Genomic DNA, 72,089 nt, shown 5'->3' on the forward strand with positions numbered 1-72,089 from the left:
TCCTCATGTAGAGTCACATAATCATGATTCCATTTCTGATTCTCCTCACATCCTTCCTTATATTCACAATGATTCTCCTCCTCTCAATCAAAACCCTCCTATACCTAATATACATGATCCCATAGATGATGTTGAGCTTGTCATTAGAAGATCAGAAAGAGTTAAAACCATTCCTGCTAAACTTCAAGATTATGTTTGTATCTCCTTCACAGATCAACCAACCTCATCTTCTTCAGGTAATCTATATCCTTTGTCTAATTTTACTTCTTCTCATTTTCTTTCTTCTTCACAATCACACTTCACTTTATCTGTCACTTCACACACTGAACCCAAATCTTATGAAGAGGCTATGCAATCTGAACACTAGGTTGAGGCTATGAATGCTGAAATATTGGCTTTAGTAAAGAATGGTACATGGACATTAGTTGATTTTCCTCCCAAAGTTAAACCTATAGGGAGCAAAAGGTTGTTCAAAATCAAATATCATTTTGATGGTACCATTGAAAGGTAGAAAGCCAGATTGGTTGCTAAAGGGTATAGTCAGATTGAAGGACTTGACTATTTTGAAACTTTTTCACCTGTAGCAAAGATCACCACTGTTAGAATGCTTCTTGCTTTGGCCTCAATCAATGACTGGTTTTTGCATCAGCTTGATGTGAATAATGCTTTTCTGCATGGTGATTTACATGAAGATGTGTACATGCAAATCCCACAAGGTGTTCATTCTTCTAAACCCCATCAAGTTTGGAAGTTAAATAAATCCCTTTATGGTTTAAAGCAGGCCAGCAGATCATGGTATGAGAAATTAACCCTCTTTCTTACCCAGCAAGGTTATACTCAAGCTTCTGCAGACCACACTCTCTTTGTGAATGCTTCAAATGATACATTCACTGCTTTATTAGTGAATGTTGATGACATTATCTTAACTGGAAATTCTTTGCCAGAAATCACAAGAGTCAAGCATTTGCTTGATGCATCCTTCAAGATCAAGGATTTGGGTAAACTAAAATACTTTCTTGGCCTTGAAGTTGCTTATTCCAGCAATGGCATATCTGTTTCTCAAAGGATATATTGCTTGGATTTGCTCAATGATTCTGGTTTATTAGGCTCTAAACCTGTTTCCACACCTATGGATCCTTCTATCAAGCTGCACCATGATGGGGGGCTACCCTATGAAGACATTTACTCATATAGAAGGCTTGTAGGCAGATTGATATATCTGACAAACACAAGACCAGATATTTGCTTTGCTGTTCAACAACTGAGTCAATTCTTATCTGCACCAACCAAAACTCACTACAATGCAGCATGTAGGGTGATTAGATACTTGAAGAATTCACCAGGCAAAGGCTTATTTTTCCCTAAGTCTTCACATATACAACTTTTAGGGTTCACTGATGCAGACTGGGCAGGCTGTGTTGACATAAGGAGATACATAACAGGCTCATGCTTCTTTCTTAGCCTCCTCTCTAATATCACGGCGCACCAAAAAACAAAGCACAGTGTCTTGATCTTCCAGTGAAGTAGAATATAGAGCACTTTTAGCTGCAGCTTGTGAAATGCAGTGGCTGATCTATCTTATCAAAGATTTAAACATTCACAATGCTAAGCGTCCTGTTTTGTATTGTGACAACAGAAGTGCTTTACATATTGCAGCAAAGAACCAAAAAATTAGAAATAGATTGTCACTTTGTGAGGGATAAGGTACAAGATGGAACTATGAAGCTTCTTCCGGTTTCAAGTGCAGAACAAGCAGCTGACTTCTTCACTAAACCACTACATCCTAAGCCTTTTCTTACTCTATTGTCCAAGCTCCAGCTTGTAGGAGGCTGTTACAAAATAAAGGGAAAGAAGAGATTACTTGCGATGCAAGTAATGTTGCAAATAAGAAGGAAGAAGTTACTTAGGATGCAAGTAACTTGAACATGCCAGCTGCACTTTCTGTTATGGTAGTTATATAAGTAGTGCCAGTATATAGTTAATGTATGATAGCTATAATAAACTCTCATGAACCTATAAATAGATGCTTGTACATTGTAACAATTAATTCATTCAATAATGAAATTTACTCTCTCATTTCACTCTCTTCATTTCTGAAGTTTCTTGTTACTCATCAATAATACAAAGTACAAACATGGACTAAGCATGCGTTTGGAACCTCACTGGCCATGTGATCCTCGCGTTCCGATGCGTTCTTTCACTGTAAAAACCTAAAGCTTAAATACATAGGTTTTTCCTCAATGCGAGTCTGTACTGTGATTTTGCTAGCCACACCACAATACCAAACAAAGGCTAAAACTTATTTGATCTCTGAAATGAAAAGTTTGTTATAAATATTAGGTTTTATATTAAGCCTAACTCAATTATTGATGTAAGAAATCTAATTGTGCTGGATAGATAAAATGAGGTTTATAGGGAAATATCCAAGTTCAGCCTTGAAAAGAGACAAGACTTAAAAAAGTTAATAAAAAATGATGCATGTGTGTGTGTGTTAGGGAAGAAGAAATTTCTACATTTGATGCTATATGTTTCTGTTTTCGTTGTGTTAATAAAAAATGACAGTTTGTGAAGCATCGCTTTCTCCAGTTTATGAAAATCCATGATAAATATGACTAGTTTTGGCCTTATGTTTTTCATGATGTGTACTATTTGTCTTGTTAGGCTATGTGAGAGCTGAGCCAGTGATCTACAAGAAGCTGGAGGCTTCACCTAATGAAATTTCACTTTTGAAAGCTTATGTTGGAGATAGACCAACATGGAGGAACCCATGGAGGGTGGATCCGAAGTTCAGGCTCACTGGTGTGCCAACGTTGATCCGTTGGGAAAATGATGCGGTCAAAGGTCGCCTCGAGGATCATGAAGCTCATATTGAAAACAAAATTGAAGCCCTTGTTGCTGACAAATGATTGTCATTGTGTCTAAGATAGTTGTTATCAGCATGTACTTTAAACTTTGTGGTGAATACTGATGGTCACAAGCGAAGGCTTGAATAAAGAAGAAAGTGGTTTGTTCGTACTGTGTTTTGAATTTTATCATAAATGTGATTTTTAATCCTATATTATGTCGAGTTTGCGGTGTATTTAATCTCTGACAACCAAAATTTGAAATTACTCTAGTCAGTGGTAACTTAAACCGCAATACATGCCCATGTGATATGACATAAATTTGTAAATATCCTTTAGAATCTGATTACTCTAAAGAAGTTGTGTGATATAAAACTATCATAAACTCTCTTCTTCTGATTTTCTAGGATTCAGGTTATATGTCGTTTAAAATGAAAGACATATGGACTATGATCTTCATCTTTATAAATAATTCATACTCTTCAAGATTAACCATCTTGATCTTTTATTGGAGTGTTCTTCACATTCATTCACCCCTGCTTCAAAATCTCTCTGCATGTACTTTTTTACAAGTCTCACTTGAAATGATGTTCCGGTTCCCTTTGGGTTTGGGGTACCCTTTGGGTTTGGGGTAAATTGCTTGGAAAATACGCTTGAGGGGCCAGACTCACAGCTTGTACTGGAGTGCATAAGTAAATCAAGTACGAAACGAGCGAAGGAGAGCAACCTTGTCTTGCTTCTAGTGAAGTGTATATGAACCCACATCTCATATAGCTCGCAATAGTTAGCCTACTTATCGCTTTTTTTATCCACCGCTTCACATTTTCATAGGAGCACTGACGAAGCCGTATAAGTGCACACAACTCATACAAGTTGCAATATTGCTTTTATAGTTTACAACAGAGCCTTAACAAAGTCAAGAATAGCATCAATAAGAGTGGTTGCTATCGACTTCTCTAGTATGCAAAGGTTTGTTATATATATAGAGTAAAAGTTCAAATGGGTGCTCGAGAAGGAAAAAAAATTAGTGAATGTTTTGAATCATGATAAGTTTAACAAAAGAAACACAATTTGGTTGAAGGTCTTAAGTGTAGCTTTTGTCGAAATTAATGTGGCATGCTGTGATTTTGCCATACATACCATAAAATTCAAACATGGACTACGTCTTTCTCGCGATCCAATGTATTTTTGACCGTGAAAACCAAAACCTCCAATCTTCTCCCTCACCGGAAGTCTTCCCCGCGATTATGCGAGCTGCATCACATTACCAAACATAGGCTAAAAATTATTTGATCTATGAAATGTAAAGTACGTAATAAATATTAGGTTTTTATATTATGTGCAAGTCACCAACTTATCAAGGCACTAATTTCAATTGTGCTAGATTGACGCAGGGACGGATCCAAACTTTTGGTACATATGGGGCTAAATTTTCAAAGAAAAAATAATGCAAACTATATTAAAAATAAGAAATAACATTGTTTGATGCAATACATTACAATCAAAATCTCGTCTTCTATCCAATTGTTGAAAATGAGCTAAAATGACATCATTGCCAAAAGAACATCTCTTTATATATAAGTTACAAGACGGTCATTTAGTCATTTATCACCCATTTTGTTACATAGGTTACTCTTCACAACTTTTATTTCTGAAAAAACACGTTCAACACTTGCAGTTGCTACCAGCGAGAGCAAATTAACTTCAAAAGTTTATAAATCATGGCAAATGTGTTGCATTTATTTGTTTCCAAAAGTTTTGCACAAAGATCTGAAAGTAATTTCAACTTAGCAAATTTTCGTTCAGATCGAACATTTGTAATATAATTCTTAAGTTAATGGTATAACGCCACTTCCGACACATCTATAAAATCATTTGGATAAAACTTAGTCATCCTCAATAATTTATTCACATCAAAAACTACAAATGACTTTGCGAAACTCAAACATAAAACACATCCTAAAAGAGATAGTTTACTCATCTACTAACTTTTTTTTTTTTTGAAGGATACTCATCTACTAACTTGTTCTTTTGTGTTATATCCATTATTAAAAAAAAATATAGGGAAAAGGCATGTGGGTCTCATAGCCCATATGTACATCCGCCCCTGGATAGACATAATGAAGTGTATTGGGAAATATCTAAGTTCCATCTTGAAAACAGACATGACTTTTGAAAAAGTTAATATGAGTGGTGATAAAAATGGTGTCTGATTATAAAAAAATAAAATAATTATGTGTGTGTTAGTTCATCTTTGCATGTTATTCATCTTTTGATGTTTTATATAATCTTAACATACACTGTTAGCCTAATTGCACAACCCTAATCCTGTATTTTTAGGCGCCAATCAATCCAGACAGTTAGATCATTGTAATTAGAGGCGGTTAGCACATCAGCCGTTGATCAAATCCCACTCCTTCAAAATTGAAACACGTGCATCTTATTATCTCACCTCTCCATTATTTGTTCAATACCGATGCAAACTCTATTGAGCCCTATGCTTCCCTCTTCTTCTCCCTCTGTCACTTTGATTAAGGCAATTATTCATTATTTCACACATGGAGCAATTATTTTCTTCATGGTGGTGTCTTTCTCTTCCGTCCAAGGTACCACTCACTCTCTAAATTTATTTTTGTAATTTTTTTCCAGAATTATTCATTCATTTTTTTATGGTCGCTGGTTACGGAGGTGGTGCCGGTGCCGGAAGTGGAACTATGGCAGATGGTCGGTGGTTACGGTGGTGGTCGGTAGTTACGGTAGAGAATGATTGCATTCCTCTATTTTATCTGTAGTGAAATCAGATTGTGTACCTTTTATAGCTCTACTGCCACCATTACGCTTTGATTCTAAACCCTAAGTTGATATCTATGTAACCAATGATTCTAAACCCTAAGTTGAACCTAAGTTGAAATCTGAGTTTTATAATTTGTTTTGCTTCATATTTTATGACTCTTACTAACCTAATTTGAATTTTGTGGCAAAAATTCATTGATTTTATTACCCTTCAACAAAATTTTTGACTTTGCAACTCCATGTACACCTTTTTTTTTTTTTTTTATGTTTGTAAAACTCAATTTCCTTTGTGTAAATGATTAAAGCATATGTACTCTGAACAACATTCTTAGTATGCAAGAGCCATGTCAATTAATTCATTTCAAGTCATGTATTTTTTTTTTTCAAACATCCAATTTGCAGATATGGATTTTTTTTCCTTGATTATATATATATACTGTGAAGCTTCGTCTATGTGTATTCTTAGGACCGCCACCGTAATACACTGTCATCTTTCGTCTATGTGTATGCTACTGTGAAGCTTCGTCTTCTAGGTGTTCTGTCATATCACAGTTCAATGACATCTCTTTTATGTTCTTCAAACCTTTTATACTTGAGTGTTATTTGGATTCTCCCATTCTTCTTCTCCTACTTAATATATCAGTTTGTTTTTATAACTGAAATTTTGAAATCTACCCCAACTGATATGGTATTTTTGTTCTTTTTCTGATCGATTTTAGAAAAATAAAAGGCATGATTTTAATGTATGACGAAACTGAACAATTTGAATTTTTTTTAGTTATAATCAAATGAGATTGGAGGCCTATTAGGAGAAATTAAAGGTGAGTTATTATTTTAACAGTGTATACCAGTAACTCTATATTGAATGGTTTAAAGGTGAGTTAGGATCATTTAAATCTAATTGGGATAAGACAAACTGCATTCTATATTGAATGGTTTTATATTGTGTAGTCTGATTTATATAAACTGCATTTTGATTTTTCACACTATGATTTTTTCATCATACTATCACAGTGTTAAAAATGGATCATCTATAAACTATCAGCAAGGCAACTATATGGAGTGAAGCGAGAATATAGAAGACTATGATGTCCTTGATAATAACCATGGTATGTATTCTCATCCTTGCACTTTTTATTTCATCTGAACTGTATGTCTTTTTGGTAAATAGTTGGATTACATCTGAAAAAATACTCCTATTCTATAAGTTGTTTGCTAAAAAAATTCATGCTATATATATTTGCTTCACTTGAAGTTTTTATTCTGATTATGTTCTTTTTCCATGTGACCAGGACCATAATATTGGGAACATGCCGAAACCCCAGTGTAGCCATGAAAGACGTCAGCAAAAACAGTAGGTGAAGACGCACAAACCGGAAATAGAACCAGCCTCTGCAGAGCTGGAAAAAACAACATCTGAGACAGGTATGCAGCTACAATCAAAGATGTTGCTTCGAAAAACCATTGATGAAACAACCACAAAAATAAAAACCAACCATTTTGACTAACATTAATTTTGAGAAGTTTGATTAGTTATATATTTCTATTTTGTTATTTGAAGTGTTCATCTAATCATGTCTTATTTGAACATGGTGTTTTGCATTAAAAATTAAAATTCATGTATTCTTTGATGTTGTTGTTAAAGCATATTTCTCATGAATCATTGTTGAAGTAAAGGAATGTAGTGCATTACTAATGTGTTAGGATTCACCAAAAGTTCTTGCTCTGTTATTAAAGATATGCAACCCCTAAAAGTTTTGAAAGTGTGCATCTGTTTTATATCTATCCTGATTCAACAAAAAATTGAAAAAGTCATGCTCAAAATAAATATAGCCTGTTCCATTAGCATGCTCAGCGCAGGTTTCTAAAGCAAGTGAACTGTGACACATATTTCAGCTCTATATATAAAGTATATAAGTCAAATTTTTGGACACATAATTGTTACAAATATTCCTGTGCTACTCTTAATTGTTGCAGTTTCAATTGCATTTTTGTAGTCAGATTTTCTGTCTATGATTTACTGCACAATAACACTTTCTGGCTATGCAAATTTCTTCATATTTGATATTTCAATTCTGCATTGTTTATCTGCGTTTATACTTTAAGTCAATGTTGTTTTAACTGCACAGTTTTTCTTGACTTAGAAATCAATCAGTGTTTGATAATTTAACTGTTAGACCTCTCATTAAGGCCACACATCTACTACAATAACTGTCTAGCTAGCTACCTGAATTGATGACAATTAATAGTTGATAGTTTATTTTACTTACAAATAAAGAATGAATGAATCAATTTACATCTAATTAAGTGTTCTGTATGCACATTCTCCATTTCTTTTTCTCTTTCATAGAGTCTTATCAACCGATATTAAGGGAATATGGGATGTGAACATTTTTTTGTAAGATGAATGGCCTTAATATTTCCGACCAAAGGTTCAATATTTTTGTTTAATTTAAATTGGTTGCTACTGATAATGGATTGTTGTGTTTTCATTTTCAAATAATATCAATTTATTGTTATGGAGCTATTTACTTTCCTTCATTTACATTCACACTCTAAATGGTGTTAACTCTTTAACTTCTTTTTATGATATGCATCGTGTTGTGAATCTTTGATTCAATTATGTGTTTGGGTGCTTGAGCATGAGTTTATTTTAAGGTCTTTTCCTTATTTGATTTGTCTAGACAACACTGGCTACATCTTCAGCAATTGGTTAAATTGGCGTATAAAGACACAACCACATATAAGCTAACATCGTTGTGTAAAGTTGCTGGCACACCTGGTTTACAAACCTTTGAAGTCTACAAACCTTTGTTGGTATGTTTAAATGTGAAACCGGCTGACTTTTAATTGAAACATTACTTGCAAATTGATATATATACATGTTGTAAAGACGCTAATATATACATCCCAATTGTATTTGTTTTTAAATGTTGGCAGGTGATTTGTTCATGATGTTAGCCATAGTTGCGGTCAATACCCATGTTACAAGACACGTTTTGAAACTCAGATCACTTGGAAAAATGCTATTAGATTGAAAGTGGAGTAGTATATGTTGCACATTGATGGCTGTGCATGTAAAGTTATGGATAATGAAGTTCTTTTGTCAATTAAAACAAGAATTGTTAACATGCATCGGTTTGTCACATAATTTGTATTAATTTCGTTTGATATAGTAGAATGAATTTAATATTATCTTTTTGGTTATATATGACATGTGCGGCAGCACGGGTAGACGATCTAGTTGATAGGATGTTTGATAAGCATGCTAATTCTCAACTTATGGGAATTTATGATGTCTGATTGGAAGTTTAATAAAGAGTGGTGATAAAAAAGATGATTTATAAAAATAAAAAAAAAAGGGGCAACCCGGTACATTGAAGCTCCCGCATACGTAGTGTCCGGGAAGGGGTCCCACCATTTGGTGTATTGTACGCAGTCTTACCCTGTTTTTACACAAGAGGTTGTTTCCAAACACCACAAGAATTCCCCAATTTACTAACCAATTCAAAATTGCATTACTGGGGGATTTAGGCCCTCAGTAATTACTGGCGGAATAAACCTTCAGTAACATCCAAAAAAACCCTCAATAACGTTACTGAAGGATAAATCCGCCAGTAATATCAATAAAGAACCTACGATGTATTACTGGCGGAAATATTCCGCCAATAATGTAAATGCACATGTCTTTGCGTTACTGAGGGATATAAGTCCGACAATAATAGTATAACGGATCAAATATTCCGCCAGTAATGCAATAGATCCGCCAATAATGTTCCTTTGCGTTACTGAGGGATATAAATCCGACAGAAATACGACAGTAATAGTATAACAGATTAAATAATCCGCCAGTAATGCAACATATCCGCCAGTAATAATGTTGCATTCGAATCCGTCGGTAATACACAAATTCCGCCAGTAATTGAAGCAATAAATCCGTCAGTAGTCCGCTTATCCGTCAGTAATGGTCCATTGCCATTAATAAACGAATCTGTCAGTAATGAATCAAATCCGCCAGAAATGCCTTTGTGCAAATTGTTTTATACCTCCGTGAAAAAAAGCTCCCCTCCCTCTATACACCAGATCTCTCGTCACCAGATCTATTCCCCACCGTCCTCCGGAAATCTTCGCCGTCGTGACGAGAGAGAAGGCTGAAGGCTGAAGCGTGACCCCTTCTTCTCCTCCGGTGATTCAGTGTGGCCTCCATCCATCACCCATCCCCAGTCACACCGCGACCGTGTTCGTCGCCATCTCTACCTCTCCGTCGAAATTGAAGCCCGCAATCACGCCACGACCTTTCAGTTACCCACTTTCAGTGCGATCTCTGAAATGAATCTTCATATGTCTCCATCTCACAAACCCTAATTGAGTAAGTGTAAATTACTTTTCTTTTGTTTGGTAATCATTTTTGTTTGGAAGTTGCTTAATTCCTTAATCCTTTTTAACTTTAGTAATTCCTTTTTAACTTTCTTAATTCCAATCTGATTCATTCATCATTATGCTGAAATAATAATTTTCTTAATCACACACTTTCTTAATTCCAAACCGATTCCTTTTGCTTTGATTTTGGAATGTTTTGGGGTTGTGTACGTTTTGGTGAGTTTTGGTAATATTTATTTATAATACTTATGTTTTCATTAAAATAAATGTTGATGCAGGGTGTTTCTCAAATGAAACAGGTTGGGGATTGATTGGTAGAGACAATTGTGGGTTTGATTTTGATTTTGATTGACATTTAGAAACTTTTCTGTGTATGAACCCTTTTCAATTTGTTGCGTGGAGTTGTGAATTGGTGGATGCGAACAAGTCAAACTAGCTCATCTTTAGCTAGTAAGGTGTTGAACTTTTGGGTACTATCGCTTGATCAGGTAATTGTTATTTTACTGTCGATTGTCAGCTTTGCAAGTAAATTCCTTGAGGACAAGGAATGGTTTAAGTTTGGGGTTGTGATGACATCTTGTCATTACGTAATTTTATATGTACTTTTATCACAAAATGGAGCTCACAAGAAGACTTATGCAGCAAAAAGAGCAAAAAACTGAAGAAAATGCAAAGAAAGGAAACGTGTCACGGTTTGTCAAAAACGTGACACGATTTGGTGAAGATCAGAAGCATGGGTTCGACATTAAGGAAACGTGTCACGATTGGTAAAACATGACACTATTATGAGAAACCCTAATTCAGTTTCTTGCTCCATAAGGTAAAAACGTGTCACGATTCACTTAAAATGTGACACGATTTGGGCGATATTCTGTGCCTATTTAAGCTGAAGTCTATTCCAAAAACAAGGGGAACGAATCAAGGAGAGCAAAGTGCGATTTTGTGACTACAAGTAGGCCAAGGAGGACGATTTCTTTATCCTTCCACCACTTTGTGTATGTTTTAATCCCTCTAATGATTATGTTATTTGTAATCACTATTATGAGTAGCTAAATAAATTAGAGGTTAGGTCTGAGATGATTCTTTGTAACCCTAATTGATACATGATGTTGTGAAACTCTATTTATTGTGAATGATTATTTAGTCTTTATTCAATTCAATTGTTCTTAATGCTTTTTATATCCTGATCAAATATAAATATGATTTAGTGAGAATGAATGACTACTGACCATAGCTTTCTACTTAGACTTAATTGAATTGTTCTAATAAACATGGTTAGTCTAGGAATGGATAATCGTTTATTAGTGATATTAGGTTAACATGCTTTAAACCTTCAAAGATTATTAGACCACCTAAGGGATTAGGGGCTGTAGTTTGAGAAGAGGGTCATAACTCAAGGGATTGATTAGGACTATTTTGTTAACTATCGTGGGACTAGAAAATCATTCACACGAATAGGTGCAACATACCAATTAGGGAAACATTGATGATTCGAAAGACCTAAACTCATCTCTCTCTTATTCTTAAAAACCAATTTTATTTTCAGCAATTATTTTATTGAAACCAAATTAATCTATTGCCTAGTGGCAAATCAAAACAAATTTTACACATCCTAAAGTACAACGTAGTTGAATTATTGAGATTAAAAACAGTCCTCGTGGGATCAATATTTTACTACTTCGATAGTATTTGGTGCACTTGCCAAACGCCTATCAATAATATTGCACATAGCATTGTGTATATTGATAATGTTTCTGATGTTTGGAACGAGTTGAAGGAGCGGTTTAGCAAAGCTGATCGCATTCGTGTTTGGAAGCTCAAAACTGAGATCAATAATCTCAAGCAAGGTACTGGTTCTGTTAATGACTATTACACTGAATTGAGATCCCTTTGGGAAGAGTTTTATAGTCATAGACCTACACCTTCATGCGTTTGTCCTATGAGATGTGTGTGTGCTTCAATGCGAAATGTTAAAGAATTTAGGCATGAGGATCAAGTGATTCAGTTTTTGAGTGGTCTTAATGAATATTTCTCTATTGTTCGCACTCAAATCTTTCTTATGGATCCATTACCCCCTCTCAACAAAGTTTATTCATTAGTGGCTCAAGAAGAGAGTCATCAAGGTATTGATGTAGTTGATGATAGTAAAGTCTTCTTGAATGATGTTGAGTCCAAGAAATCATCTGGTAAAGGAAAGGGATCCACTTCTCAGGGAGGGAAAAGTGGTAGACAATGCAGTTTCTGTGGCAAATCAGGCCACACTATTGAGACCTGTTACAGGAAGCATGGTTTTCCTCCCAACTATGGTAATGGTAAATTCAATTCCAATGCAAATTCTGTGCAAACTGAAGATCCTGATGAAAGTTGCAAAGGATCTGCTGACATTTCTGCTAGTAGTTCATTGCCTGCATTTACTAAAGAACAGTATGAAAGCATTCTTGCCTTAATTCAATCTTCTAAGGTTTCATCTCCTGAGCCTATGGTAAACCAGGTCAGCAGCTCAGTTTCAACTAGTCATACATCAGTTGAAGCATCTACTTCAGGTAATGCTTATTGTTCTCTACCTTTTCACATTGGCTGGCCTGTGTCAAATCCAACTTCTGGATATTAGATTCAGGAGCAAGTGACCATATTTGTTCCTCTTTGAACTGGTTTACTACCTATTATAATATTGAAACTACCAATGTTAAACTTCCAAATAATAACATTGTTGTCACTAATATAGCAGGCACCATCAATCTCACACCTCATTTAGTTTTACACAGAGTTCTATATCTCAAAGATTTTTCTTTTAATTTGATTTCAGTGTCAAAACTGTGTTCCAGTTCAAATTGTACTTTGCATTTCTTTGATAAGTTTTGTGAATTGCAGGATATGACCTCTCACAAGAAGATTGGTTTGGCTGATCTATGTGAAGGATTGTACAAACTAAAGCTTGAAGATAGCATTCCCAGAGTCATGTCTATCTCTATTGTTGATCCAAATATCATCCCCTCTACAGCTCTTTGGCATTATAGGCTAGGGCATTTATCTCATTCTAGATTAGCTATAATGAATAAGCAATTTCCTATCTTACAAACTGATCCCAACTTAGTGTGTGAAACTTGTCATTTTGCTAAGCAAAAGAAACTTCCTTTTTGTATTAGTGCCAAAAGAGCTATCAATAAAATGGAATTTTTGCATTTTGATATTTGGGATCCTTTATCCATTAAATCTATTCATGGTCATAGTTATTTCTTGAGTGTTGTGGATGATTATAGCAGATTTGTATGGATCATTTTATTAAAATCAAAATCAGAAGTTCAATTACAAGTTCAAAATTTTATCCTTTTTGCAGAAAATCAATTTGACTGCAAGGCCAAAATTGTCAGAAGTGACAATGGTCCTGAATTTGATTTACAACATTTTTATGCTTCAAAAGGCATTTTACATCAAAAATCTTGTGTTAAAACTCCCCAACAAAATGGGAGAGTAGAAAGAAAACATCAACATATTTTGAATGTTGGGAGAGCCCTTCTTTTTCAATCAAAACTTACTAAACATTTTTGGTCATATGCTCTTATGCATGCCACCTACATCATAAATAGAGTTTCTTCTTCACTTTTAAAGGACAAATCTCCTCATCAACTTCTTTTTGATCAAAACCATGATTTTGATAGTTTTAAAGTCTTTGGTTCATTATGTTTTGCTTCCACTCTTTGTTCTCATAGAACTAAACTTGCTTCTAGAGCAAGAAAGAGTGTTTTTCTTGGCTATAAACTGGTGTCAAAGGATTTGTTCTTTTTGATTTGCATTCGAAGCAAATTTTCATTTCCAGGCATGTTGTTTTTTATGAACATGTTTTACCTTATAAAAATGATTTTGCAAATCCACTTTCTCATCCTTCTGACCCTAAATTTTCTTCGAATACATTGCTTGTATATGTTCCTCATGTAGAGTCACATAATCATGATTCCATTTCTGATTCTCCTCACATCCTTCCTTATATTCACAATGATTCTCCTCCTCTCAATCAAAACCCTCCTATACCTAATATACATGATCCCATAGATGATGTTGAGCTTGTCATTAGAAGATCAGAAAGAGTTAAAACCATTCCTGCTAAACTTCAAGATTATGTTTGTATCTCCTTCACAGATCAACCAACCTCATCTTCTTCAGGTAATCTATATCCTTTGTCTAATTTTACTTCTTCTCATTTTCTTTCTTCTTCACAATCACACTTCACTTTATCTGTCACTTCACACACTGAACCCAAATCTTATGAAGAGGCTATGCAATCTGAACACTAGGTTGAGGCTATGAATGCTGAAATATTGGCTTTAGTAAAGAATGGTACATGGACATTAGTTGATTTTCCTCCCAAAGTTAAACCTATAGGGAGCAAAAGGTTGTTCAAAATCAAATATCATTTTGATGGTACCATTGAAAGGTAGAAAGCCAGATTGGTTGCTAAAGGGTATAGTCAGATTGAAGGACTTGACTATTTTGAAACTTTTTCACCTGTAGCAAAGATCACCACTGTTAGAATGCTTCTTGCTTTGGCCTCAATCAATGACTGGTTTTTGCATCAGCTTGATGTGAATAATGCTTTTCTGCATGGTGATTTACATGAAGATGTGTACATGCAAATCCCACAAGGTGTTCATTCTTCTAAACCCCATCAAGTTTGGAAGTTAAATAAATCCCTTTATGGTTTAAAGCAGGCCAGCAGATCATGGTATGAGAAATTAACCCTCTTTCTTACCCAGCAAGGTTATACTCAAGCTTCTGCAGACCACACTCTCTTTGTGAATGCTTCAAATGATACATTCACTGCTTTATTAGTGAATGTTGATGACATTATCTTAACTGGAAATTCTTTGCCAGAAATCACAAGAGTCAAGCATTTGCTTGATGCATCCTTCAAGATCAAGGATTTGGGTAAACTAAAATACTTTCTTGGCCTTGAAGTTGCTTATTCCAGCAATGGCATATCTGTTTCTCAAAGGATATATTGCTTGGATTTGCTCAATGATTCTGGTTTATTAGGCTCTAAACCTGTTTCCACACCTATGGATCCTTCTATCAAGCTGCACCATGATGGGGGGCTACCCTATGAAGACATTTACTCATATAGAAGGCTTGTAGGCAGATTGATATATCTGACAAACACAAGACCAGATATTTGCTTTGCTGTTCAACAACTGAGTCAATTCTTATCTGCACCAACCAAAACTCACTACAATGCAGCATGTAGGGTGATTAGATACTTGAAGAATTCACCAGGCAAAGGCTTATTTTTCCCTAAGTCTTCACATATACAACTTTTAGGGTTCACTGATGCAGACTGGGCAGGCTGTGTTGACATAAGGAGATACATAACAGGCTCATGCTTCTTTCTTAGCCTCCTCTCTAATATCACGGCGCACCAAAAAACAAAGCACAGTGTCTTGATCTTCCAGTGAAGTAGAATATAGAGCACTTTTAGCTGCAGCTTGTGAAATGCAGTGGCTGATCTATCTTATCAAAGATTTAAACATTCACAATGCTAAGCGTCCTGTTTTGTATTGTGACAACAGAAGTGCTTTACATATTGCAGCAAAGAACCAAAAAATTAGAAATAGATTGTCACTTTGTGAGGGATAAGGTACAAGATGGAACTATGAAGCTTCTTCCGGTTTCAAGTGCAGAACAAGCAGCTGACTTCTTCACTAAACCACTACATCCTAAGCCTTTTCTTACTCTATTGTCCAAGCTCCAGCTTGTAGGAGGCTGTTACAAAATAAAGGGAAAGAAGAGATTACTTGCGATGCAAGTAATGTTGCAAATAAGAAGGAAGAAGTTACTTAGGATGCAAGTAACTTGAACATGCCAGCTGCACTTTCTGTTATGGTAGTTATATAAGTAGTGCCAGTATATAGTTAATGTATGATAGCTATAATAAACTCTCATGAACCTATAAATAGATGCTTGTACATTGTAACAATTAATTCATTCAATAATGAAATTTACTCTCTCATTTCACTCTCTTCATTTCTGAAGTTTCTTGTTACTCATCAATAATACAAAGTACAAACATGGACTAAGCATGCGTTTGGAACCTCACTGGCCATGTGATCCTCGCGTTCCGATGCGTTCTTTCACTGTAAAAACCTAAAGCTTAAATACATAGGTTTTTCCTCAATGCGAGTCTGTACTGTGATTTTGCTAGCCACACCACAATACCAAACAAAGGCTAAAACTTATTTGATCTCTGAAATGAAAAGTTTGTTATAAATATTAGGTTTTATATTAAGCCTAACTCAATTATTGATGTAAGAAATCTAATTGTGCTGGATAGATAAAATGAGGTTTATAGGGAAATATCCAAGTTCAGCCTTGAAAAGAGACAAGACTTAAAAAAGTTAATAAAAAATGATGCATGTGTGTGTGTGTTAGGGAAGAAGAAATTTCTACATTTGATGCTATATGTTTCTGTTTTCGTTGTGTTAATAAAAAATGACAGTTTGTGAAGCATCGCTTTCTCCAGTTTATGAAAATCCATGATAAATATGACTAGTTTTGGCCTTATGTTTTTCATGATGTGTACTATTTGTCTTGTTAGGCTATGTGAGAGCTGAGCCAGTGATCTACAAGAAGCTGGAGGCTTCACCTAATGAAATTTCACTTTTGAAAGCTTATGTTGGAGATAGACCAACATGGAGGAACCCATGGAGGGTGGATCCGAAGTTCAGGCTCACTGGTGTGCCAACGTTGATCCGTTGGGAAAATGATGCGGTCAAAGGTCGCCTCGAGGATCATGAAGCTCATATTGAAAACAAAATTGAAGCCCTTGTTGCTGACAAATGATTGTCATTGTGTCTAAGATAGTTGTTATCAGCATGTACTTTAAACTTTGTGGTGAATACTGATGGTCACAAGCGAAGGCTTGAATAAAGAAGAAAGTGGTTTGTTCTTACTGTGTTTTGAATTTTATCATAAATGTGATTTTTAATCCTATATTATGTCGAGTTTGCGGTGTATTTAATCTCTGACAACCAAAATTTGAAATTACTCTAGTCAGTGGTAACTTAAACCGCAATACATGCCCATGTGATATGACATAAATTTGTAAATATCCTTTAGAATCTGATTACTCTAAAGAAGTTGTGTGATATAAAACTATCATAAACTCTCTTCTTCTGATTTTCTAGGATTCAGGTTATATGTCGTTTAAAATGAAAGACATATGGACTATGATCTTCATCTTTATAAATAATTCATACTCTTCAAGATTAACCATCTTGATCTTTTATTGGAGTGTTCTTCACATTCATTCACCCCTGCTTCAAAATCTCTCTGCATGTACTTTTTTACAAGTCTCACTTGAAATGATGTTCCGGTTCCCTTTGGGTTTGGGGTACCCTTTGGGTTTGGGGTAAATTGCTTGGAAAATACGCTTGAGGGGCCAGACTCACAGCTTGTACTGGAGTGCATAAGTAAATCAAGTACGAAACGAGCGAAGGAGAGCAACCTTGTCTTGCTTCTAGTGAAGTGTATATGAACCCACATCTCATATAGCTCGCAATAGTTAGCCTACTTATCGCTTTTTTTATCCACCGCTTCACATTTTCATAGGAGCACTGACGAAGCCGTATAAGTGCACACAACTCATACAAGTTGCAATATTGCTTTTATAGTTTACAACAGAGCCTTAACAAAGTCAAGAATAGCATCAATAAGAGTGGTTGCTATCGACTTCTCTAGTATGCAAAGGTTTGTTATATATATAGAGTAAAAGTTCAAATGGGTGCTCGAGAAGGAAAAAAAATTAGTGAATGTTTTGAATCATGATAAGTTTAACAAAAGAAACACAATTTGGTTGAAGGTCTTAAGTGTAGCTTTTGTCGAAATTAATGTGGCATGCTGTGATTTTGCCATACATACCATAAAATTCAAACATGGACTACGTCTTTCTCGCGATCCAATGTATTTTTGACCGTGAAAACCAAAACCTCCAATCTTCTCCCTCACCGGAAGTCTTCCCCGCGATTATGCGAGCTGCATCACATTACCAAACATAGGCTAAAAATTATTTGATCTATGAAATGTAAAGTACGTAATAAATATTAGGTTTTTATATTATGTGCAAGTCACCAACTTATCAAGGCACTAATTTCAATTGTGCTAGATTGACGCAGGGACGGATCCAAACTTTTGGTACATATGGGGCTAAATTTTCAAAGAAAAAATAATGCAAACTATATTAAAAATAAGAAATAACATTGTTTGATGCAATACATTACAATCAAAATCTCGTCTTCTATCCAATTGTTGAAAATGAGCTAAAATGACATCATTGCCAAAAGAACATCTCTTTATATATAAGTTACAAGACGGTCATTTAGTCATTTATCACCCATTTTGTTACATAGGTTACTCTTCACAACTTTTATTTCTGAAAAAACACGTTCAACACTTGCAGTTGCTACCAGCGAGAGCAAATTAACTTCAAAAGTTTATAAATCATGGCAAATGTATTGCATTTATTTGTTTCCAAAAGTTTTGCACAAAGATCTGAAAGTAATTTCAACTTAGCAAATTTTCGTTCAGATCGAACATTTGTAATATAATTCTTAAGTTAATGGTATAACGCCACTTCCGACACATCTATAAAATCATTTGGATAAAACTTAGTCATCCTCAATAATTTATTCACATCAAAAACTACAAATGACTTTGCGAAACTCAAACATAAAACACATCCTAAAAGAGATAGTTTACTCATCTACTAACTTTTTTTTTTTTTTGAAGGATACTCATCTACTAACTTGTTCTTTTGTGTTATATCCATTATTAAAAAAAATATAGGGAAAAGGCATGTGGGTCTCATAGCCCATATGTACATCCGCCCCTGGATAGACATAATGAAGTGTATTGGGAAATATCTAAGTTCCATCTTGAAAACAGACATGACTTTTGAAAAAGTTAATATGAGTGGTGATAAAAATGGTGTCTGATTATAAAAAAATAAAATAATTATGTGTGTGTTAGTTCATCTTTGCATGTTATTCATCTTTTGATGTTTTATATAATCTTAACATACACTGTTAGCCTAATTGCACAACCCTAATCCTGTATTTTTAGGCGCCAATCAATCCAGACAGTTAGATCATTGTAATTAGAGGCGGTTAGCACATCAGCCGTTGATCAAATCCCACTCCTTCAAAATTGAAACACGTGCATCTTATTATCTCACCTCTCCATTATTTGTTCAATACCGATGCAAACTCTATTGAGCCCTATGCTTCCCTCTTCTTCTCCCTCTGTCACTTTGATTAAGGCAATTATTCATTATTTCACACATGGAGCAATTATTTTCTTCATGGTGGTGTCTTTCTCTTCCGTCCAAGGTACCACTCACTCTCTAAATTTATTTTTGTAATTTTTTTCCAGAATTATTCATTCATTTTTTTATGGTCGCTGGTTACGGAGGTGGTGCCGGTGCCGGAAGTGGAACTATGGCAGATGGTCGGTGGTTACGGTGGTGGTCGGTAGTTACGGTAGAGAATGATTGCATTCCTCTATTTTATCTGTAGTGAAATCAGATTGTGTACCTTTTATAGCTCTACTGCCACCATTACGCTTTGATTCTAAACCCTAAGTTGATATCTATGTAACCAATGATTCTAAACCCTAAGTTGAACCTAAGTTGAAATCTGAGTTTTATAATTTGTTTTGCTTCATATTTTATGACTCTTACTAACCTAATTTGAATTTTGTGGCAAAAATTCATTGATTTTATTACCCTTCAACAAAATTTTTGACTTTGCAACTCCATGTACACCTTTTTTTTTTTTTTTTTATGTTTGTAAAACTCAATTTCCTTTGTGTAAATGATTAAAGCATATGTACTCTGAACAACATTCTTAGTATGCAAGAGCCATGTCAATTAATTCATTTCAAGTCATGTATTTTTTTTTTTCAAACATCCAATTTGCAGATATGGATTTTTTTTCCTTGATTATATATATATACTGTGAAGCTTCGTCTATGTGTATTCTTAGGACCGCCACCGTAATACACTGTCATCTTTCGTCTATGTGTATGCTACTGTGAAGCTTCGTCTTCTAGGTGTTCTGTCATATCACAGTTCAATGACATCTCTTTTATGTTCTTCAAACCTTTTATACTTGAGTGTTATTTGGATTCTCCCATTCTTCTTCTCCTACTTAATATATCAGTTTGTTTTTATAACTGAAATTTTGAAATCTACCCCAACTGATATGGTATTTTTGTTCTTTTTCTGATCGATTTTAGAAAAATAAAAGGCATGATTTTAATGTATGACGAAACTGAACAATTTGAATTTTTTTTAGTTATAATCAAATGAGATTGGAGGCCTATTAGGAGAAATTAAAGGTGAGTTATTATTTTAACAGTGTATACCAGTAACTCTATATTGAATGGTTTAAAGGTGAGTTAGGATCATTTAAATCTAATTGGGATAAGACAAACTGCATTCTATATTGAATGGTTTTATATTGTGTAGTCTGATTTATATAAACTGCATTTTGATTTTTCACACTATGATTTTTTCATCATACTATCACAGTGTTAAAAATGGATCATCTATAAACTATCAGCAAGGCAACTATATGGAGTGAAGCGAGAATATAGAAGACTATGATGTCCTTGATAATAACCATGGTATGTATTCTCATCCTTGCACTTTTTATTTCATCTGAACTGTATGTCTTTTTGGTAAATAGTTGGATTACATCTGAAAAAATACTCCTATTCTATAAGTTGTTTGCTAAAAAAATTCATGCTATATATATTTGCTTCACTTGAAGTTTTTATTCTGATTATGTTCTTTTTCCATGTGACCAGGACCATAATATTGGGAACATGCCGAAACCCCAGTGTAGCCATGAAAGACGTCAGCAAAAACAGTAGGTGAAGACGCACAAACCGGAAATAGAACCAGCCTCTGCAGAGCTGGAAAAAACAACATCTGAGACAGGTATGCAGCTACAATCAAAGATGTTGCTTCGAAAAACCATTGATGAAACAACCACAAAAATAAAAACCAACCATTTTGACTAACATTAATTTTGAGAAGTTTGATTAGTTATATATTTCTATTTTGTTATTTGAAGTGTTCATCTAATCATGTCTTATTTGAACATGGTGTTTTGCATTAAAAATTAAAATTCATGTATTCTTTGATGTTGTTGTTAAAGCATATTTCTCATGAATCATTGTTGAAGTAAAGGAATGTAGTGCATTACTAATGTGTTAGGATTCACCAAAAGTTCTTGCTCTGTTATTAAAGATATGCAACCCCTAAAAGTTTTGAAAGTGTGCATCTGTTTTATATCTATCCTGATTCAACAAAAAATTGAAAAAGTCATGCTCAAAATAAATATAGCCTGTTCCATTAGCATGCTCAGCGCAGGTTTCTAAAGCAAGTGAACTGTGACACATATTTCAGCTCTATATATAAAGTATATAAGTCAAATTTTTGGACACATAATTGTTACAAATATTCCTGTGCTACTCTTAATTGTTGCAGTTTCAATTGCATTTTTGTAGTCAGATTTTCTGTCTATGATTTACTGCACAATAACACTTTCTGGCTATGCAAATTTCTTCATATTTGATATTTCAATTCTGCATTGTTTATCTGCGTTTATACTTTAAGTCAATGTTGTTTTAACTGCACAGTTTTTCTTGACTTAGAAATCAATCAGTGTTTGATAATTTAACTGTTAGACCTCTCATTAAGGCCACACATCTACTACAATAACTGTCTAGCTAGCTACCTGAATTGATGACAATTAATAGTTGATAGTTTATTTTACTTACAAATAAAGAATGAATGAATCAATTTACATCTAATTAAGTGTTCTGTATGCACATTCTCCATTTCTTTTTCTCTTTCATAGAGTCTTATCAACCGATATTAAGGGAATATGGGATGTGAACATTTTTTTGTAAGATGAATGGCCTTAATATTTCCGACCAAAGGTTCAATATTTTTGTTTAATTTAAATTGGTTGCTACTGATAATGGATTGTTGTGTTTTCATTTTCAAATAATATCAATTTATTGTTATGGAGCTATTTACTTTCCTTCATTTACATTCACACTCTAAATGGTGTTAACTCTTTAACTTCTTTTTATGATATGCATCGTGTTGTGAATCTTTGATTCAATTATGTGTTTGGGTGCTTGAGCATGAGTTTATTTTAAGGTCTTTTCCTTATTTGATTTGTCTAGACAACACTGGCTACATCTTCAGCAATTGGTTAAATTGGCGTATAAAGACACAACCACATATAAGCTAACATCGTTGTGTAAAGTTGCTGGCACACCTGGTTTACAAACCTTTGAAGTCTACAAACCTTTGTTGGTATGTTTAAATGTGAAACCGGCTGACTTTTAATTGAAACATTACTTGCAAATTGATATATATACATGTTGTAAAGACGCTAATATATACATCCCAATTGTATTTGTTTTTAAATGTTGGCAGGTGATTTGTTCATGATGTTAGCCATAGTTGCGGTCAATACCCATGTTACAAGACACGTTTTGAAACTCAGATCACTTGGAAAAATGCTATTAGATTGAAAGTGGAGTAGTATATGTTGCACATTGATGGCTGTGCATGTAAAGTTATGGATAATGAAGTTCTTTTGTCAATTAAAACAAGAATTGTTAACATGCATCGGTTTGTCACATAATTTGTATTAATTTCGTTTGATATAGTAGAATGAATTTAATATTATCTTTTTGGTTATATATGACATGTGCGGCAGCACGGGTAGACGATCTAGTTGATAGGATGTTTGATAAGCATGCTAATTCTCAACTTATGGGAATTTATGATGTCTGATTGGAAGTTTAATAAAGAGTGGTGATAAAAAAGATGATTTATAAAAATAAAAAAAAAGGGGCAACCCGGTACATTGAAGCTCCCGCATACGTAGTGTCCGGGAAGGGGTCCCACCATTTGGTGTATTGTACGCAGTCTTACCCTGTTTTTACACAAGAGGTTGTTTCCAAACACCACAATAATTCCCCAATTTACTAACCAATTCAAAATTGCATTACTGGGGGATTTAGGCCCTCAGTAATTACTGGCGGAATAAACCTTCAGTAACATCCAAAAAAACCCTCAATAACGTTACTGAAGGATAAATCCGCCAGTAATATCAATAAAGAACCTACGATGTATTACTGGCGGAAATATTCCGCCAATAATAGTATAACGGATCAAATATTCCGCCAGTAATGCAATAGATCCGCCAATAATGTTCCTTTGCGTTACTGAGGGATATAAATCCGACAGAAATACGACAGTAATAGTATAACAGATTAAATAATCCGCCAGTAATGCAACATATCCGCCAGTAATAATGTTGCATTCGAATCCGTCGGTAATACACAAATTCCGCCAGTAATTGAAGCAATAAATCCGTCAGTAGTCCGCTTATCCGTCAGTAATGGTCCATTGCCATTAATAAACGAATCTGTCAGTAATGAATCAAATCCGCCAGAAATGCCTTTGTGCAAATTGTTTTATACCTCCGTGAAAAAAAGCTCCCCTCCCTCTATACACCAGATCTCTCGTCACCAGATCTATTCCCCACCGTCCTCCGGAAATCTTCGCCGTCGTGACGAGAGAGAAGGCTGAAGGCTGAAGCGTGACCCCTTCTTCTCCTCCGGTGATTCAGTGTGGCCTCCATCCATCACCCATCCCCAGTCACACCGCGACCGTGTTCGTCGCCATCTCTACCTCTCCGTCGAAATTGAAGCCCGCAATCACGCCACGACCTTTCAGTTACCCACTTTCAGTGCGATCTCTGAAATGAATCTTCATATGTCTCCATCTCACAAACCCTAATTGAGTAAGTGTAAATTACTTTTCTTTTGTTTGGTAATCATTTTTGTTTGGAAGTTGCTTAATTCCTTAATCCTTTTTAACTTTAGTAATTCCTTTTTAACTTTCTTAATTCCAATCTGATTCATTCATCATTATGCTGAAATAATAATTTTCTTAATCACACACTTTCTTAATTCCAAACCGATTCCTTTTGCTTTGATTTTGGAATGTTTTGGGGTTGTGTACGTTTTGGTGAGTTTTGGTAATATTTATTTATAATACTTATGTTTTCATTAAAATAAATGTTGATGCAGGGTGTTTCTCAAATGAAACAGGTTAGGGATTGATTGGTAGAGACAATTGTGGGTTTGTCCTATTTTCTGAAACAAGGAGAGAAGACGTTGTAGTATCTCCTTTAGTAGCAGAAACCATGGGTCTACGATGGTGCTTTGTTGCTGGCGGAGCAGAGAAACTTCAAGAATCTCATTGTCGAGATGGATGCTGAGACAGTAGTAAGGTCTTTTTATGGTGCTGTAAAATTTGCTGCTATAGATGATTTAATCATAGATTGTTTAGATAAAATGTCAAGATTAGAAAATGCTAGTGTTAGCTTTGTTAAAGAAGATAGCAATGTTGTTGCTCATAGCCTGGCCTGCATATCTCTTTCTGTTGGTTGTATGGTATGGAAAGGCAATGTTCCTAACCAAATTAGACTTCTCTTTGTAAGGATTTTCAAGTTAATCAATGAAATTCCTTTACTGTCAAAAAAATACATCCAGTAACTTGTTTTGCTTCTCAATTATAATGTTTATTTATAATAGTTTTGAACTGTTTGTTTCCTTATTCATACTATACCAAAGAGAGATATGTATGAATAGCTAAATGTATGAATATATAAACTTTTAATTTGTTCTTATATATGCAGCTGGTTGTACCAAGTGAGTTGTTCAAGAAACATAATATGCTTAGTGGAAATTTTGTGGAGTTGAAAGTAGAGGAAGGATCATGGTTTGTAAAGGTGAGTTATAATCAACATCTCAATTATGCATGGTTTACTAAAGGTTGGCAAGAATTTGTGAGGGAATGCAAAGTGAAGATTGGAGAAACTTGTTTGTTTGAGATTATTGATGTGCAAAATCATGTGTTCAAGATTATTGATGTGCATTCTTTTTTTACCTGTTATTACATTTGTTTTTAATTTGTTCTGTATTTTTGTAATTGACACTGTACGTTACTGATTACTTTTGCATTCTTATCCAGTTGAAAGCCTTTGGAGAAGAAGATGAAATTCCAGTTTGGGGGGTAGAAGTTTTTGGTGAAAAGGTCATTATAATAAATCAAATTCTAGCTTAAGGACATGTCAAATATTACTACTCTGTTGATACTGTGTGTTCTTTCAGGAGATAACTTTCTTGAAGTGTTACTACTCAATGGTTGGCTTACAAAACTAGCTTTCCAATCTGGCCATGTTGAAAAACCTGTAGCTAAATGGGCCTTCAACACAAGTAAGTGAAAGCATGGTTTCTTTCATGTTTATAATGTCTTACCTATAAGGATGATTGTCATGCATCTGTTTTGCTTTGTTATTTCAGTGTTATATTCATCAAACGAAGATCTCCGTATCTCTTCCAGCGACTTTTGGTCTGGAATTCTCTCTTCTAGTAAAGAGGTAAACTTTTTTTTTTTTTTTGTAGCAGCAAATTTTATTAAGGCAGACCTGTACAAGATGAACATGGTTGCAATATAACAGAAAGGATAAAATACACAAGTGCCGTACATAGGCGAATCACCCAAAATGCACTGCAAAATTTACCTGTTATGCAGATTTGTTTAGAGATATGCTTTGAGCCAAGTACCACTCCTTCAATAGAAGTGCCTAGTTACACAAATACACAAATCAATTTGTTATGCAAAATTTACCTGGAATTCTCTCTGCTGAATTCTTCAAAACTACGTGTAAATAAATCATCCATAGAAGTGCCTAGTTACACAAATCAATAATTTTCATTTTGTTTAGTTTTCTGCATAAATGGCAGTTGGAACTTTATTAATAAACTCAATTATTCAAGCCATTTCATTCATTCTGTTTTTGATCCACTTAGCAATGACTTTATTCCGGCTTGTATGTTTTATGAGTGGAGTTGGAGTCAACGGTTGTGTTTGATGCGATAGTGTGCAGCAGGACTGTGATGAGTCAGTGGATACTGCTATGTTGGTTCTGCTGGCAGCGCTTCTAAGCTGCTGTCTTGACAGTCCAGCAGCGGTTATGCTGTGTCTGGAGGGGTCTTAGCAGTTTTTTTGGGGGACTAAATTCCATTCTTTTATCTTGGCTTATGTTTGTCTTTGGCTGGGGTGTTTAGAGACTTAGCTATGGGACTGAATTTTGGTGCTTGGCATTTGTTTTCAGAGCCATAGCTGTAGCCTCTGGTGCTTGGCATTTTGAACATTCAATTGAATCCGACGCTCCTGCTATTGTAGTCTTTATTCTTATGAGATTATCATATCATGTTATATGCATTTGTTGAAGCTTTTCAAAGGTAGCAGGATAATTATATGGATACTTTAATAATTATATGGATGAGGCTTCGCAAGAAAATCCCCAAAACACGGGAAGAGGAGGAAATAGGAGCGAAGATCACCGAGAGGGAGATCAAGATCAAATTTGTCCGAATATTATGATAATTAGTTTTTTTTCTTAGTTTTCTAGATTGTAGGAATATTATTAAACTATTTATGATTTTGTATGAAAATTATTTATGTATTGTACAAATATTATAATGATATGTGGTTTAATTAATTTGTCGTATTAAATAAAAAAAATTATTTCTTTAATTTATTTGTGTTTATTTAATTTTATTTCTCTAATTAAAATCAAAAAGTGGGGGAAGAGATCAAAAAAAAAAAAAAAGGTGAAGTACATTACTGGCGGACATTTCCGTCAGTAATGCAAATTCGATTAACATTACTGGGGGGGATAAATCCACCAGTAATATTATGACAAATCTGAATCTACATTACTGAGGGATTATTCCGTCAGTAATTACTGGCGGAATAATCCGTCAATAATTACTGACGGAATAATCCCTCAGTAATGCTTTGTCAAAACTAACTTCCCATTACTGAGGGAAAATTCCGCCAGTAACATTTCTGACGCTCATATTACTGAGGGACTCGAATCTGCCAGTAATGCGTATTACTGAGGGATTTTTTGCATTACTGGGGGATTATTTCCACCAGTAATAAGGAAAATTCTTGTAGTGAAAACTTGAACCCGTGACCTTACAGTCACATGGCAACAACTTTACCAATTGCACCTTATTTATGGGTCCTTAAATTTTTCGTGATATTTAATCTTTGGGTCATGTTAACTTGTGCCCTTAGGGCACAAGTTATAAGGATCTAAAAAAAGAATTAAAACATGTGTGTTGTATTGAAAAGATAAGTTTTTAACTTTCCAAGACATTGAATGCACAATTTTAAAAAATAAGTTTCTACATTTGCCTTCTAAACTTGTGCCTTAAGGGCACAAGTTAACATTTCCCTTGATCTTTTGCCTTATTTATCTCTCTTGTTAGTTGTTATGTAAGGCTAAAACATTTTCTCTCCTCTTCCATTGCCATTCCTTCATCTTCTTGCCTTCTCATTTCAATGTCATTTCACCACATTTTTGAACCAAGCTTTCTCCCCATTTCTGTTGAGCAAGCTTTTTATCCCATTCAAAAGACACATCATTTGTAACCCCACAATTCCATTCATGATTTTTCTTTTGCAATTTTTGTTTCATTTATGTGATTTTATACTTCGTTTAATTGATTATGTATTCGATTTCAAGTAGGAAGTAGTGGTTTTCTTTGTGTGCAAATTTTGATTTTTCGAATAGTATTTTTGTTAGGGGTAATCGGGAATTCAAATCGGGTACAAAGTTAATTCTATTCAAGAAGCATCGCAAACTAAGTTTAAGTATGAATACTTAAAGTCAAATTACAAACATTAAAGTTGGGAAGTGAGAGGGTAGTTAGGGTCTGGAACAAATTTTCGATCTCCAATAGCAACGCACCTCCATAAAATCTCCAACAGCAACGACATAACGACGGAAATGGTTACAAAAGGAGACTAATCAAAGCAAAATAACCTTTTAATCGTTCATCTACAGATCCTCAAGGATCCAAAAGCTCTCCCAAGACAGCCTTCTTGACGGATAATCCCAATTACTACTATAAAGTCATGCCTTTCCGCTGATACAATCATGACGAAAGTAGTGAGGCCTCGAAATCATTCTCGATTACAAGGGGACCCGAGGTGCATTAAGCACTACGTAACTCTCACGATTCTTCTTAGAACTCTATCAGCTGAAAATGATTAAGGTTTATGATGTAAAAGAGACAGAATTTTGCTACTTTTGATATTTTCATATGATTGTGATCATTGCCGAGGAAATAAAATAGAGTGCTGGCAATCATAATTGCATTTAGTTTTCTACAATATGCATCCTGCCTTGCATCTCAAAAGGGATAACCAACCAAAGAAAGGTCACACATATATAATTTCACGTCTTCGAACTGATGCAAACTCGAGATATAATTTCACGTCTTCTAACTGCTAGTTTTGTCACCAGTTTCTCCCTCGTACACTTAAATTCGCAACACCCCACAACGTAGCGTCCAGCCACTGCTTAGTCCCACACTTACCTGGCCATGGCGCAAAATGCTGCTTTTGACTACCTAGATTTTGCCTTGCAGACCAAAAAGTATAAACAAAAATAAACTTATAACAGAAAATATTCAGAAGTAGCATAAAACCCACATCATATCATATAATATAAAACCCACAATTTTGTAACCAAATAGTTGGATATTTAAGACTCTAATTCACTTCAAACCCTACGTAGCACGGACTCCTACACGGACATCTGACTTCATACCGACACAAAATCCTTCACGGACACCAACACTGCTATATATTAGTTTGTCAATAAAAGATTTAATTTGAGAATCAAAATATATATATGTTTATCTAACACAAACAACTTTTTTCATTCAAAAAAGTTCTAAAACAATAGAGTGTAGTATTTGACCTTCATTTATCCATCTATTATTGATAAAGCTAAAAATGTTGTAATCAATTCTAATGTTTATAATTCCTCATTGATCAATATATTTAACTGTTGTATCTATGGTGTGTGGAAGCAAAAAGGAAAGAAAAAAACAGTTTAAGACATTTGTCTTAGTTGTCTAATACGCCTTGTATGAGTGTTATATAAGTGTTGGACACCGGTATACGGAATATCGAAGTAAAGAGAAAAACAATTTTATTTATGAAACTTATCTTAAATGTTTGATACGTGCCCTACAAATGTTATATATAGGAGTGTCGGACACCACGATAATTGTAATACTAGAGTCATCTGTGCTTCCTAGGTCAGACCATGCTCTTTGAATTAAAAAAGAAGGATCAAACACATGACCCCAAAATATTCAAATATATAAATATAAATCCCTAAAAAGTAGAATCATAAAATTAATTATAATATGTAATATAATAACAATGCAAGAAAATAAATACAATCTTGATTTCATGAACTATCTAGCTAGTTGACAGATTTCACTAGGAAAAAGTATTCTTGTTAAGGCCTCCACATTTCAAGGACTATCTTGATTTCAATCTCTTGACAAAAACTTCTGCATATCAAATCCATGTAGCTCTTGAATCCTCCACCATGCCTTTTTTTGTCAAACCCATCTTCTATAACTTATCTTGGTTCTGGTCCAGCTGAAAAAGTAACACCGTTAACAATTTAGATTACAGGCTGAAAAAGTTGGTCATTTATCATTTTAACAAACAAGTACAACATCAAGAACGGTGAAAATATATTCCACCTTAATCATTGTATGATGCATGTAACCTTTGCTGATGGTGAGTTTTGAAGCAAAAAGTCCACTACTCGATCAGGAACGAATGCTTGTTGGTCCAAAGAAAAATCGGTAGCTTCTTTCTCATTCATGGAAGATTTCAGTTTCATGTATAATGGACATGAAAGCGGTATCATTTTTATTTCTAGTGAGTTCAAGTTACACAAGGAAGTGAGCTTAACCTTTGATAAATCAGGAACAAAGGAGAGAACCTATTCAATGAAGGATATGATGGTGAATTAGGATAAATAGACATAGTTCGAAATAAATAGATAAAAACTTATTCAAGTCTAGGGCAAGGTTTGAAGACTTTGGTTATACGCAGTCCCTATATGTGCAATCGTCATTTAAATAAGTAACAACTTATCAATCAATTAATAAGTAACAACTTATCAATCGATTAATTTGTTTTTGAACGAAACTTATCAATCAATTAATAACTAGTCTAATTTTATTTCGCCTTTCGTAAGTAAATAAAAAATTTCTCACTATCTTATTTTATTTTTTAGTAACAATTTGTCTCTATCTATATTCTTTAATTAAGTTAGCGAGTCTATCTGTTTTTTTTTTCTTTCTTCTTTTTGTTTTTCTTGTAATTTCTTGTATTTATAACTGCTAAAAGACTTGTGCGAACATTATAGTAAATATATTAAAAATACGAGTCTTCTTAACCAGTGCACTTAGGGCAATGGTTAAGAAATTTACAAATAGAAATTTTGTCTTTAAAATATAAGATACAAATGCTCAAGTACACAAGCAAGAGACTTCAAATACTCAAGCACACAAGCAAGAGATTTCCTATGCTCATGCACAAAAGCAAAAAACTTCTAAACAAACAAATTACAAAGAATAGGTTTGGTTGAACACTTGATATACAATCAGTGGTGTTCACAAGGCAAAACAATTCAGACTGTAAGACTTAAGAATTTCTAAGATATGAAAGTTTAAGAAATTTTAGTGTTTGATGCACAACAGTTTCAGCAGTGTTTTGACACACTTAATATGTTGTAGAGTAACTCAAAGTCTTCTAGTCTTCCTTCCTTTATATAGATGTATGAAAGAGACATTGTAGAGGTGTCAGCGCCTCAAAGAATCGTTCTAAAAGCTTGATCAATCAACGATGATCTGTTGCTTGATATGGTTAATGTCTTAGGAGGTAATAATTCAAAAACTATTCCTTGATAGGTAATTAACAAGTAGAGACACAGTTGTAGCTTGTACACAAGAAATGTTGGAGTAGTGGAGTAGTGGTTTAATAGCGCTTTTAGAAAAATGCTATTAAAAAACTCAAATATAGAGGTATAATAACGTTTTTTATCGGGCGCTATTATAGGCCTTAAAAAAAACAGGTATAATAGCGCTTTAAGAAAAATGCTAAGAAACCTACAGCCTTTATTAGCGCTTTTTGTAAAATGCTATGATAGCCTACTACCTTTGTTAGCGCTTTGTCAAAACGCTATGTTAGGACTTTTGGCAAATTAAAAAAATAATATAAAAACACGCATATTATTTAATTTCACTGAGTTATAGTTTTTGAGAATCACTCCTCTTTCTCTTCTTTCATACTCTAAATCTGAGAAACCCAAAAACCCTCATCTCTTTCATCTTCCCCCAGAAACCCTTTTCTCCATTCTTCCTTCTTCTTTTCCCTGTTGAACTCACCTGAACCCTAACAACCTTCCTCTCTTCATTGCTCCCCATGTTGAACGAATCTTTAACAGATCCCTGAGATTCAACTACGGCGATGACCCATGAGTTCGTGAAGGAGGACGATGATCGCGATGGTGACTACGATGGTGAAGGTAGGTCCACTTGTTTTCTTATGAATCTGCTTTCTATCGTATTCTCACTTGTGTTCTCTATAGTTCTTCATTTGTAATTTCGTTTTTGTTCCTTTTCCTAAGATGTAGGGTTTCCGCCGACAAATTGGAAAGCACGGCAACAGCGGCAACGAGTGGTGGTGATTCATTGTTCCAAAAAAAGGTATTAAACATCTTTCTTATTTGAACACTGGTACTACTGTTGATAGTTTTTAAGTTTTTCAGATCAGAATAATAATTATTGTGTCTTTTTTTATTATTGTTGTATATATTGTTTGTGTAGTTTTTTGAAGTATTTGATTTACCCATTTGCTTGTTTCTTTATTTCATGAGTATATGACCCATTTGCTCGCAGGATTCTGTGTATGTAGAGAAAAGCCACGCCTAATTTTAAGCTAGTTTTTGTAATGTTTTCATTAAGTGCCAATTGAATGGACAAATAAACATGTACGTATAACTAATTGAATGGATTTCTTTGATATTTTCTTTCTTTGTTTATTGATACAACAACAACAATCAAGGCTTATCCCACTAATTGAGGTCAGCTACATGAATCAATTTAGGTCATAATGTTATATTACAACCCATATTTATTTGTAGATTGAGTCTCCTTTGATTTGTTTGTTTGAGAAGTTACTTTAAATACCTCAACAACTTATTTGAATCTTCGTTGTTAGTATTTGAGTTTATTTGATTCATGAGATCTGGAGATATAGTACATGAAATTTAGAATGTTTTTTTTTTAAGGCTTTCAATCATGTAAAGTAATATAAATGTGCCTTAATAAAGAATGTTAATGTATATGCAAAAATTGTCCATGAAAAGGGTTATTATATGCTCATGGTGTATTGGTAATTGAATCATAGGATCGGGTTCCTTTCCAAATACTTAAATTATATTTATTCCTTTTATTTGATTAATTAGTTTGATTAAAGTCTATATACTAACACTCATCTTACTTTGAGTTATGAAGAACATCTTAAATGCGGAGTCCTTTACCTAATAGGAACTCATCCTATTAAGGGTTGAATACTATTATAGCAATTTGTAAGTATCATCTTAAACTAAGCACAAATTGTTGTTATTAATAATATAACTAGCATGTGAACTTGAAGAGAGATCTTGAATAGGTTCCACTATATATACTACTTATAATGTGTGTATTTAAAAAATAAATAAAAAGAAATTGAAGAGAGCAAGAACCACATGAATTGGAGATGGTTTGACAAATTATTATCTATTTTCTTTCTTATTTTAGTTGAGGGACTTGTTAGTTGTTGAAGAGAGAGTGTCCTTAAAAAGGTGATAGTAACTAAAAGATGATCCATTGAATTACAAAATGTAACTAGTTGCTTGTTTTAAGATTGACATGGTTCGTCTTTGTTTTAACTTCTTGGACTTTTCGAAGAAAAAATTGAATGGGTGATAATAATCTTGTAACTCTATTTAGTTTGAATGTGTTTTTTGTGTTTAAATGGCAATGCCAGTTTCTGACACGATGTTTATTTGACAAGTTCATGACACTGATTAATTCCTAAATTTGAAATTTCGAAATGTCGAGTTTTGTTATTGATTAAATGCCTAAATCTAAACATAGCACTATCTTGAACTTATCTAAATTGGCACCTTTGAACTTGATAAGACAACCACTATTTTCTATGATAAACTATGACGCTAAATTTTATCACTCTCTTCTTATGTTGAGATTTCCAACATGCTAATTGTATTATAGCAGAGGTATAAATACTCTTTTATTATCCAATGGGATAATTTAATGTTTGTAACAACCACCCCTTTAGACTTGTGTTTATAATTCAGATTCATTCACGAATGCAATTGGATACATTATCTGATTCCTTTCTCTTCTCTTTAGATTTCTCTTTTGAGTTTTGTAACAACTTTAAATAACCATAGGTCAAGGAAAAACAATTCTAGTGGAGGGTCCATGCATGAAGTTTATTTATTTTTCAAATAGAAAAGAATAAAAAATTAATCAAGTTTAAGCTTGATATGATTACTATGTATAAACTTGCTGAAATACTTTGACTATTTCAGGTTCAAGAAACATGATATGCTGGCCCCTTTCACAGTTGGGTGACAGACCACTGATTTAAATCCATTGATTATTGAAAAGTCTGAGGTATACTTCCATGCTATATTTCTTTGATTTTGAATCTTCATTATAATGCTCACATTTCTTTGCAATTTATGATAGTATCTTCTAATTGTATATGATACTACTACATAGTGTAATATTTGACAAGCTCCATTTTTTTGCATTTCCCTGATCCAGTAGTTTATATATGTCAAAGGATCATCAATTAACCCATTCAACATGTGTGCAGATACAACTTAACTTATTGGATTTGGTTGATCACTTTCACAATAGAGGCTTGTATCGTTCCATTTTTTTAAGGTATGTCCAAAATACTAGCTCAAGTGTTACTCACACAATTGTTTTAAGTTTGTATGGCAAAGACTAATTCTCTCTATTTCGATTTGAGTTTTGAGGGACTGACTTTTTTTTCACTTATATGATCAGTGTGGTGCCAACTGCTACTGGTGTGAGAATCAAACAGATGGATCGAGGTATTGACTTCTTTTTCTGTTGTTAAAGTCATGGTCAAAAGTTAGTTATTGCAAAAGATAATGAAAATTAATATGATGAGGTGGATAATAGTGGTAGGAATTCTTGATGATTAAAAGCAACTATTTAAGTTAGGTGGTTACGGAAAGATATCAAATTTGCAATGGACTATATGCATATATCTTTGGAGAAAGTCTTGCATGGTCACAAGCTTTTGAGCGTACCACTTAGGCACACACACATAAAAATACCTTTTATTTTATTATTTAAAAAATAAATATTATTTAATTATTTTCTTTTTCTATCTTTTTTCACTTGTGTATGGGCAGTGAATCCTTAAGCATATGATTCATAACTCGGTTGTTAGAACCAAATTTTAACTAGTAATATTAGTTATCAATAAACTCAAACTAACTATTCCCGACAAAAACAGAGATGTTGAAGAAAGACAACAAAAAAGAGATGTTGGAGAGAGACAAAAACAGAAAGATGGTGGAGAGACCCCACAACCACAAGATTTGGTTCAAAGGATAGAAACTAGTGTCAAAGATTCTTGCAGCCCTCTTGCACTTGACGCCATTCCGAAGGTAAATGTTTTCTTTATAAAATGTTAAATTGTAATGGAGTGTATTTTGTTTCATAATCCTAATAACGTATATGTTCATTCACTATTGGTTTAGGGTATTTCGTCTATTGAAATTTACTTATCATCCCCATGTCGACATTTGGTTGCTCATGGAAAATTATATAACACGGGTAGTGATGTTTTACACAACAAGAAATTACCACCTGGATATGTCAAGGTTAGGATTGATGTTGCTGTTGAGAGGAAAGCTTTGTGGCTTATACCTGTTGAAGAAGGCAATGTCGCGACTGTTGGTGAAGCAATAGGGACATTTGTGGCATGGCAATTGAATCTTGTTAAATTGGTCGATGAACATCAAAAGGTAAATCTTAATTGGTTGTGCTGGACTATATAGCTTGTCACGAGTCCTCTAAAATTTAGGTGATTTTTTGGTGGTAACTGTGGCTGCTTTTAGGAGCTTTTTTTTTTTATTGGCAATTGTGGATTGACTAGTATTATGACATTCATAATTAAGTTTATGATCAATTTGTAATGAAATTATCATGAATGTAATTTGCTATATTCATATTTCAGTATTTTATTATAGCGTTTAATTATAGCATTTTTGGTTACAGGATTTAAAAAAAAAAAAACACAACTTTTATTAGCGCTTACAATAAAACGCTAAGAAACCCCCTGTTTGAGTAAAAAACCTACGATAGCGCTTCTCAGAAAGTGCTAAGAAACAGCTGTTAGAAAGGATACTTTAATAGCATTAGAATAAGGCTATATTAGCGCTTTTCTGAAAGCGCTATTAACGTATTGCTATTTAATAGCGTTTGGAAAGCGCTATTAGAGGCTCCTGACCTATTATAGCGGGGGCTTTCTTAGCGCTTGAGAAGCGCTATTAAGAGCCAAAATGAGTGCTATTAAAGGGGGTATTTTGTAGTAGTGACAACAGTTTCAGCAGTGTTTTGACACAATTAATATGTTGTAGAGTAACTCAAAGTCTTCTAGTCTTCCTTCCTTTATATAGATGTATGAAAGAGACATTGTAGAGGTGTCAGCGCATCAAAGAATCGTTCTAAAAGCTTGATCAATCAACAATGATCTGTTGCTTGATATGGTTAATGTCTTAGGAGGTAATAATTCAAAAACCATTCCTTGATAGGTAATTAACAAGTAGAGACACAGTTGTAGCTTGTACACAAGAAATGTTGGAGTAGTGGAGTAGTGGTTGTACAATTGTACTATTGGCCTTTCTTTGTCATTTCTCTATGGAGAAACATCCAATGCCTTCTAATTCTTTAGAAATATCCATTGCTCCAGTCTTCTATTCCTTCTGCGTATTTGTGTCTTCAAAAATAACTAAATTTAGGTTATTCACTTCAGACTCTGATGAACTTCATACTCTGTGTGAACTTTAGACTAGACGGTCTTCATACTCTGATGTCTGAAGGTGAGAAAAGCACAAGAAGGGGGGGGGGGGTTGAATTATGTTAGCTTTTTCTTCTTTTTAAACTAAGTCCCGAGTCTGATAGAGTTCAGATTCTAATGCAGCGGATAAAGTAAAGATAAAAAGAGAGAAGAAAAAGACGCAAAGCAATTATCCTGGTTCATTCCACAATCCAGAAGTAGTCCAGTCTTCCTTGCACTTCCAAGGAGATTTTCACTATAATCCAATTTGATTACAAATGCTCAAGCAAACAAGCAAGAGACTTCAAATACTCAAGCACACAAGCAAGAGATTTCCTATGCTCAAGCAAAAAAGCAAGAAACTTCTAAACAAACAAATTACAAATAAATAAGTTTGGTGTGAACACTTGATATACAATCAGTGGTGTTCAAAATACAAAACAAATCAGACTCTTAAGACTCTAGAATTTCTAAGATATGAAAGTTGGTAAGAAATTCTAAATGTTTGATTCACAACGAGTTTTGGCACAATTTAAATGTTATAGAGTCTCTACTAATCTTCAAGTCTTCATTCCTTTATATAGAGTTATGAAAGAGATGTTGTAAAGGTGCCAGCACACCAAAAAGTGGTCTAGAAGCTTGATCAATCACGAATGATTTTTTGCTTGATTTGATTAATGTCCTAGGAAGGAATAATTTGAAAACCATTCCTTGTATGGAGAATTAACCAGCAGACACACAACTGTTGCTTGTACTATGCGCATGAAATGTTGGTGTAGTGAAGTGGTGGTTGTACAATTGTACTAATATCCTTCCACTATCTTTTCTATGTGAATAAGCATCCAATGCTTTCTAATTCCTCTAAAATAGATAGCCTTTGAGTTAGTCTTCTATTCCTTTTGCACACTTGTGTCTTAAAATATCCATTTAACTAACTTCAGGTTATTCACTTCAGATTCTGACGAACTTCAGACTCTGGGTGACTTTAGAATCTGGCAGTTAGCTTCTGATGGTCTTCGGACTCTGATGTCTTCAGACTTAGACTTGCAACAATGCTTCTCTTGAAAATTCTTGTGCTCTTAATTGTTCTTTCAGAACCAATGCCTTGTTTTAAGACTTATAAATTTTAGTCTATGGTCATGCGCACCTGAACAAATATTAGCATATCTAATTGAACTTTTAACACCTTGTTATCATGAAAACTTAAAGAGGCAATGTTAAACACATTTTGTTCCAACAATCTCCCCCTTTTTGATGGTGACAAACATTAGTATTAATAGTCATTCGTTGTCAATCTAATTAACAATTTGGTTTTAGGGTATGAGGTTTGTAAGCTCCTCTTGAGTCTTATAGTCCTTAAGGTGAGTTTTGTAAGCTCCCCCTAAGTTCTATTCAATTAAATTAAATTCATTTTAAGCACAATAACGTCACTCATAATTAATTCACAAGAAATCCAAAAACTAAGAGATGAGAAGAAGATTCTCCTAAATTAATTTTATTTAATTTAGTGGAATGAGTGCCTAAATGTTATTATATCTTACTCCACATTTTGTCATCAACAAAAAGACTAAAGATAGAAAAAGAGTAAGAAAAGATAAATAAAAACATGAATAATTTTAAGCAATATATATCAGATGCAAAATAAAATAAAAACAAAATATTAAAGCATCAGAAATAATATTGTATCAGAGACAAAGCTGTAAGAGGCATAAACACATAATATCATAAGCTAAAATATCATAAGCATAAGCAACAAGGTTGTGTAACTAAGGGTCTAACATTGCTGATTCTTCATCATCTTCATAATAGCAGCAATCCCAACATTGGTTTCATCTTGTTTCCTCAAAGATTCCAAATTTTTCTCCTGAACTCTCTTTCCCAGAGCTTCTTGCTTAGCCATAACTTCTTCATGTTGCAGCTTCAGATTCCTCTCAAGCTCCTCTTGCTTCAAACTCTGTGTCCTCTTCTCTTCTATAAGTTCATCTAATTGAGTCTGTAAATTCTCAGAAATCATCTTCTGCTCTAACAGGTCTTCTTGCAGCTTCTCAATCAATTTCACTTCTTCAGGATCATCAAGATTCAGACTTTTGATTAATACCTTCTCTAGTTTGATAAACATGCTTGTAATCCAGGAAGTATCAAGGCCAATCTTGACTACTACAGGAATTTCTTTAGTGTGATCAATGAAGTGTGGAGAGTCTGATAATTGTTTGATCGAACTTTTGAGCCCCACAACTTCCATACTCTTGACCACTTCTTTAAACCAGTTTCTTAGAGCCTGCTTCTGAGCTTGAATGGACAGGGTCAGAAGGTCATCAAAAGTTTTATTCACCAGCTCTTTAAGGTTATTCCACTTATCTTCATAAATCTCCAAGTGATTAGTCTTATTCCTTGAGTTCACAATATCTTCCAGATCATTGAAAATATTATTGCACATCTCTCTAAGAACCAGGTTAGAGGTTAAGGATAATGGAGGTGAAATGGTAATTTGGTGTGTTGTTGAGGCTACAAGGATGGTTTGGATTTCTGTGACAATGATTTCTGGAATATCTTCTTCATCATCAGATAATTCCATAGCATTTGTATTGTCATCAGTGGCTAAGGTCAGGATAGGTTGACTCCTAGGTGACAAGGGGTTTCTAAACATTACACTTACATCATAAATGTTGTTATGATGAAGTATGGTTTCAGGTTTGACAAAGTGTAATGGTTGAATAATAAAGGGTTTGTCTTCTGATACTGAAGATGTATTAAAGACTGATTGATGAGAGGGTTGTTCAGATGTAGTTGTTGTTGTTGTTTGGTTTTCTGATACAACTTGTTCAGAAGTTGTTGTATCAGAGGCTATTTGTGGGGTGAGTTTGAATGTTGTTGATTTTTTGAAACTATGATATCAGTGCATAGTTCAGACACTTTTTGTGTAGGTAAAGGTTGTTGTTGGATTTATGAAACAATGATGTCAGGAACTATTTCAGAGGCTATTTGTGAGTTTTTGTTAGATTGGGTTGATGGGAGTTCTCCAGGTAAATGTTGAGATAGTTTATCTAACACATATGATGAACCTGCTTGAATATACCGTGGTAAGTTAGTTGCTGCTCTGCTATAAATGTGATGAATGATTCCTAAGCACAACTCTCGGAAAGGTATATGTTTTTCCTGAAAAAATGAAAAGAATAAATTATATTTTTCGTTCATTACTTGAGGACAAGCAACAGTCTAAGTTTGGGGTTGTGATGATAGGTCATCTTACGTTATTCTTAGCTTGTTTTTCCATTTATTTTTAGTAGATTTTGTTGGAACAAAATGTGTTTAACAATAAACCTTAAAGAGTTTTGATGATAACAAGGTATTAAAAATTGTAAATTGGACTAGCTAATATTTGTTCAAGTGTACAGGACCTTAATTAAAAAGTTACATCATTTATTGGTTCTGAATGAGCAAATGGAGAGCTAAAGGAATCAACAATAATTGAAGCTTAGTGCTTTTGAAGGGAACTCGCTCCTGAAGAGAAAAGTGCTCCTGAAGAAAAGCCGCTCCTGAAGTTAGTAAAGCGCTCCTGAAGAATAGTGTTTTATCTTGGTTTTTCGGGTGTCAAACATTGATTACGTTTGAACCTTTTAACCTTTGATATCTCATTTTTTCTTGGGAAGGGAAAAAATAAGCAAAACCCTTGAGAATCGAGGTTCGGGAGTTGTTTTCGCTACGGGAAGGTGTTAGGCACCCATAACGACTATAGTATCCTATAGGAACCGTCTTTACTTTCTACGCGCGCGCTTTAGTTTTAAATGCTATTTGAAAAAAGATATTTACACCTAAAGGTTTTACTAAGTGAAGAATTGGAGGGAGAAGAAAGTGTTTGAATTTTTGTTTTATTTGAATTGAAGGAATATTGGTTCCTTGCCTACGTACCCTTTTAAGGGATCAAATCCACCGTAGTTCTCTTCCAAAAATGTTTTTGCTTTTGTTGGTTGATTTTAAGTTTGAAAATGGAATTTTGAAGAATAAGAGAGAGGCCTCAAGGGCATGAGATTTTAGGAAAAAGTGAGGTGGAATTAGTCAATTGCAAAAGAAAGTCTAAGTATTATTAAGATTCATTAAAATTTTATTTAAGAAAAGAAAAGGAAAATACAATGGGATTTTGACCCCAAGGTTTATTTAGAAAATGATTTGAATGATTTTGTTCATATTTTTTGGAAAAGAGAGTTTTTTCTAAGTTTCAAAGTTCCTAGACATACATCTAAGGCATGCATACCCTAATCATACATCTAACGTATCTATGTGATGTGTGGGCATGTGTCGGTGCTTGTGTCGGTGTACATCATTAGAGTCCATTGTCCTTTACATCATTGGCCTAGATACATGCTATGGTCTTGCAATAATTTAAGAGCATAAAGTAAAATACAAGAATTCTTAGGTATTACATTCTAATTTTTGCATGAATTTTAAAGTGTAAGAAAGATAAAGACTAAGAATATAAGATGGAGGATGGGATGCCTTATGGAATGCATGAAACATGAAGTAAAGTGGTTAGTAATAATAGGCATAGGATGAAAATTATAAGCAAGAGAATCACTAAAAAAATTGACAAAAATCAACAAAACTATTAACATAAAAGTAACAAAATATATCCAAAATCTATCATAATATCCAAAGCAAGCATATGACTTATGACTCTCATATCATTGACAATTTTCAAAAGGTTTTACTTCAGCCATATCATGAGAATCATAGAGAGATATCAAGCCAAGAATCATGGCATATTCGTAGACATATTTTCCACTTCATTTTCACAAGCAAAATTCATATAACTTGTAACACAAGAAACTAACAAATTTTATTTACAAACAGTAAGAAAGAGACACAAATCAGAGGCAAACATATCACAAAATCCATGCACCAAGATTCAACATCATATATTCAAGTCTTAATATCAAGAACATGATAAAATTTCACAAAAAAACCTAACAAAACAAGTGAAAATATTGACAAGAAACATCACTTACATTTCTTAACCATTTTTATTATGTAAAAACACCACAAAATATCACAAAGTGGATAAAACACATGCATGAAATTTTCTAGAATTTTTAAAGGATTTTTAGACTCAAAAATATACAAAACTTCACAAATTTTAACAAGAATAGTAAACAAATTAGCAAGAAATACTACATATATTTTCCTCAGGTTTTGACATATAAAAATGTCACAAAAGTGTCAAGAAAAGTATCAAGAACATATGAAAAAAATTAGGAATTTTAATATGGAATTTTAGACAAAACAGGGGTGTAACTAGCAAGGTACAATGTTGAAAATAGCAAGAAACAAGGAAAAATAGAAAAACTTGCAGAAAGGCAAGCCCAAGCCCAAGGTCTTGATGGATTTGGATCATCCAAACGCCTCAGAGGCGTTGGATTGATCCAATCTCATCAAAACCCTAAATCCAAGGGTCAGGAACACACAACGCATGATAAGGAGAAATGGATACACAGGAAGGGACAATCACAGTCGTACACCTCATCACCAAATAAGATCAACGGCTGAGATTGAAGGAGAGGACATAACCAAGTGAACCAGCAGGGTTGGGGTGAACCAGCCGGTTCAAAACGTTTATAAAAGGGGAGTGAGGCCGGTTCACTTCATTCCTTCCTTCCCTCTCTCTCTCTCTAGGTTTAAACTTAGAGAGAGAGGCTCCTCCTTCTTTCTTCTTCTCCGTCGTCTTCCCTGCCAGTTTCTGGAATGAAACGGCCGGAGAAGATGAAGATTCATCGGAATCTTCATCAACTCCGCCGTGAATTCCAGATTCCGGCGAGTTTCACACTCGAATCAAACCCTAATCCATTCCTTTTTAACTTCTAAATACGAATCTAACACCAGAAAACACATGCAAGGCTTGAATATACGTAGATCGGAGTTTTAACTTTTAGGTTTCGAAAATCTTTTTAGGTTTTTGAAATTTTTCGCAAGGAAACCTTTGAATCTTCCTCGATCTACATAGATTCACCGATTAAAGATGTTCACGCGCCTTCGTTTGAGTTTTATTGGAGATTTGAACGGATAACTCTTCAGAAAGCTTCGTTATGGCTATAGATTCCTCTGGTAAGTTGTTTGGAACTTCTGAAACCGAAAATAAATCGGTGAATCTTCTTCTCTTTTCTCGCCGGTTCAAAATCTTGCTTCGTTCCCTCTCCTTCTCGCTTTGAATCTTCTTCTTGTGATCGCTTTACGCTTGAATTGCAAGAAGAGGAAAAAATAACAGTTCGATGATGAAGATTTTCATGGAAAATCACTGAGGACTTAGTACGAATTCAATTGAATTTGATGAACACTTTGTCGAATTGAAATAGTTTTTGTTTGGATTTTCTGGAAACTTGTGTTGATTTTGTGCAATTTGTGATGAATTTGGTGAAGGATTGAGTTGGTTAGGGTTCGGTGATGATGAATATTGATGAAGTTCTTGATAAACTTCAACAATGTTCTTTGGCTCTATTGAATTTTGATCTAACTGTCAAGAGAGAGAAAGTTATGATCTGTTTCTGTGATTTTTGATGTGTTGGCGAAATCCGAATCGTACTTGTGATGATTGGGCCTTTTATAGGCTGACACCTGTGATTGAGACCCAATGTGTGTTTGCCACGTACTCTGGACCATGCTTGGACTAAAATCTGGACCTTGAGGACTTCTCTGCAATTTTTAAGAACTTGGGACTAATCTGCAATTATTTAGAAACAAAGGACCAAAATGCAAAAGACAAAAGGGACTAAAAAGCAAAAAACAGAATTATTAAAAAGGACCAAAATGAAAATAACTAAAATTGAACTAAAATTGAATTAAAAATGAATAAAATGGAAAAAACTTAAAGTGAAATGAAAATAAAAAACACCAAAAGGACTAAAATGAACCCACACTACTTAAATGAGGTACTTCAAAGTAACCTCTCTCTGCCAAAATTTCGTGTGAAAAGACCAAAATGCCCCTAGGGACTAAAACGACTCAAAATGACTCTGATGCAATTTTAAAGTGGTTTTTAACAGGGGATTTAAAGCAAGAGTTTATACAAACTAAATGAAAAGACTCAGAGACAAGTTTTTTTAAGGATTAAACAGAGCTTTAACACTGGAAATGACTAAAATGCCCCTAGGGGCAAAACTGACTCAAAATGACTTCAAATGTGATTTTTTTGAAATGGATTTTAACATGAGAGTGAAGTAAGGACTTATACAAATCAAATGAAAAGACACAAACAATTTTCAAGGACTAAAATGAATTTGAATGCAGGAGATGACTAAAATACCCTTTTTCATGAATTTTGCAAATAACATTGAAATAAAATGCAGAGAAATATGCAATTAATCAGAGACCAATTCAAATGACTTGAAATGCAAGAAAGATGTTTTGGATGACTTGAAATGCAAGAAAACATGGACAAATACACAGTTGAAAAGATTTGTAAAGCTAAGTTGAGAGATAAAGCCGGGTAAGATGTCAGTGTAAACAATAGCAAATTGGCAAATATTCAAGAATAATAGGCATATATCAAAGATGAAAGAAAATTTTGAACAAGTATTTTTAGGTCCAAAATTAGGGTATAACAAATAGTGCTCCTGAAGACAAGAGGTCCATAAGCCACATCATCAGAAGCTGCGTTATCAGAAGCTGTATCATTCAGAAGCTGCATCATCAGAAGCTACGTTATCAGAAGCTGCCTCATCAGAAGTCATTTCACCAGAAGCTGAAGATCAACTGGATTTGCAAAAGATTCAAGGATTAAAGAATCATCACTGCAAAAGCTGTCTATTGGATTCGAAAACACAACAAAAGATTAGTGGAATTTTGCAACGGTCATTTCAAAGATGTTTGAAGGCATGTGCTTGCAATTTGGACGAAAGCGTTGACATTGTACTATTGTACGAACTGTACAACCACCTTCTCCACTACTCTGTTTTGTATCCACGCTACAAGACAAGAAAACAGCTCCAGAATACGGCTTTGCCTGCATAAGATGTTCCTTTGGATAAGGAATAGATTTCAAATTGGTTCTTCATAGGACAACAACCAAATCAGGCAAAAGATCATTGGTGAAAGATCAAGCTTCAACACCGACTCTTTGATGTGCTGGCAATTTCACAACGTCTCTTTCACACCTCTATATAAAGGAGTGAAGACTTAGAGAATTGGCAATGCAAGAACGCTAAACAAAAGACTCTCATACAAGTGCCAAACCTCTGCTGAAATTGTTCTGCATTCACTTAGAATTTCTGTGTCTCAAAGTCTTATCTTAGAAATTCTTAAGTCATTGAGTCTGTATCTGATTTGTATTGTGAGCACCTCTAATTGTATATCAAGTGTTCAACCTTAAACAATTTTCTGTGTAATTTTGTTTAGTTAGAAGTCTCTTGCAGTTGTGCTTGAGCAGGAAGTCTCTTGATTGTGTTCTTGAGCAAAGGAAGTCTCTTGCTTGTGTGCTAGAGCAAAGGAAGTCTCTTGCTTGTGTGCTTGAGCAATTATAATCAGATATTACTCTTAGTGAAATCTCCTTGGAAGTGCAAGGGGGACTGGACTACTTTCGGATTGTGGAAGGAACCAGTATAATTGCTTTGTGTCGTTCTTCTTCTCTCTCTCTCTCTGTTTTATTCCGCTGCATTTAGATTCTGATAATCACTTCAGCTTCTGATCATGTGTGTTCAGTTTTAGGAGAAACGAAGAATTTTTCAAAACACAATTCAACCCCTCCTTCTTGTGTTTTTCTCACCTTCAATTGGTATCTAGAGCCTTGGTCTGTTGTGTAACACTTAACCATGCAACAGTCAAAGATCTGAGAAAAACATGTCTACTCCTCCTCCTACTGGTTCTGATGATACTAGCTATAAACATGTCTCACGTGATTATAGTGATAGTAAGAAATCCAGTGTTGGAAAGATTCCAAAATTCAATGGAGATGCTGAAGAATTTTCTTGGTTGAAGACCAACTTTTACAGTTATATCATGAGCCTAGATGAAGAATTATGGGATATTCTGGAAGATGGTGTTGGTGATTTAGTCCTTGATGAAGAAGAAGCTGCTGTGGATAGAAAGAAACATAATCCTGAGTTGAAGAAACTCTACTAGAAGCATCATATTATCAGAGGAGCTCTTGTCACTGCTATACCCAAAGCAGAGTACATGAAGATGAGTGACAAATCCACTGCTAAAGCTATGTTTGCTTCACTCTGTTCAAACTATGAAGGCAGCAAGAAGGTCAAAGAAGCTAAAGCTCTCATGCTTGTACATCAGTACGAGTTATTCAAGATGAAGGATGATGAAACTATTGAAGAGATGTACTCAAGGTTTCAAACCTTAGTCTCTGGGCTACAAATTCTAAAGAAGATCTATGTTGCTTCTGACCATGTGAGCAAGATACTCAGAAGCTTACCTACAAGATGGAGACCAAAGGTGACTGCCATTGAGGAAGCTAAATATTTAAACACTTTAAGTGTCGAAGATCTTGTTAGTTCTCTCAAAGTTCATGAGTTAAGTCTTAATGAACATGAGTCTACTAAGAAGAGTAAATCAATAGCTCTTCCATCCAAAGGCAAGTCATCAAAAGCTCTCAAAGTGGTTGAATCTGAAGAGGAAGATCAATCAAGTTCAGATTCTGAACCAGATGCTGCTGAAATGGCCATGCTCTCAAACAGACTTCAATATCTAGCCAAGAAGAACAAAAAGTTTTTAACCAAGAGGAGTAACTCCAGAAGCTCAAGGAAAGAAGATCAGAAGGGATGCTTCAACTGTAAGAAGCCTGGACATTTCATTGCTGAATGCCCTGATCTTCAAAGAGAAAAGTCAAAGGACAAGTCAAAGAGGTCTACATTCAAACCAAGCAAATTCAAGAAGCAGATCAAGCAGAGTTTAATGGCAACCTGGGATGATTTGGGAAGTGAATCTGGATCTGATAAAGAGGAAGCTGATTAAGATGCAAAGGTAGCTGTTGGGCTGGTAGCAACAACAACTTCAGAAGCTGGATCAGATTCAAACTCAGAAGATGAAAACGAGGTATATTCCAAAATTCCCAGAGATGAACTTGTTGAGTCACTTAAAGAACTTCTTACACATTTTGAAGTAAGAACCAATGAGTTGAAGGATTTAAAAGAAAAATATGCTGATTTGGTGAAACAGCAAAAATCAACTCTATTGGATCTGAAAGCTTCTGAACAAGGACTTAGGGGCTTTGACTTCATGTGTAAAACGTATGAAGATCAGCTCAGGTTCTTATGTCAGAAGCTACAAGAAAAGTGTAATGAAAAACCTTTAAGTAACCATGAAATTGCTCTTGAAGATTTTATTATATCTGGCATTGACAGAAGCAGAGTAGCTTCTATGATTTATAGCATTTACAAGAACAATGGCAGAGGAATTGGTTTTCCAGAAGTGAAACTTGAGAAAACCAATATAAAATCTTGTTGTGAATGCATCAAGGAAGGTCTGAAAACCTTCTTTGTACCTGAAGGTGCTGAGTTGGAAACTGTTGTTCAATCAGAACCTGAAGCTTCTAGTTCTAAGGCTAAGATTACTTCAAAGCCAAAGAACTCTAAGTCAAAGGCTATGATCAAATCTGATTCTAAGACTTCAAAGATCAGGATCCTGAAAAGATCAGAACCTGTACCTCAGAGTCTGGTGAAACCAAAATCTGAGGTTCTGAAGTCTAAGTTTCAGAAGAAGACAGTTACTGCTTCTGAAGTACCAAAACCAAAGGTAATGGTTAATCAGAAGCAACCCAACTCACAACACAAGGTACAAGGAGCGAAGAGTAAAGCCTTAAGCACTAACCTTCCAGGACCCATAGGACAATGGGTAACTAAATCTGAAAATGTCAATGATGCAGGTATGTCTAAGAGCAGCACCAAAGCAAAAATCATGGTACCTAGACAGCGGTTGCTCAAGACACATGACAGGAGAAAAGTCCAGTTTTCTCAGCCTAACAATGAAAGAGGGAGGAAATGTGAAATTTGGAGGCAACCAGTCAGGCAAGATCATAGGTACAAGAACTATTGGTAATTCCTCTACCTCAATTAATAATGTATGGTTGGTAGATGGTCTTGAACATAACCTTTTGAGCATTAGTCAATTTTGTGATAATGGTTATGATGTGCTTTTTGAGAAAACCAACTGTACAGTAATCAACAAGGAAGACAAATCCATTGTGTTCATGGGAAAGAGAGTTGATAATGTCTATAAAATCAATTGTTCTGAACTGGCTGTTCAGAAGGTGATTTGCCTTCTATCAGTGAATGAAAAGAAATGGATGTGGCACAGAAGGTTGGGACATGCTAACTGGAGGTTAATCTCTAAGCTTAGTAAGTTACAACTTGTCAAAGGGCTACCAGACATTGACTATCATTCACATGCACTCTGTGGTGCATGTCAGAGAGGGAAAATTGTGAAATCATCTTTTAAAACCGAAGACATTGTTTCAACCTCAAGACCCTTAGAACTACTTCACATTGATTTATTTGGACCAGTGAGTACTGCATCCTTGTATGGAAGTAAATATGGATTAGTCATTGTTGATGATTACAGCAGATGGACTTGGGTGAAATTCCTGAAAAGTAAGGATCATGCATATGAGGTATTCAGTAACTTCTGCACACAAATTCAAACTGAAAAAGAGTCAAAGATTTTGAAAATCAGAAGTGATCATGGTGGAGAATTTGAAAATGAGTCATTTGAAGCTTTTTGTGAAAAACATGGAATTATCCATGAATTCTCTTCTCCTAGAACTCCACAACAAAATAGGGTTGTAGAGAGAAAGAATAGAACCTTACAAGAAATGGCAAGAACCATGATCCATGAAAACAATTTGGCTAAACATTTTTGGGCAGAAGCAGTGAATACAACATGTTATGTTCAAAACAGGATCTATATTAGACCTATTTTGGAGAAAACAACATATGAACTCTTTAAAGGAAGAAAACCCAATATCTCTTACTTTCATCAATTTGGATGTACATGTTACATTCTGAACAACAAGCTCTACCTAAAGAAATTTGATGCCAAGGCCCAAAGAGGAATCTTCTTAGGTTACTCTGAAAGGTCAAAGGCATACAGAGTGTATAATTCAGAGACACTCTGTGTTGAAGAATCTATGCACGTTAAATTTGATGACAAAGAGCTTGAAGATAAAACTTCAAAGTAGGGTGAAAGTGTTGCAGAGATACAGGTTCCTGAAGCTACTCCAGAACCTGATCAGATAGCTGAATCTGAAGAAAGTCCAGAAGCTGAACCCACATCAGAAGCGCAAAATGAAACTGCTTCTGATGAAGCACAAGATGGCTCACATCAAGAAGATCCTCCCAGAAACACTTTCAAGCACAAATCTTCACATCCTGAGGAACTAATCATTGGAAACAAAGATAGTCCAAGGAGAACAAGATCATACTTCAGACAAGAAGAATCAATGATTGGACTGATCTCAATGATTGAACCTACAAAAGTTGAAGAAACACTTTCAGATGATGGATGGATCTTAGCTATGCAAGAAGAGTTGAATCAATTTCAAAGGAATGATGTGTGGGATCTGGTACCCAAACCTCAGCACAAGAACATTATTGGAACAAAATGGGTATTCAGAAACAAGTTGAATGAGCAAGGAGAAGTAACAAGAAACAAAGCCAGACTTGTTGCACAAGGGTATAGTCAACAAGAAGGCATTGATTACACTGAAACATTTGCTCCAGTTGCAAGATTGGAAGCAATCAGGTTACTTCTTTCCTATGCAGTTAATCATGGCATAATATTATATCAAATGGATGTCAAGAGTGCATTTCTTAATGGAGTCATTGAAGAAGAAGTGTATGTCAAGCAACCTCCTGGATTTGAGGATATTAAATATCCTGATCATGTTTTTAAACTGAAGAAATCACTATATGGCTTGAAACAAGCTCCCAGAGCTTGGTATGATAGACTAAGTAATTTCTTAATCAAAAATAATTTTAAAAGAGGACAGGTTGATACAACACTCTTCAGAAGGACCCTTGGGAAAGATATTCTTGTTGTGCAAATATATGTTGATGATATAATATTTGGTTCTACTAATGCATCTCTTTGCAAGGAATTTTCTAAGTTAATGCATGATGAATTTGAAATGAGCATGATGGGAGAGCTGAAGTTCTTCCTGGGCATTCAAATTAATCAATGCAAAGATGGAGTCTATGTTCATCAATCAAAGTATACAAAGGAGCTTCTGAAGAAGTTCAAGCTTGAAGATTGTAAAGTGATGAACACTCCAATGCACCCTACGTGCACCTTGAGCAAAGAAGATGAAGGAGCTAAAGTTGATCAGAAGCTGTAAAGAGGTATGATTGGTTCTTTGTTATACCTTACTGCATCTAGGCCAGATATTTTATTCAGTGTATGCTTATGTGCAAGATTCCAATCAGATCCTAGAGAATCTCATATGACTACTGTCAAGAGAATCTTCAGGTATTTGAAAAGAACAACTAATCTTGGACTCCTTTATAGGAAATCCTTAGATTATAAGCTAATTGGATTCTGTGATGCTGATTATGCTGGTGATAGGATTGAAAGAAAGTCAACCAGTGGCAATTGTCAATTTCTGGGTGATAATCTTATATCCTGGGCTAGCAAAAGACAAACAACTATTGCTATGTCTACAGCAGAAGCAGAATACATTTCAGCTGCAAGTTTTTGTACACAACTACTTTGGATGAAACATCAGTTGGAAGACTATCAGATAACTGCTAACAGTATTCCCATTTATTGTGATAATACTGCTGCTATTTGTTTGTCTAAAAATCCAATTTTTCATTCAAGAGCTAAGCACATTGAAATCAAACACCATTTTATCAGAGATTATGTTCAAAAAGGAATTTTAGATATACAATTCATTGATACTGAAAATCAATGGGCTGATATATTTACTAAGCCTTTAACTGTTGAAAGATTTGATTTTATAAAGAAAAATTTGAACATGCACTTTGTGTCTGATTAAATGATTGCTTGCTCCTGAATAGGATTTTAGGTTCTGAAGTTAGTTCAGTAGCAGTAGTCCATCAGAAGCCCTTTATTGAGGTTCTGAGGAAAACTCGCTTCTGATGATGACGTCAGCATCTGAAGTCCAGAAACTGGATTTTATGCTTCTGAATAGTAGAGTTAGTGGAAACGTTGGGAGTTACTTTTTATGGTAACTTCTGGCCCACTAACTTGGTAGTTACTCTGTGAACTTCTGACATGGCCTGTTTGTATTGGTGTATAACTAAAAAGGGAAATGATGATTTAATAGCTTTGAAAGTACTTTTCACGCGCCCCCAATTTTGTCATTAATGTTATGTTTGTTTGTCTCTTTTGAATTGCAATCATTTTACTTTTAACACTTTGTCAATTCACACACTACTCACTCACAACAAACACATTTGCTTTCAAACCTTTTTCGAAGTAAGCGCATTCTCTCAACCCTATAACCCTAAAATCATCATCTTCATCAATCATCGTCAAATGGCATCATCATGCTCAAAAGTTTCAGAATCTACTTCAAGCATGCAAGGCACATCAGAATCTGGGTCCGTGTACAAAGAGAAGACTGTGGATATTCCATGGAAATCCTTAATAGTTCAAATAGAATCACCGGTGGACTTCGCTTCACTTAAGAAGTATGAAGTAGATATGGAAAGTTTGGTAGAAACTGAAGGAAAATCGAAAGATATCATACACAGCGGAAGAAGAAGAAGAAGAAGAAGAAGAAGAAGAATTTCGATTTTCTTTCCTTGGATCATTACGAAATTCAAACATGAATCAGTGATTCGATTGTTACCTTGAACTGTGGAATCTGAAAGCTGAAACTGGAAACTGGAATCTCGATCACAGCCAAGCAAGCAGCAAGCTGCAAAGCCTCTAGCAAGTCCACACGAACAGTGCTCCTCCAAAACTCGGTGCTAGCCAATGAATTGGAAGTGCAGAGAAGAAAGGGGTTGCTTCAAAACGTGTAACCAAAAACTTCAGCACCAGAGTTCTATTTATAGAACTTCTAGTGTGCTCTGCAAGTCATAAGTCACTATTGGGCTTCAGTAAGCCCAACAACGAGTTTAGTAATTTTGCTAACTAATTAGCGTTATTTACTAAACGCACCCCTTATATAAGTCATACTTATATATTTCTCTTTTGACTGTTCTTTGTGTGTGACCCTATAGGTTCTAGTCACGTTGGCAATAATATTAAATCTAATATTTAATATTATAAACAATGAGCGGTATCTAGCAACACATCATTGCTACCCAAGTGACAAGAATGTCAAGTGATCTGACGAAACCTTTCCATGATAATACTCATGTGTACACTTACTCCTTTGTCTCGATATCTTTATTGATCCCAAGGCATAGATATTGTCACCCTTGTATAGAACAATATTTATATTCCTTGATTCCGAAATATACTGAATAACGAATAAGTCCAATATCTTATATTGACTTAGTTCGGCATGGCCATGCAATTTTACATTCATATTTCATCAAGAGGCCTAAAGATATATCTCCCGTTTATGAGGAGGGACAAATCCCATCTAGGACACTCATGTCCCTCAGCATGCTTCATCAAGTACCCATCAACCAACGTTATGGTTATCCTTTTACAGACAACGTTAGAATGGCAACAAAGCACTTGAGTCCACATCTAGGGATCATAGTGGTTTCAGGTCTAAGAGTGATATACACCATTATCATTGTGAGAATATCTTATGACATTTTCATAACATACTATGTAGTATTCTCACGGTGGGTCAATCCAGTATAAATATTACTCCTAATATTTATACCTATGTATAGACTTAATATCTCAATATCAATGACCCATGAGATGCGGTCATCAGTCTACATACATAATAGTCTTTATGCTTTATTATTATCCCAATTCATATTAAAGCTTGACTATGGATATGTTTAAGAATAGCGTTCTTTACGTAATGTAATCTCATGATTAAGTCACACTTAATATTCCATTACATGAACTATCTATTCTAGGGACTTTATTATTTTGAAACATAACAAAATCAATAAAGAAATGCCTTATTATTATATATATTCACAATATATATTTATATCAATATCATGATACAAAGCCAAACCCAATCAATATTGATTGGATATTAGGGCTTACTCCAACAATCTCCCACTAGCACTAAAAGCCAATCAAATATTAACTCAATATATATTGATCAAGTGTTAGCATCAAGCACACCCTGGGCCTGATACTATTCTAGTAGATAAGGAACTCTTTCCTATGTTGGTAGGTTACACTTCTTTCAATTTCCACTTTCGATCTTCCATCGAAAAGAAATTGAAGTGTCAAAGTATACATTTGGATTATTGGTGAGATCAAGTATTCATTGCTCGCAAGATTAAACCAATTTCACCTCAGACGGGATCAATGGAATCCGCAACGCAAGAGACACATGGTTTCGCTCAGTTATGAGCTAAACAATCCAAATCATATATATTTGACATCTGTAATAGAAACAACAACTATTTGAAGCTTGTACTTTTACAAATTTCATAGTTGATATCCAAGCATAGCATTTATTCCAAATTGCGATTTGGATATACTGTACACCGATATTAAAGTCAGCATCATTGTAACTTCTTTACAATGTTCCTTTAATCCGTGTTCAAGAAACAATCCTTAGTCCTTTAAGACGTCCATGGATATTCTTGAAAGTATTCTAGTGTCGAACACTACAATCAATTTTGGTACATATTGAAAATAATTTTCTAACCATGTCTCACATGTGTAGATAAATTGTTTTGGTGACTAGTATGTCATCCACATACTCCACCAAACTAATATAAATGCTCCCACTAATTTACTTGTGTGCACAAGATTTCTTTATTAATCATAGTTTTCATAAAACTTCATTAATAAAATAAACAATTCAACTTCGAGAAGTTTTCTCTAATTCATAAATGAATTTGATAATACATCTATCTTTCTAGTATCCTTTGGATTAACGAAATCCTACATATGTCAAATACATATATAAGGTTATTCCAATTAAGGAATACAACCTCGTTATCCATCTTCTAGAACATGTATTATACAACAACGGGAATTTGGGATCGATAGATTTAAGCATTACAATGATGTAATAGTTTCGTCATGATTTGCATCACGAGTTGCAAGAAACCTTCTACAATCAATCACATCTTAAAGGTATTTATAATACCATCCATGTCAGTTTTCTAAAAGAAAACTCACATTCCAATATCCATATATGGTCTGTGTACATAGATTCTTTATGAGATCCCATGGCATATAGCCACTTCTCAAAGTTCAAGCCATTTAGATCTTGTGCTACTCAAACTGGTGATTTAACAACAACCCTTTGTTGAATCAACTCGTGTTCCATTCTTAGAGAGATGTGTATTTTGTGTTACTTGACTTAATTCAAGTTCTACATCACTCCCACTGGCTCTTGCAAAGCTATATTCCTCGAAAAGGAATACTTCAGTTCTAGCGACAAACAACTTTTGTCAAGGGAGAAGATGTAGAAATAGTATCCTCTAGTTTCCTAAGAGAACCTCCACAAGTATACATTCATTTAATTTTAAGTTTAGTTTATCTAGTAAACCATATAACCTCAAATTATCATAAAGTCAAGAATAGGTACTCTTACCTCCATATCTAATATGGTGCCTTTATGATTACTCAATTAGAACTAGTTGTGGGTGAAGAATAACTATAATTTAATTAATTTCAAGAGTCTTTGAGCTATAATCTAACTATTTTAGATCAAGTCATGTCAAACATGAAACGATATAAATAATTATACTCATTAATCAAGCATTTACCATCACGACTTACTCGTATAGTCTTTATACTTTTCAAACTTATTCCTTTTACTTCATTGTTAAAATCTTTGAACAATTTCAAAGTCTTCTTGAATCGTGTCAAATACACTTTTCTTCTCTACTAAATGATTTAGTAATGTTAGATGAAGTAATAGAAACAATATCTAGCAAATATGTTTAGTTCTCCATATACATCTCATATGTATATAAACTCAAATAAATTGCGTGCCCTTTCACCTTTGTTGGTGACCGGTGTACTAATCTATTTTTGAAAAGTGGGGCTCACATCCTTCAAATGATATAAAATCAAATGAGTCCAATAGTCCATATCCATGGATTTTGGAAATGTGAATCACACTTGTTTGTACTAAACGTTGATGCCAATAATCTACAAAAGGTTCAAATCTCATTTGATCCTCTTTTCACATAAGTTATAGACCAGCTTATCAAGATCATGGAACTCAATTCCATTACTTGATTAACACACTTGTATAGAAATCATTATTTGGATAATAGGACAACATTTGTCTTTTTATTCAACTACACAATCATTCTCTTGTCAATGCAAGATATATGATTTGATGCTTCTATTTTATATGGAATTTAATAACAATTATTTGGTTCCATATCAAGTTAAATTTAAGTCCAAGCATAAGCTCTTATAGTCAATGAAACAATTTGTTCCATTCCAGACGTAGGTGAACTTCACTTATAGTTAATGTTCTGCTTCTTTAAAACTCTCTTTATTTCAACAAATATGAGATTAATCATCAAGTATCATATACTTATGATGAAGAAGTAAAAATTTAACTTTCTATAACTATATGGGTAAATAAGAAGTCTTACTTCTTTCTTATATTTTAACCCTTTCAAAACTACGAGCAATTTTTATTTTTCAACTTTTGAAATAATTGCTTCCCCTTTTGCAACCGTGTTTAACCTTTCAAAGGTAGAAAAACAGAATTTGAATTTTATTCTTATCCATGTACATCTACTTGATAGGCTTAAACTATTCATCTTATAACATTGAGGTTGAATGATCATATCATTCTCCATCGTCGTTACCACTATGAGATATCCTATATCTACTCATTTGACCCAATGCTTCTAATAAGCGTTGTTTTTCAAATATAGACATAGAAAGTTGCTAGGAAATAACTGCTCGAGAATATACAGTTTTTCTCATTCTTAAGAACAATTCTTAAATTTTGTACCAATTCAGAAACTCTTTTCTGAAAATTTTGTTCTTCATAAGAACTTTTAACAGTATAATAAAATTTATATGCTAAAGAAATTCTAAATACAGAAAATAAATGTATCATGATTTAAAACATATTTAAATAGGTCTTTAATTAAATACGCTCCCACTATTTTACTCAAATCAAATGACCTTCAAAACACTTGATTCGGAAAATCCCGTTAGAAGATTTTCTAGTGGGTTGAAATCCATATTTCACCTTGCTTTAAGTCAACGGGGGCTGTACTCAAAACTCAGTTATTTAGGTAGGAACTCCTTCCAATTGTATCTCATACAACTTTCAAATCATTTGAGTGAATAACTCCTTACTCTAATCTATCATATAGATGTTCCCAAACATTGCTTCTAAATTTATTTAATCTTATTAAAATTAATTTAGTTAAGTTAAACCCAAAAGAATAACACTTGGGTAAATTGGATTACCGCACCGCAACTTACTAGTATAGAAAGTGCACCTCGCGGAGGCGAAACCTACACATTTCGATATTAGTCTTGAAGGGTGTTAAACTTTTGGAAAGCATTAAACTTAATATTTTGAATTGAAGGATTTTTATTAAGTTTGATCTCACCTCACCACGGCTTATATATCATATATATTCGCACTCCAATCATAACATGCATAACGATTATACAATAATAAAAGTGACATGATTATGGCCATCCTAACGGTATGACTCTCTCAAGCCAATGAGAGAATCTAAACTAATCCTAGAAACGACCTTGCTTCTCCAAGCTTGACCTCCAGGACTATCCTAACGTCAAGAGCCCTATTACTTCTTTGCATTCTATTTACATTACATATGAAAGGAAACTCGTTTTACATACGAGGGAGTGGATGAGAAGAGAATGTACAATAGAGATATAAGAGAGAGGCACGACACGCAGGCCGTATTTTAATATCCAAAAGAAATAAAATAAAAGGACTAGGGCCATAATCATTCACATGATAATAATAACAAACACACTTTTATTATTATTAATTATACCTTATAATTAAATAAATTAAATTAAAATTTGACATATGATCACACTACGCAGATTAGCTGGGGGTTAATTGAGTACCAAAATATATTATATTGAGTACAAAAATATATTATATTAAGTACAAAAATATCTCATATTATGTACCAAAATATATTTTATTGAGTGCCAAAATATATTATATTATGTACCAAAATATATTTCAGATCAAGTACTAAAATATATGAGATTGCATACCAAAATATCTCAGATTGTGTTCCAAAATATTCTAGATTGCGTATTTCGCATCAACACTTGACACATTTATGAACACCCAAATCGTTTCGGCAAATATTATGATCAAATCCAAAAGATCATATATGATATTGAAACTCTTTCAAATCATGATTCTTTTAAATTATAAACAAATCAAGTTAAAGTCATGTAAATCGATTAAATAATTTCAAAAGATCATATATGACATTGAAACTATTTCAAATCATGATCTTTTAAATTAACTATCAATTTAGGATCGTTTATTACCTTTCAAACAACTTTTGAAAAACAATCCAAAAGGTAGAATTTTTTATTTACTTAATTATATTAATATTGACACTCAATAATTATTATAATTAAATCTGCTTTATTTAGGCAATCAATTTGTTTCCAAAACAAATTACAGGGCTAAAATTAAGCAAATATTTTATTACCAAATTCAAAAATCATATCTGATATTGAAACTCTTTCAAAATCATGATATTTTAAATTTACTACCTTTCTCCAATTAAATAAATTAATTAAACATAAATATTTTCAAGGATTGTTTGTTTAGCACGAACAACCGGATCTATGATGCTTCACCAGATTCGGATATTGAAGCTCACTCTCACGAATTGTTCAAATTCACAACAATCTCTTTGAAAACAATTGATCGAATGATACAACCATAATAATACAACGCTTGTATAGTTAGGTATCCTAATACAACAATCAAACATCAATAGTTTTAACAATTGTTTGTTCAGTATGGACAACCGGATCTTTGATGCTTCACCAGAATCGGTATTCGAAGCTCAATCTCACGAGTTGACTACAAATTCACAATCAATTATATAAAACCTATTGAACGAATGATATCATCAATATATCACATATAATGATGTTGTATTAAAATCATATATCACATATATGATATTGATCAATCAATTTTAATTAATATTTAAATTTAAATAATAAAATATTAACACTTAATATTCTATTTTATTAACGGATTTGCATTCCAAATTAATTCCTTATAGAATATCAAAATATTAGCAAATCAAATATTTGCGAAAATATTATTATCTCTTAAAACAATTTTAAAAGATAATCTAATTTGATTAGTTTCCAATCATGTTCCCGTCGATATGTATAATCGATATGTCGATACTTCACCAGAAACGGTTTCTGAAACATCAAACAAATCGAAAAGCCATGCACAGAAAACATGATACGATGCCAATTTTAATTCTCTTTATTATTTAATTCCGATTCAAAATGTTTAATCATATTAAAACATAAAGCAGTAACAAAGCAATCCGATTCATGGTTTCGTAATTGGCTCTGATACCACTGAAGGAAAATCGAAAGATATCATACACAGCGGAAGAAGAAGAAGAAGAAGAAGAAGAAGAATTTCGATTTTCTTTCCTTGGATCATTACGAAATTCAAACATGAATCAGTGATTCGATTGTTACCTTGAACTGTGGAATCTGAAAGCTGAAACTGGAAACTGGAATCTCGATCACAGCCAAGCAAGCAGCAAGCAGCAAAGCCTCTAGCAAGTCCACACGAACAGTGCTCCTCCAAAACTCGGTGCTAGCCAATGAATTGGAAGTGCAGAGAAGAAAGGGGTTGCTTCAAAACGTGTAACCAAAAACTTCAGCACCAGAGTTCTATTTATAGAACTTCTAGTGTGCTCTGCAAGTCATAAGTCACTATTGGGCTTCAGTAAGCCCAACAACGAGTTTAGTAATTTTGCTAACTAATTAGCGTTATTTACTAAACGCACCCCTTATATAAGTCATACTTATATATTTCTCTTTTGACTGTTCTTTGTGTGTGACCCTATAGGTTCTAGTCACGTTGGCAATAATATTAAATCTAATATTTAATATTATAAACAATGAGCGGTATCTAGCAACACATCATTGCTACCCAAGTGACAAGAATGTCAAGTGATCTGACGAAACCTTTCCATGATAATACTCATGTGTACACTTACTCCTTTGTCTCGATATCTTTATTGATCCCAAGGCATAGATATTGTCACCCTTGTATAGATCAATATTTATATTCCTTGATTCCGAAATATACTGAATAACGAATAAGTCCAATATCTTATATTGACTTAGTTCGGCATGGCCATGCAATTTTACAGTCATATTTCATCAAGAGGCCTAAAGATATATCTCCCGTTTATGAGGAGGGACAAATCCCATCTAGGACACTCATGTCCCTCAGCATGCTTCATCAAGTACCCATCAACCAACGTTATGGTTATCCTTTTACAGACAACGTTAGAATGGCAACAAAGCACTTGAGTCCACATCTAGGGATCATAGTGGTTTCAGGTCTAAGAGTGATATACACCATTATCATTGTGAGAATATCTTATGACATTTTCATAACATACTATGTAGTATTCTCACGGTGGGTCAATCCAGTATAAATATTACTCCTAATATTTATACCTATGTATAGACTTAATATCTCAATATCAATGACCCATGAGATGCGGTCATCAGTCTACATACATAATAGTCTTTATGCTTTATTATTATCCCAATTCATATTAAAGCTTGACTATGGATATGTTTAAGAATAGCGTTCTTTACGTAATGTAATCTCATGATTAAGTCACACTTAATATTCCATTACATGAACTATCTATTCTAGGGACTTTATTATTTTGAAACATAACAAAATCAATAAAGAAATGCCTTATTATTATATATATTCACAATATATATTTATATCAATATCATGATACAAAGCCAAACCCAATCAATATTGATTGGATATTAGGGCTTACTCCAACAGAAACTCAGAAGCTATCTGAGTATTTCAAGATGCTAAATGGGCCAACTTATGTGAACTTGGTCAAGGATTTCTGGTTAAGGGCTGAAGTGTATAATGGAAAGCCTGCAAAGGTCATGGGTAAACAAGCTGGGTCAAAGAAAGGGAAAATGATCATGGATATGAATTCTACCTCTTTTGAAAGCTTAGAAATAAGGTCTGAAGTGATGAGCATTCCTATAACCATCACTGAGAATGTTATAGCCAAAGCTTGTAGAGTGGATGCAGAAGGAAGATTTCAAGAAATAGTCAAGAAGGAAGATGTCCTGCTAAAAGGCTACTTCAACACTCTTCTGGGTGGGAACAAAGATGCTAAGCCTTCTGAAATGAAGATTCACAACAGGATGTTAGTGAAATTCAGTAATGATTCCTTCTTTCAAAGAGCAGGAGGGTCTGATCAACCTAACAACCAACAGAAGCTAACAATTTACTTCATGGCTATTTTGGATAAGATAAATTTCCCAAGATATGTCATGGATCATCTTTGCTGGCTATAAATGAAGGCACTGTTAGAAAGGAAACAAGTGCCCTATGGAAGATTGCTATCTGAGATCTTTTATCAAGGAAGGGTGGTGGATTTCTTGAAAAAGACAAGGAGTGCTTCTGATAGTTGCTTCGAAGTCTCTACTGCTGAAAGGACTATCAGTAGCAGGAGCTTATGTTCTATGAGGTTCATCAAGGAAACTCCTGAAGATGAGAAGTGGTTAGAGATGACTACTGCAGAAACTAAGATTATCAGGGACTTTCCTTCAATCTTTGAGGAAAGTAATCCTGATATCTTGGCTAAATCAGTAGCTGAGTATGTCTTGGAGGAAGATGCGAGCTCTCAGGAGGAAGCTGCTCCTGTTAAGAGAAAGAAAGTCAAGGGTACTTCTACATCAGAAGCAGCTACTGATAAGGGCAAGCAACAGAAGGTTGCTAAGAGAAAGAGAGGGAAAGCTGAAACAATTTATCACAAGGAAAAACTGGATGAAGCTATGGATGAGTTGGAAATAGAAGAAGCTGAGCCCAAGCTGAAGAAGAAAAAGGCACCTGTTGATATGAAAATCTCTATGGTTGAGCGGACTCCTGCCAAGGCCAAAATGGCTAAGGAAATTGCTGATTTTAAGTTAGCAGATATAACGGAGAAGAAGAGAATTAGGGCTGCTTCTATTCCCATAAAAAGAAGTAAGGGCAGATCAGAGTCCATCATCACAGAAGAGCATCTGAACAAAGCTCTTGATGGGATAAAAGCAAAAGAGCACGAGAAGAAAGCATCTGGGCCAATCTTCACTCCAATGATGGAAGTTACCTCTGACATGAAGAAGATGACTGATGAAGAAGCTGCTCAGATGCTGGCTAATCAGCAGGAAAGGGAAGCTAAGAAGAGAAGGGATAGGGATGAAAGGCTTAAAGCCTCAGGCCTTGAACATTGTGATGAATTCTTCAAGAAGAAGTCTGAAGAAGTCAAGGAAGTGGCTGTTAAAGCTTCGGAAGTGGTTCTAAAAGCACCTGGTGCTACCACTTCAGAAGATGTCAAGGTATGTCAGATTCCAGTCACCTCTACCCCCATCTCACCCTTTTCACCACAAGCAACTGAGCAAGAAGAAGACACTTCTGTCTTAGAAAATCTTGCTCTTCACTATTCAGGTGAATTACCACTAGTCAAACCTAACTCAGAGAAAGCCTCTGAAGCAACTCCAGAAGCAGTTGCTTCTGAAAATATTGTTTCAGAAAGCCCCCATCAACAACCACCTGAACCACTCAAACCCACATCACCTCCACAACCTCAATCACCAACTGTTAACATTGACCCCCAACTCAACTCTCAAACATCAACTTCACATCAACCTCCAACCGTAACTGAAACCAAATCCCTACTTAACCAACAACCAGAAGAATCCTCTCACCAACACACTCCCATGGACATTGATCCTGACCAACCATCAACCTCAACCCAAGCTGAACAACTCACAATTCCAGAATCCATCCTTGTTCAAGATATTACTCTTAATGATTCTGACCTGGAAACCCTTGAACAACCACCCCTGGACATCCTGGAATCTGAACGTATTGACAATGAGCTACTCAAGATTCATTCTGAAATGCATGGTCTGGTGGATCAAAGAAGGAGAATTGATCTCACCAATGCATATGAAGAAGCATGGACATCACTTCAGAACAGGGCTGTAGAGTTAATAGAAGCTGTTAAGGCCAAGTGCATCAGAATCAAGGAAGCTTCTGTCAGGAGATTAATGGAGAATCTGAGGCAAAGATTTAGAGTTGAAAATCCCAGATTGCTTCTGACAAACAAGTCATTCTTCTCAGAAGTGGATTATATGACAAGAGAAGCTAGAATGTTCAAGCTTCTGAGGCAGCGGATGGCACAACAACAGCAAGAAGCTAAGGCAAGGGAATTGGAGCTTCTCCAGAAGCAACAACTTCTTGAAGATCAGTTGAAGCAACAATCTGAAGAAATGGAGAGGATGAGGAAACTACTTCAAACCAAACCTTAGTTGCACACCTTAGTGTTTATATACTGTTTGTTGTTTGTTTAATCCTGTCTATTTCCTGCTTCTGATCACTTCTTGTCTTAAGTTTCTTACTGCTTCTGAATCCTTCATGGTTCTGATTCTTGAATGCCTGAATACTTTGTTTTGTTCATCTATATACTCATTGCTTGGCTATTATTTTTGTTTTAGATAGATTATGGGTTCTGATACTTTATTATACTCTCTTATAGTTTGAATTTTTTCTCAAATCTTTTTGTCTTGATTTTTTTTATTATTATTGTTTTTTATAATGACAAAAGGGGGAGTATATGTGATAGTATTTAAAGGCTCTGAGCCCCATTAATGATATTTGAAAACTTTGAAAAACTTATAACATTTTGTCTTACCTAAAGAAGGGTGTATCAAAAAGGAGGAGTATCAAATTTCAAATAAAATTAATTGAACCACTCTTCTCATCTATAACTTATTTCATTTTAAAGCTCTAAGATTTTTATTGCGCTAAAAATGAATTTAATTAACCTGGATAGAACTTAGGGGGAGCTTACAAACCTCACCTTAAAGACTATCAGACTCAGGGGGAGTTTGAGCTTACAAACCTCAGAACCCCAAAGTCAACTTGTTAATTGGATTAACAACAATTGATCAATTTTAAATACTATTGTTTGTCATCATCAAAAAGGGGGAGATTGTTGGAACAAAATGTGTTTAACAATAAACCTTAAATAGTTTTGATGATAACAAGGTATTAAAAATTATAAATTGGACTAGCTAATATTTGTTCAAGTGTACAAGACCTTAATTAAAAAGTTACATCATTTATTGGTTCTGAATGAGCAAATGAAGAGCTAAAGGAATCAACAATAATTGAAGCTTAGTGCTTCTGAAGGCAACTCGCTCCTGAAGAGAAAAGTGCTCCTGAAGAAAAGCCGCTCCTGAAGTTAGTAAAGCGCTCCTGAAGAATAGTTCTCCTGAAGACAAGAGGTCCAGAAGCCACATCATTAGAAGCTGCGTTATCAGAAGCTGTATCATTCAGAAGCTGCATCATCAGAAGCTACGTTATCAGAAGCTGCCTCATCAGAAGTCACTTCACCAGAAGCTGAAGATCAACTGGATTTGCAAAAGATTCAAGGATTAAAGAATCATCACTGCAAAAGCTGTTTATTGGATTCGAAAACACAACAAAAGATTAGTGGAATTTTGCAACGGTCATTTCAAAGATGTTTGAAGGCATGTGCTTGCAATTTGGATGAAAGCGTTGACATTGTACTATTGTACCATTGTATATCAAGTGTTCAACCGTAAACAATTTTCTGTGTAATTTTGTTTAGTTAGAAGTCTCTTGTAGTTGTGCTTGAGCAGGAAGTCTCTTGATTGTGTTCTTCAGCAAAGGAAGTCTCTTGCTTGTGTGCTTGAGCAAAGGAAGTCTCTTGCTTGTGTGCTTGAGCAATTGTAATCAGATATTACTCTTAGTGAAATCTCCTTGGAAGTGCAAGGGGGACTGAACTACTTCCGGATTGTGGAAGGAACCAGTATAATTGCTTTGTGTCGTTCTTCTTCTCTCTCTCTGTTTTATTCTGCTGCATTTAGATTCTGATAATCACTTCAGAAGCTGTCTCACTTAGCTTCTGATCAAGTGTGTTCAGTTTTAGGAGAAGCAAAGAATTTTTCAAAACACAATTCAACCCCCCCTTCTTGTGTTTTTCTCACCTTCAGATTTTAGCAGTAAAAAGAAGGAGTATTAGAGAAATTGCCTATGATTTCGGGATTTTTGTAATGTTTTCTATATTTTAGTCTATAATTCTAGTTTTTCCGAAACATAGCAATTTTAGGGGTTTTTTTTGAAGTAATTCACGAAGAAATTCTGCAAAACGGCAAATCAAGAACATCTGAAGAATTATGAATGTTGGAACAAAATGTGTTTAACAATGAACCTTTGAGAGTTTTGATGATAACAAGGTATTAAAAATTGTCAATTGGATAAGCTAATATTTGTTCAACTGTACAGGACCATAGACAAAAATTTTACATCTTAAATAGGTTCTGGATGAACAAAAGAGAGCTATTGAATCAACAAAAAGGAAGCTTAAAGCGTCTGAAGAAAAGTGCTCCTGAAGTCAAAAGTGCTCCTGAAGACAAAGTGCTCCTGAAGTGATGATGTCATCAGAAGCATCTCATCAGAAGCAAGTTCATCAGAAGCTAAAGATCACCAGAAGTTGTACTTCATCAGGAAATGCAAGACTTAAAGCTTCAAGGGATGTTTAATGGATTCGAAGTCGTCTAAGCATTGCGGAAGACTGGAAATGTGAAGCAACAGTCATTTTGAATGGATTTGAAGGCATTGGATGCTTATCTTCAAAAAGCGTTGACAAAAGTACAATTGTACGAAGTGTACAACCACTACCTCCACTACTCTGACTTTGTCTCTGCTACAAGACAAGAAAAACAGCTCTGCCTGCAACGATGTTCCTTCACAATGGGAATGCAATTCAAATTGATCCTTCATAGGACATCTACCATATCAGGCAAAGGATCATTGGTGATTGATCAAGCTTCAAACGACTCTTTTTGATGTGCTGGCAATTTCACAACGTCTCTTTCACACCTCTATATACAGGAGTGAAGACTTAGAGATTGGTATCAGACTCAACTACAATTTACAAGTGCCAAAACTCTGCTGAAATTGTTCAGCATTTCAAAGTTCACTTCGAATTTCTGTTTCAAAGTTCATATCTTAGAAATTCTAGAGTCTTAAGAGTCTGTATCTGATTTGTATTGTGAACACCACTGATTGTATATCAAGTGTTCAACCTCAAACATTTTTATTTGTAATTCTGTTTGATTAGAAGTCTCTTGCAGTTGTGCTTGAGCATTAGAAGTCTCTTGATTGTGCTCAGGAGCATCAGAAGTCTCCTGCTTGTGTGCTTGAGCAATTTGAAGTCTCTGTATAATTGCTTTGTGTCTTTCTTCTTTCTCTCTCTCTCTCTCTCTCTCTCTCTCTCTCTCTCTCTCTCTCTGTGTTTTAATCCGTTGCAAGTTAGTCCTAAACATCACTTCAGAAGCAGTCTTTATTTGCTTCTGGCCAGTGAGTTTCAGCTTAGGATAAAACGTAGAAAAAGCTAACACAATTCAACCCCCCTTCTTGTGTTTTTCTCAAATTCAATTGGTATCTAGAGCCTTGGTCTATTGTCTTAACACTTAACAGTGTAACATAAAAAGATCTGAGAAAAATATGGCTGATGGTTCGTCCAATGTTGGACCTGCGCACAACAATGTTGTTCCATATAACTATGGTGATAGCAAGAAATCTAACTTTGGAAAGATTCCCAAGTTCAATGGAGATCCTGAAGAATTTTCTTGGTGGAAAACCAACTTCTACAGCTTTGTCATGGGTTTAGATGAAGAACTATGGGACATACTTGAAGATGGTGTTGGTGACTTGGTCCTTGATGAAGAAAGAGCTGCTGTTGACAGAAAGAAACATACTCCTGCTCTGAAGAAACTTTACAAGAAACATCATATTATCAGAGGAGCACTTGTCATTGCTATACCTAAAGCAGAGTATATGAAGATGAGTGACAAATCCACTGCTAAAGCAATGTTTGCTTCTCTTTATGCAAACTATGAAGGTAGCAAGAAAGTCAGAGAAGCAAAAGCTCTTATGCTGGTTCATCAGTATGAGTTGTTCAAGATGAAGGATGATGAAACTATTGAGTAGATGTACTCAAGGTTTCAAACCTTAGTCTCTGGACTACAAATACTGAAGAAGTGTTATGTTGCTTCTGATCATGTCAGCAAGATACTACGAAGCTTTCCTGCTAGATGGAGACCTAAGGTTACTTCTATTGAGGAAGCTAAGGATTTAAACACTTTAAGTGTTGAAGATCTTGTCAGCTCTCTCAAAGTTCATGAGATCAGTCTTAATGAACATGAGCCTGCTAAGAAGAGTATGTTGGAATAATATGTGTTTAACAATGAACCTTAAAGAGTTTAGATGATAACAAGGTATTAAAAATTTCAAATTGGACTAGCTAATGTTTGTTCAACTGTACAGGACCATAGTTAAAAATTTACATCATATAAAGGTTCTGAAGAACAAAAAGAGAGCTAAGGAATCAACAAAAAGGAAGCTTAAAGCATCTGAAGGGAAGTGCTCCTGAAGAATGATGATGACGTCATCAGAAGCTGAAAGTCATCAGAAGCTGAAGTTCATCAGAAGCGGATAGTTCAGAAGCGACGTCATCAGAAGCTAAAGCTCATCAGAAGCTGATTATCACCACAAGCTGAAGATTCAATGAGCAACACTTCAAAAGCTGTCTATTGGATTCGAAAACACTGCAGAAGACATGTGGAACTTTGCAACGGTCATTTCAAAGGTGTTTGAAGGCATTTGCTTGCAAAAGGATCAAAAGCGTTGACATTGTACTATGTACGAACTGTACAACCACCTTCTCCACTACTCTGTTTTGTGTCCACGCTACAAGACAAGAAAACAGCTCCAGAATACAGCTATGCCTGCAAAGATGTTCCTTCACAATGGGAATGGATTTCAAATTGGTACTTCATAGGACAACAACGAAATCAGGCAAAAGATCATTGGTGAAAGATTAAGCTTCAACAACGACTCTTTTGATGTGCTGGAAATTTCACAACGTCTCTTTCACACCTCTATATAAAGGAGTGAGGACTTAGAGTTTTGGCAATGCTGAACAAAAGACTCTCAACATTTTTACAAGTGCCAAACCTCTGCTGAAATTGTTCTGCATTCACTTAGAATTTATGTTTCTCAAAGTTCTTATCTAAGAAATTCTTAAGTCTTAGAGTCTGTATCTGATTGTGTTGTGAGCACCTCTCTTTGTATATCAAGTGTTCAATCTCAAACAATTTTCTGTGTAATTTTGTTTGTCTAGAAGTCTCTTGCAGTTATGCTTGAGCATAGAAGTCTCTTGATTGTGTTCTTGAGCATAGGAAGACTCTTGTGAAGTGTGCTTGAGCAAAGGAAGTCTCTTGCTGTGTGCTTGAGCAATTGTAATCAGATATTACATTTTAGTGAAATCTCCTTGGAAGTGCAAGGGGGAGTGGACTACTTCCGGATTGTGGAATGAACCAGTATAATTGCTTTGTGCCCTGTGCATCTGAAAATGAGAGGCCCAATCGTCTTTTCCTGCTTTTATTTTGGGTAAAGCCCGCACTTTTAGTTCAAACCCAGGTAGAACTCTCACTATAAATACTAGCCTTCCTCATTCAGAATTTCTCGTTTAGAACTGTGGCAGTTCAAGAGGAAGGCAACTTTGGAGCTTCAGGAGAGTTTCTATCTTCTCCTTGATTTTCTAGGGTATGTTTTTATCTTTAGTAATTTGTTTTTAGTTACTATGTGTAACTAAATTTTTTTAGGTTAGAGTTCTAAGATGAACCACTGTTTATTTTTTTTTTGGATATTTATTTAATATAATGTTGTTTATTTTATTTATTTTTTGTTCGCTTTTAAGTTCCTAATTTAGTGATTTATTTCAAAGGATGGTAACCCTAAATTAGGTACTTAGGTTGTGACATAACCTAACATTGTTATTACTATCTTGCTGCTTATATCTTGATATTTATAGCATTATACTAGTAACTATCTGTCTAGGAAGTAAGTAGTTCGTAACCAGCGAAAGATACTGAATGAGAGTTGACCATAGTAGTAAGTACTTAGGAGGTGACATTACTAAGACTGAGTAGTAACTCTGCTGAACCTAGGATGTAACTGGTTAGTAATTAGGGGAACAAGAGTATCCGGGGAATAAACCTTTATCGAACCATTCTCTTGAAACCCTTAGTAAGGTAGACAAGATAGGGCTACCCGTTTGTAGAACTACTAAGAGCGGAGAGAGAGAGACTGTGCTATGAGTGTCCTAAGATTCATAGATGGGTTGAACTAATGGAACCTTAGACTTCATTACGTTGGGAAAAACTGGGATGCCAATTGAAATTTATATTTCAATTACCTTTGAATTAGCAAGACCATGCACGTAAGGATCACCGTGCGATCAGCAGGTGCAATTAGCCATCAGAGGGATAAACCGATTAGGTTAGAAACGTCCCAACGACCTCAACACGTGTATAGTCTACCTAAGATAAATCAATGCGACATTACTGTTACTTAACATCCAACAATATAAACTTTGGGGGTTCGAGGAATATCATTCACAATCCAAAATAAGAAGATTGCATAATAAGAAGATTGCATAAACATAATCAATAGACTCAGAGATTAAATGCAGAAAACATCATCAATCAATATATATATATATATATATATATATATATATATATATATATATATATATATATATCATTCACATCATTAAATAATTACTTTTCACATCCGTAAACAATCAACTTTCACATCATTAAATAGAAGTGAATTTGAATAAGTGAGAGGAAGAGTTTTCATATATTATCTTCATATCCGAGCTGAGCATAGAAAATCACCTCAATTTATCACAAATATTCCTTGTGTTTAGGAGTCCACCCTATAAAATGTTTCCATATGCATCTAGAACACACATGTTGATAGACATGATTAGGTTAATTTTTCAATTGGTCCACGAATGTATATTTGTTGTTAAAATGTCTCTAGTGCTTGGCCTGACAAAACAAACATGTAAAATATAATCATATATTGAAGAAAACTTATCTATTATGTAACCATTTTTTTCGACCAATCTATTATGTAACCATGAAAAAGATAAATACGTAAAAAAAAAATGCAAAATGCAGATTGAAGAATGAAATGACAAATATTCATCAGGCTAGAGAAATAGTAAAAACAACTCATTAGGTTAGAGAAATAATAAAATTTGAAAACAACTCATTAATCCGCAACAATACAAACTAAATCGTCATATGATATTCATTTTTAGTCCAATTTCAATTAGTTTTATCCTGAAATTTTGACGTTTAAAAGAATTCATATTTAATTTATTACACGTTAAAAAAATTCTATTTTTTTATAAACGAGATTATTATAATGTTTTTAACAAATCTATTAAAAATTATTTAATAATATAAAAATTTAAGTATAATTAAACAAATTTCAATTTAATTGAGACAAACACATACTTTTAGTCCTTGTAAAATTAAATCATACATAAACTTGTAAATTTTTAAAAGATTTTTTACATAGTTATTTATATCATTATACAAAGTTCCTCTGAAAAAGAAAAAAAAAAGAGAGTGCAAAATTTGATTGTTAGGTTCAAATTTTCTTTAATTTAATCTTAAAATTTTGGCTTTAAAAAAACAATTAAAACCCTGCAACCACTATCAATCTTTTACTTTATTTGTTTTTCTAATAAATTCAGTTAATTATCAAGTTGAACGACAATCCATGTGGAGAGGATAACTTACTAGTTTATTACTTGAGTATGATTTGGTGCACTTGTCAATCAAACAACAAGTTTTGGGCGGCGTTGTCGGAGATTGGTGATATTTCCAAGGTAATCAATAGAGTTTATTTTTTGAATAATTAGGTTAGGTTAGGTAAGTTTTCTTTTCCGTTTTTTTATAGTTTTTTTATGTTTAAGTTTTGATCAAATTGGTTTAATTGGTTAGTTTTTGTTTCCGTTTCCTTCTATCCTCACTTTTAATTGCGTTAACGCATAGCTCGCGCTTCAATGTTCATCTTGTTTGGAACACAAACCCCGTGCTTAGCTCGGGTTTGTTGGTAGTTTACTGTTAAACTAGATTAGAGAAAAGTTTAAGAAAAACATGTATTTCTAATGCTTTCCATCCAGTGAATTATGTAGAATAATTTAACACGTTGAAAAGACTCGTGTTGGTTTATGGTGTCAGTCGGCAATCCTAAAAGCAGGCTGGGATGTTACATGAGGCAACACGACAGGAGCAGTACCCACAAACCACAACACGACAACTGTTGCGAATATATCGACCGATCTCCAAAAAAAGTGAATCCAAAATCACAACTCATGACTTGATAAAACTGAATCCTAAGTATATTGACTAAATATTATACTAAAACAATATAATTAACTTAATATATAACATGATTTTGTATTATTGTTAGCCTTTGAGTAAGAACTTTTTATGTTTACATTATGGTTGTGATGAGTCATAGATAGTATTATTTATTGCCTTATTTAGTTTAGTTTTAAATAAAGATTTGATTTAATTATATTGCATTTTATTTCCTTTTAGAATATTTTACTTTAAATTGTCTTTTATTTTATTTTAGGAACGAATATATGGTGGAAGGTGTCTTGGAGCAAAAGAAAGAGGACTGGAGCAAATACAGTGCGAAAATACGAAGATATGGAACAAAAATATGTTCCCACCAAGTCAGAAGCTTGGCACGGCCAGTGCCAACATGTGGCACGGCCGTGCCACCTCCCAGAGCCTCTTTTGCTGCTTTTTCTTCGGGCCCAAGTTACCCTGTTGCAGCTTTACTGTTTTACCCTTTTAGTTGCTTAGTTTCTAAGTCGATTGTAAAGCTATAAATAGAGTAGCTCTCCACCATAAACATTCATCCTTTACTTTGTTTATTTCAATTGCTATTTTAATAAAAGTCTTTATTTTCCCTTTTACTTTCTTTGCAATTTACTTTTATCGCATTCTCTCTTCTTCCCCCATGTCTACGATGAACATGAGTGAGTAGACTTCTTTGTCTTGGGATCGTTGGATAAGTCTAACGACGTAATCCGGATCAAGCCAAGTCTTAAACCTTAATTAATTGTTACCCTAATTCCTAATCTAAATTCACCGTTTTAACATGAATTAATTATTATCAAACTGTGGAAGCGAACGCGGAGGGTTTGATAATGGTTAATTCATCATCACAGATATCAATTCATAAAGCGAACGCGGAGCTTTGATATCCGATCAAGTGAATTTAGACAAGGTTTGCGAAACATGAGAATAGTCTAGCAAACCTTGGGACATATAAAGTTTCGATCTTCAAGGGTCCCAAAGGCAATCACCCATGAGAATAGGTGTGATTGTTGGAGGGATACACTCACTGACTTCGAGAGGAGCTGTGATATGCTAAAGAGAAACTTGTCCTTAGTAATTAGGATTAACGTTTAATTATAAGTTTAAGGCTTGCTTGTGAAAAGATTCGTTATTATGATGAACCAATGATCCCGAGGCTTTTTAATATTATTGTTATTTACTTTCAAAAAACTGCACTCTCCAACTTCTTAATTCTTTCTCCTCTAATCAATATCTAAAGGCTAATTAGATTGACCAACTCCCTAGCGGAACGATACTCTTACTTACTACTATTACTTCGATAGGCCGTGCACTTGCGGTTTGGCTCTATCAAGTTTTTGGCGCCGTTGCCGGGGAGTTAACTAATTTAATTAGCTTTTTCTTAGTGATTAGAATTCTCTCTTCTTCTTTCTCTTTTTCTTTTTATTTTTAACTTTTTATTTTTCTGTTATCGTTAACTTCTTGGGTTCTCAACCTTGTATGCGAAGAACTAGAAATCAAGCGGTATTCATACCCGAGATCGAAAGGTTCTTACATAGAAGGAGGAGAGCAGCACAAAATAACACCGCCATGGCCAATCGCACTCTCAAAGAGTATGCAACGCCGTCTACGGCTGAGCCACAAGCTGTTATTGTGTACCCAACGGTTGAGGATGACAACTTTGAAATCAAGCCTGCCCTACTTAATTTGGTGCAGCAAAACCAATTCTCGGGATCCCCCACAGAGGATCCCAATCTTCACATCTCTGTTTTCCTACGAATTAGTGGAACCATGAAGGAGAACCAAGAAGCCGTAAGACTTCATCTCTTTCCCTTTTCCTTAAGGGATAGAGCTAGCGCTTGGTTCCATTCCCTCGAAGTCGGTTCCATTACTTCATGGGATCAGATGAGGCAAGCATTCCTTGCCCGTTTCTTTCCACCATCTAAAACCGCTAAACTTAGAGACCAAATCACGCGGTTCAATCAAAAAGATGGGGAATCTCTCTATGAGGCGTGGGAGCGTTTCAAAGAAATGCTAAGACTTTGTCCCCACCATGGCCTAGAGAAGTGGCTTATAGTCCACACTTTTTATAATGGCTTGTCTTATACCACTAAGATGTCTGTTGATGCAGCTGCAGGTGGAGCACTTATGAACAAGAACTACACGGAGGCGTATGCCCTAATTGAAGACATGGCTCAGAATCATTACAAATGGACCGACGAGAGAGCCATCTCTAGTTCTTCACCCTCCAAAAAGGAGGCAGGTATACACGAAGTCTCTAACTATGACCACCTTGCTTC

The 72,089-nt window shown here is 34.6% G+C and overlaps 5 long non-coding RNA genes and 1 other non-coding gene across 16 annotated transcripts; 4 read left to right on the top strand and 2 right to left on the bottom strand.

The window, feature by feature from the left end:
• Positions 1-5,316: 5,316 nt before the first annotated feature.
• LOC146936359 (uncharacterized) lies at positions 5,317-8,807 on the top strand. 4 transcript variants are annotated; one of them, XR_015033157.1, is made up of 6 exons: positions 5,317-5,449; positions 6,415-6,457; positions 6,651-6,745; positions 6,929-7,061; positions 8,321-8,453; positions 8,577-8,807. It is a non-coding gene; the product is annotated as an uncharacterized LOC146936359 (long non-coding RNA). The 4 variants fall into 4 exon arrangements; XR_015033156.1 differs by having other exon boundaries at positions 6,415-6,745; XR_015033158.1 differs by lacking the exon at positions 6,415-6,457.
• A 10,450-nt stretch (positions 8,808-19,257) lies between these two features.
• Positions 19,258-22,749, top strand: LOC146936360 (uncharacterized). 7 transcript variants are annotated; one of them, XR_015033164.1, is made up of 6 exons: positions 19,258-19,390; positions 20,357-20,399; positions 20,593-20,687; positions 20,871-21,003; positions 22,263-22,395; positions 22,519-22,749. It is a non-coding gene; the product is annotated as an uncharacterized LOC146936360 (long non-coding RNA). The 7 variants fall into 7 exon arrangements; XR_015033163.1 differs by lacking the exon at positions 19,258-19,390 and adding an exon at positions 19,437-19,540; XR_015033160.1 differs by having other exon boundaries at positions 20,357-20,687.
• Positions 22,750-23,377: 628 nt separating this feature from the next.
• On the top strand, positions 23,378-26,703 carry LOC146936361 (uncharacterized). Of its 2 annotated transcripts, none has more exons than XR_015030568.1 (5): positions 23,378-23,896; positions 24,186-24,388; positions 24,797-25,194; positions 25,272-25,376; positions 25,464-26,703. It is a non-coding gene; the product is annotated as an uncharacterized LOC146936361 (long non-coding RNA). The 2 variants fall into 2 exon arrangements; XR_015030569.1 differs by having other exon boundaries at positions 24,207-24,388.
• A 2,459-nt stretch (positions 26,704-29,162) lies between these two features.
• LOC146936362 (uncharacterized) lies at positions 29,163-30,135 on the bottom strand. Its single transcript, XR_015033166.1, has 2 exons — positions 29,748-30,135; positions 29,163-29,640 (listed from the first exon to the last, which is right to left on the bottom strand). It is a non-coding gene; the product is annotated as an uncharacterized LOC146936362 (long non-coding RNA).
• Positions 30,136-31,324: 1,189 nt separating this feature from the next.
• LOC146936363 (uncharacterized) lies at positions 31,325-35,235 on the top strand. Its single transcript, XR_015033168.1, has 7 exons — positions 31,325-31,582; positions 31,685-31,763; positions 33,656-33,740; positions 33,946-34,016; positions 34,143-34,189; positions 34,621-34,774; positions 34,868-35,235. It is a non-coding gene; the product is annotated as an uncharacterized LOC146936363 (long non-coding RNA).
• A 36,507-nt stretch (positions 35,236-71,742) lies between these two features.
• LOC146936364 (small nucleolar RNA R71) lies at positions 71,743-71,849 on the bottom strand. The gene has a single exon (XR_015033620.1). It is a non-coding gene; the product is annotated as a small nucleolar RNA R71 (small nucleolar RNA).
• Positions 71,850-72,089: the final 240 nt, after the last annotated feature.

This window comes from Medicago sativa, chromosome 3 (genome assembly GCF_051527215.1).
Source record: "Medicago sativa cultivar Bolivia chromosome 3, Bolivia_mono, whole genome shotgun sequence".
Taxonomy (NCBI): Eukaryota; Viridiplantae; Streptophyta; class Magnoliopsida; order Fabales; family Fabaceae; genus Medicago; species Medicago sativa.